The sequence below is a fragment of the Cetorhinus maximus genome, chromosome 7 (assembly GCF_964194155.1).
Source record: "Cetorhinus maximus chromosome 7, sCetMax3.hap1.1, whole genome shotgun sequence".
Lineage (NCBI taxonomy): Eukaryota > Metazoa > Chordata > Chondrichthyes > Lamniformes > Cetorhinidae > Cetorhinus > Cetorhinus maximus.
The window spans coordinates 99543736-99604683 of NC_135885.1; the positions used below are offsets into that span (position 1 = coordinate 99543736).

General features: G+C 42.4%; 1 protein-coding gene across 2 annotated transcripts; it reads left to right on the forward strand.

The window, feature by feature from the left end:
* Window positions 1–20303: 20303 nt before the first annotated feature.
* Window positions 20304–59682, forward strand: arglu1b (arginine and glutamate rich 1b). Of its 2 annotated transcripts, none has more exons than XM_078545887.1 (4): window positions 20304–20840; window positions 50986–51211; window positions 54743–54826; window positions 58796–59682. In XM_078545887.1, exons 1-4 carry the CDS (start codon window positions 20536–20538, stop codon window positions 58961–58963), a joined length of 783 nt encoding a protein of 260 aa, XP_078402013.1. In that variant the 5' UTR covers window positions 20304–20535; the 3' UTR covers window positions 58964–59682. The 2 variants fall into 2 exon arrangements, 1 of the variants encoding a protein (XP_078402013.1); XR_013577138.1 differs by having other exon boundaries at window positions 20313–20840; window positions 50986–54341.
* The last annotated feature ends 1266 nt before the right edge of the window (window positions 59683–60948 follow it).

Below are 60948 nucleotides of genomic sequence, written 5' to 3' on the forward strand. Positions count from 1 at the left end.
GTGTGGTTGTGAGAATGGATTTTTAAAAAATATATTTTTGGGGAATATTGTGTTATTCTGTAAAAAAAGGCTGTATGTCTGTCTTTGTTTGTGATTTAATTAAGCTGGGCAAGCGATTGCTAGGAGTCAGGCTGTCCAGGGGAGATAGCTGGAGCTGAGCTGGGAGCTGGTTGAGCTGTTGAGCTATAGCTGGAGCTCTGGGCTGGGAGAAGATGCAGTTTGATTCAACCATCAGTCAAGCCAGAGAAGCCTTGGGCTGCAAAAGCAGTTTTATTCTTAAGTGGATTCCACCACAGAGTGGATGAGGGTAGAGGTCATGTGGTGTGCCTTTATTAAAGCTACAGCAGTTCGCCTTTTGTAACATTACTGGATTTCGTAGTTAAACATCAAAAAGGGAGTATTGCCTGGAAGGTGTTTACTTGTGGGTTTGACCAAGTAGAGAGTTTTTTGGGGGGAATGTTTTGGAAGACTAACCTAAATTGTGTAACTGTAATCTTGTGTGCTTAAGTTTTCTTTTATTCTTGTGAATAAAACCTTTACTTTAATTTTTTAAAATCCCCAAAGTGTTACTGGACGTTTTACTGCTGACATATGTCTGAGGTACATCTTCTTCTCATTTTCAGAATAGAAATAAAAAGGTTATGGCCCGTAAGACAAGTTTTCCTCTGGGATTTGGCTTGTGCAGCAAGTAACACCGGCTCTGGTCATAACAAATTTGGGGGCTCTTTGTGGGATAATTAAAATTCCTTGATTGGGTTGGAGTTTATGAATCCAAGGAATACGAGTATGAGAAGAATGCTGAACTCAGGGGTTTTGTATTGAGGGGTTAGACTGCAAAATGGCTTTGGCAGTTGCTGTGATTTTTCTGGGAGTGGAAAATGTAACTGTGGAGTATTTGAAATCTCTGACAAAAACTCAGTTGAAAGATTTAGCAAATAAAGTGCAGGTAGAGATAAAAGCAGAATAAGGCTGACATAGTTGAAGTACTTACCCAGCATTTAAAGTTGGAGGAAGGGATACCTGAAACTAGTGTGTCACAGATGGAGGTAGTAAGACTTCAGTTGCAAATGAAGAAGCTTGGGCTTGAACATGAAATGGAACTGAAAAAAATTGAATTGGAAGAAAGAGAGCAAGAAAGAGAAATGAAAAAACTCGAATTAGAAAGAAAAGAAAATGAAGAATTGGTGGTACAAAAATAAAAATTGCCCGACCCCCTCATTTACTAGTGGTCCTAGTCCACTTCAAGTGGAACCTGTCCCAAAGGTATATCCCTTTCCTAACCCATGGTGCCAGTGTCCTACGTTTTGTCTCTTTTCCACGCCAATCCTTCAGCCTTGTGTTCACTTTCCTAATCTGCTTATCCCTATGCTAATTTGCAAATGGCTTGAGTAATATCCAGGAACTATAAAAACAAAAAACTGCGGATGCTGGAAATCCAAAACAAAAACAGAAATACCTGGAAAAGTTCTCAATGAAAAGATCAAGAGAAGGTAAGAATCCACCGTCTTCGTCTCCGTGCTCACTTCTTTGGGCAGGAGTTCTCTCCCCGTTCAACGGATCCTTTTACCCACCTCCAATATTCTCCCTCCACCTGGACCCCTCCCTCTGGATTCTTACCTTCTCTTGATCTTTTCATTGAGAACTGTCGGCGTGACATTAGTCGTCTCAATTTCTCTGCTCCTCTCACCCATTCTAACCTGTCTCTCTCTGAACTTACTGCACTCCGTTCTCTCAGGTCCAACCCTAACATTGTCATCAAACCCGCTGACAAGGGTGGTGCTGTTGTTGTCTGGCACAATGACCTCTACCTCATGGAGGCTGAGCGTCAGCTCGCAGACACTTCCTCCTACCTCTCCCTGGACCATGACCCCACCACGGAACATCAAGCCATTGTTTCCAGGACTGTCACTGACCTCATCTCCTCTGGAGATCTTCCTCCCACAGCTTCCAACCTGATAGTCGCCCAACCTCGGATGGCCCGCTTCTACCTCCTACCCAAAATCCACAAACAGGACTGTCCCGGCAGACCGATCGTGTCAGCCTGTTCCTACCCCATGGAACTCATTTCTCACTATCTTGACTCCCTTCTCTCTCCCCTTGTCCAGTCCCTTCCCACCTACATCCGTGATTCCTCTGACACCTTACGTCACATCAACGATTTCCAGTTCCCTAGCCCCAACCGCCTCCTCTTCGCCATGGACGTCCAATCCCTCTACACCTCCATCCCCCACCGGGATGGTCTGAGGGCTCTCCGCTTCTTCCTCGAACAGAGGCCCGAACAATCCCCATCCACCACTACTTTCCGTCTGGCTGAACTTGTTCTCACACTGAACAATTTCTCCTTTAACTCCTCTCACTTCCTCCAAATAAAAGGTGTGGCTATGGGTACCCACATGGGCCCCAGCTATGCCTGTCTCTTTATGGGGTATGTGGAACATTCCTTGTTCCAGTCCTACTCCGGCCCCCTCCCACAACTCTTTCTCCGGTACATCGATGATTACTTCGGTGCTGCTTCGTGCTCTCGTCGGGACCTGGAAAAACTTATTAATTTTGCTTCCAATCTCCACCCCTCCATCATTTTCACATGGTCCATCTCTGACACTTCCCTTCCCTTCCTTGACCTCTCTGTCTCAATTTCTGGTGATAGACTGTCCACCAATATCCATTACAAGCCTACCGACTCCCACAGCTACCTCGACTACAGCTCCTCACACCCCGCTTCCTGTAAGGACTCCATCCCATTCTCTCAATTCCTTCGCCTCCGTCGCATCTGTTCTGATGATGCTACCTTCAAAAACAGTTCCTCTGACATGTCCTCCTCCTTCCTTAACCGAGGTTTTCAACCCACGGTAGTTGACAGGGCCCTCAACCGTGTCCGGCCCATCTCCCGCGCATCGGCCCTCATGCCTTCTCCTCCCTCCCAGAAACATGATAGGGACTCCCTTGTCCTCACTTATCACCCCACCAGCCTCCGCATTCAAAGGATCATCCTCCGCCATTTCCGCCAACTCCAGCATGATGCCACCACCAAACACATCTTCCCTTCACCCCCCCGGCGGCATTGCACAGGGATCATTACCTCCGTGACACCCTGGTCCACTCCTCCATCACCCCCTACTCCTCAACCCCCACCTACGGCACCTCCCCATGCAAATGCAAAATATGCAACACCTGCCCCTTCACTTCCTCTCTCCTCACCGTCCAAGGGCCCAAACACTCCTTTCAAATGAAGCAGCATTTCACTTGCATTTCCCCCAACTTAGTCTACTGCATTCGTTGCTCCCAATGCGGTTTCCTCTACATTGGAGAGACCAAACGCAGACTGGGTGACCGCTTTGCAGAACACCTTCGGTCTGTCCGCAAGCATTACCCAGACCTCCCTGTCGCTTGCCATTTTACCACTCCACCCTGCTCTCTTGCCCACATGTCTGTCCTTGGCTTGCTGCATTGTTCCAGTGAAGCTGAACGCAAACTGGAGGAACAGCACCTCATCTTCCGACTAGGTACTTTACAGCCTTCCAGACTGAATATTGAGTTCAACAACTTTAGATCTTGAACTCCCTCCTCCATCCCCACCCCCTTTCCGTTTCTTCCCCATCCCTTTTGTTTTTTTCCAATAATTTATATAGATTTTTCTTTTCCCACCTATTTCCATTAATTTTAAATGTATTCCACCCATCGTTTATTTCACCCCACTCCCACTAGAGCTACCTTGCTTGTCCTGCTTTCCATTCTTAATTAGCACATTCTTTTCGATAATATCACCACCTTCAACACCTCTTTCTTCTTTGGTCTGTGACATCCTTTGGTTATGTCCTCCTATAACTGCTTGCTTGTCTCAACATCCCCCCCCCCCCCCCCCCCACCCAAACCAGCTTATATTTCACCCCTTTCCTATTACTACTTAGTTCTGTTGAAGGGTCATGAGGACTCGAAACGTCAACTTTGCCCTTCTCCACCGATGCTGTCAGACTTGCTAAGTTTTTTCAGGAATTTCTGTTTTTGTTTTGTCCAGGAACTATAACCCTTGAGTTCCTGCTCCTAGTTCCTGGCACTCTCCAAATAGAGCCTCTTGTCTACTTGTTGTTATCCCCAACATGGAACACAATGACTAGATCCTCCCCTTCCCTCTCCAATATTTTTTCAAGCATGTTGGAGGTGTCCATTATCCTGGAACTGGGGAGGCAAAATGCCATGTGGGATTCTCGATCCCGCTTACAAAGGATGCCATCTAAGCCTCTAATTTGTGAATCCCCTACAACTACCACATTACACTTTCCTGTTTCCATCTCTTCCTTTGAGCAGCCTCCTGCTCTAATATGCCATGGTCAACATTCTGGCTTCTACCTGACAGATTTTATTACTATCCACACAGGTGGCAAGTACATTGTATCTGTTGGATAGGATCAGCTTCTGTGGATTCTCTTTCTCCATCTCACCTGGGTTCCCCCTACTCTGTATACGACTGATCAAACCAAATATGCTCTGAACATGCATCTCTCTCCAAGGTGTGTTCTGAGACTTTGCCCCTTTCCTAATGTGTCAGAGTGATTCCAACTCGCACTCCGGTTCAATGACTCTGAATCAGAGAGATCTGAGACAGAGACATTTACTGCAGATATGTTCACTCAAGACAGACTCACTACCCACAAATTCCCACATACTGCAGCCCAGACACACAACCTGCTCAGCCATATCTTAGCCTTGGGGCAGAATTTTCCGTGCCCGTTTGCGATGGGTATGTTTGGCAGTGTGAGCAGATAATATGGCGAGAAGGCCAAAATCGTCTTCATGACATTATAAAACCAGTTTGCAATCATCCGCTCTGCCTGTCAATGGCAGGCCACATTTCCTGTTGTTGGACATTGGGAACTTCATTGTAATACATCTGCATATCATTATAAGCCCAGCTTGCCAGACTCATCACCCCATGCTGGATCATCTGAGCATGTCGGCGTGGTTGCATACCGAAGTGTTTCGAAACTGTACATAAGCGACATGCACCTGGCAAGCTGGACTTTATTCGGGACTTCAAGGTTTGCTTGCCTACTTTGCTTCGGGCAGCACTCGTGGTCATCAGCATCAGGCTTCGCAGGCATCACCACATCACTATTAGTTGGGCTCACAGGCAGGTCTCTACCTACTAGACCAGCCATAAGGTGGGGGCAGCTTCTCGATGGCTGCAGGGCTAGGGCTTGCTTGGGGAAGGGGGAGAAGTGGCCTCAGGCAAGGGAAGAGGCTGCAGGACAGGGGCTGTACTGGGCAAGGCAGGTATCCCAGGATGTGTGTGGGGGCACAAGTTGATCTGTGCAAGTGGCCTCAAGGGTGAGGACTGATGAGGCAGTCTCCAGAGGAGATGAGGCCAGATGGAGATGTAAGGGTGTGTATGTGCGTGGTGATGTCCATTGAGCTGGCAGTGAGTGAGATGCCAGTGAATGTGAAATGGATTTGAGTGTGTGAGTTTAGAGTGATGGTTGCCATGCCCTGGCTGCACAGATGATATCATTCATCCTCTTTCTGCATTGGATAGCCAACCTCTTCTGTGCAGCATTGGCACTGATCACCACTGCCATTGCCTACCTAGCTGCAGTGGTGAGATTGCTGGACCTCCTGCAGCCAGAGCAGGGGTACAGGACATCACGGCGGGCCTCCAAGTTATCCAAAAGGCATTTCAGGGATGTGTCACTGAATCGGTGCTGCAGTATTCTTGCCTTCAGGGCAATATCTTCTGTGCAGCAGTCTTGGGCTGGAAGTACTGAGAGGTGTGAGCACGACTCCACTTTAAATATGGCACCTGGTGTGAGGAAGCAGCGAAGTGATGGGCAAATGAGAGTCTGTTCACCATCAAAACGGCATGTTTCCCGGGAATGCATGATTAATGAGGCAGGATTGGGATGATACAGCATGAAAAACTATTGATGCTGGCGGGTAAAACGTTCTTTTTCTCGCCTGTTACCGCACTCAAGTGCAAATCTGGGACAATTCCGCCCTTGATTATGTATATTATTTATATCTACTTTTTAGTCTGTTTTAAGTTTCTGGCCCATGTACTGTCACTAAAGCAGGAGGAAGGAAAGAGGGTTTGATGGTCCAGAAGGCCTAAGACATATCAGCCTCATTTGTGCCCAAAGCTCCCTCAACATGTCCACTGAGCATGGGAGTTAACATGAAGGCAGTTAGTGAAACCATGTCTAATGACTCTCTCAATCCCACAACCACCACCTCAACCCCACCCACCAACCACTGAAGCCAGGCAAAACCAACTGTTGTACATTGAAGCAATCTGAACATTAATGAGATGCTCCCACAAGGGTCAGGGCTTTAGATAACCTCAAGTAGCTCTCTTGGGTAATATTACTTGAGATAACAAATCTCTTTTTATAAGCAGGCATATTGAAGTACAATTCTCTAGGCTCTGTAACTGAGGAGTGACCAGCCAGCCACTTCCTATAACTCCACCAGCTTTACCTCCTGGCTCACGGGTCAGTGATTTATCCAATGCTCCCTCCCAAAATGTTACTACTACATTGCATATAACATTTAACTGTGCTGGCACTAGCTTCAGCTGGCTAGTTGGAGACTGAGGTGTAAGGCACTGGCATCTTCACTGTCATTAGGTATTTTTGCATAGTGCTTGGAAACACTTATGGAAACAAAGAAAGCAGGAATTACCTGGTTGCATGACCCCCCAATATTACTTACTGGAAAATATACCATGCCTCATTTGCTTGGGTGTATGAATGAGTGAGGGGGTAAACAAATGTAAAGAAAATTCTTACAACAGGTGACTGATACTAATGAATGAGTGAATAGGGGAGAGGGAGAAGAAATAAGAAGAAAGAGATTGTACTGGTAATTATTTTGATTATGAGCACAAAGGCTTGGAACTATATGGCATAACTCCCATGAAGGTCTCTTCTCCCTATTATGTACCATCCTGCCTTGCAAGTAGAAAACTAGGCTGGTTTCTAACAATAAGAAATGTTACTGCTCAACCACATGTTGGTTATCTATCATTTTTGGTTCAATAATAAATTTGTCATGGTATATCGAATTTTAAATGTATTCTGGGCTTACAGTTCATATTACAGGAAGGGGTATAACTAGAATTAAAAATTATATTGTTACAGTGAATCAATAATCAATGACTCAGTAAATCAAAGTTGTGATCTAATACATTCATTATATAACATTAGCATAACCTCTGTAGACTTGTACTCCACAGCCTGGCTCCATATCCCAAAATACTATTTTACGTACTAACATATGAACATACGAATTAGGAGCCACTCAGCCCTTCAAGCCTGCTCCGCCATTCAATACAATCATGGCTGATCTAATTGTAGCCTCAACTCCACATTCCCACGTACCCCTGCTAACCTTTCACCCCTTTGCTTATCAAAAATATATCTAACCCAACCTTAAAAATATTCAAAGACTCTGCTTCCACCACCTTTTGAGGAAGAGAGTTCCAAAGACTCACTACCCTCAGAGAAAAAAATTTCTCCTCATCTCCGTCTTAAATGGGCGACCCCTTATTTTTAAACAGTGACCCCCCCTCATTCCAGATTCTCCCACAAAAGGAAACATCCTTTCCTCAACCACCCTGCCAAGGCCCATCTGAAACATGTAAGATCCTATCAGGTCACCTCTTAATATTCTAAATTCCAGCAGATACAAGCCTAGCTTGGGGTCCCAGAGGCCGGAGCTGATGGAGTGTAAAGAACATATATTTTTATTTTTTGTTGGACTGTAGATTAGAATTACAATGGCTGCAGTTTAAAGGACATGTCCACTGGAACAAGATGAGAGATATATACAATGTTGCAGCCCTGGAACAGAGTGTGCTATGAAAGACAGGATGGTGCCAGATAGGAGTCCTGGACCAAGGGGGCTGCCTGGCAACAGCATTTTAATTGGCTCCTGGCCAGGTGACCAGGGTTTGTGTGTGGTAACAGTGCAGAAAGCTCCTGGCCTGCAAAGAGAAAACATCTAAAATCTCTTTTCCTCTATAGCCTGCTCTCTCTGAGGAAACCCTTATGAAAAGGAAAAGGGGAAAATTACTGTTAGAAACTTTGAAAGGCAGGTGCTCAACCAGTGAACTAAATACTGAAAGTGCTGGACGACCATCTCGTGTCATCAACAAGAACTGAAAGGAATTTGGAAGACATTGATCAAAATCAACCGATCGAATCCTGTGCTCCGGAATTAGTGCTATTGAACTGTTTTATCCCACCCTTAAATCCAAAATCTGTGTGTCTTATGTGCCATATGTGTGTGTGTGCGTGCGTGTGTGTGTATAGGGATTTAAGAAGGAGATAGAGTTCAAGTTATAGTGTTAGAAGTTAGCAGTTCATATTTCTTTCATTTGCCACTGGTTAATGACAAGTTGTTCAATAAACAGTAATTTACTTAATAATTTTACAAACCTGGTGCTTGTATTCTGTTAACCTAAATTAAACAGTTAGGTAGAATTGGGGCAATCTGGTGGTTTGGTCAAACTTTTCACATTTGTCGCGGCTCAGGGAACAGTAGGGCTTGATATTACAGTGCACTATCCCCTGTGAGTCATGACAGGAATCACAGGCTAAGGGGAACTGGAACAGCCAGGACTCTCAAAGAGTGGAGGTCCTAGCGGTGTCCGCCTGACGCTCCTCCTCCCTTTCGGTGCCCGAAGGCCCCTCCATAACTCCTTGAGGGAAAGGGGCACTGGGAGGGAGGTCAAGGTCCCCATCCTCCTCTCATGTAGCCACTGCAAAAGCTCACTCGTGGCTACAGCGATGGAGTGCAGGTCTGCGTGCATCTCCAGCAGAAACTGGGCATTCTGCTGGACCAGGTTCTCCATGGCATCCGCCACCCTCCCCATAGAAACCTCAATGCGCTTACATGTCAGTATTACTTCATCTGCCAGCAGGCAGACAGACTCCTCTGCCTCACATGCCACTCTGTTGAGGGCCTCTGACACCTCTGCCTGATGTCCCCCCGCCTCTCACTGTATCTTCAACATCTTGTCTAGGACCACTTCCTGAGGCTCGTCATCTGACTCAGACTTAGCTGAAACCTTTTCCCCAGCAGTCCTCCAAGTGCCAGTGACCTTGGCTGTCCCTGCCTCCTGCTGCTGCAGACACACATCGGTGAGGCGAGCACCAGTGTGTAAGAGCCTGCCTGAACTAGATCTGGTACCACCAAGGTGTGTCTCTGAGCTGGTGGAGGGTGCAAGTGACCGCGGTGATGGCTCTACAGGTACAATGTCCTCTTCACCGTCCTCTTCATCCTCGCTCCTCTGCAGACTGGAGCTGGCACTGCACTTGGTTTCAGGGTCAGGCTTCACCCTCTTCCTGCTGGCACCTGTAATCGAAAGAGGAGAGAGCGAGTGACTGCATGGGCTGCCTCCAACATGGCACCGAGCATAATCGTTGCGTTTCTACGTAAAGACAGTAAGCATGGTTCCTTGATGGATGAAGGCCGGACATTAACCTCGCCATCTGCATATGAACGGCCCTGAACCCCTCCTGCCAGCTCGGAAGCCTGTTCTTCGAATGGTGTAAGGTGCCAGAGGTCAGCCATACCCACTCCCATCCTTTTTCTCTTGTACTTGTTATGCATTAACTTGTCCCTGCACAAGGAGAGAAGATGGTTTGAGAGCAATTGGGATGCAGGTGGTGTTCACATGATGCTAGTCTTCATCAATAACCCACTGGCTACTGAGTGCCATGTGAAAGATGCACTGTGGCTAGTCCACAAGGATTCTTTGACAGCACTCTTCAAAGTGGTGAGCTCATGCAGATAGAAGGATGAGGCCAACAGAAGCATGGCATCAGCAGCGAATGCTGGTGCCCTCTATGTCAACTCACCCCAACAAAATATGAGCTCTCTGTGTGGCACAGTCAAAGTACCGTAGACGCCTCTCTACCTGCAGACTAGATGAACTGCAGTGGGATTATGAGGCATCATTGCATCAGGTTGATACACACTTTTATGCATGGGCAGTACAGATGGTGACCTTGCCACTGAGGCCCATGTCCCAGTTCCCATTCAGTGAGGTGAGTATGGTGAGTAGACGGTTCACATACACTGACAGTGAGGATAAAGTCATTTATCTTTTTCCTTCATTGCAGGGCTATCCTCCGGTGAATGCAGTTGGCACTCACCACACTGGCAACTGCATCCCATGCAGGGTTGGTGAGTTGGGCAGTCCTCCTCCTTCCATCCCTTGGGTAGAGGATGTCCCTCCTCTCCACTGCATCCAGTGAAACATTGCTGAATCTGGGTGTTGGTGCTGCCTGGGTTCTGTGTTCCATGTCCTGGTCCGGGCACCTTATAAATTAAGGCACATGACCTCCAGCCCGTCCCGCCGCGAACACTGTCGGGAAATCCCCTGACGCATAATTAATGAACCCAGCATCGCACAATTTTCCCCGCCACAGGAATTCGGCCTGGAGCGGAAAATCCCGGCCTTGGTATTTTTCTCACTAGTCAAAGTTAGACATAACGGATGTTTAGAGAAAAAAAGACTGTTGGCTTAGCACAATCTAAAATGTTTAATACCCATACAAGTCTCTGTAATATTTTAAACAATGCTTACTCAATCTTTCCTAATTGCTGCACAGGTAATTTCTTACAGTGGGAGCTTACTGTAACTCAGGTATATGATGATGCTTTTCCCTATGATCATTCACCTGATTCAGTATAACTCTGAAGCCCTTCTCTGAGATTCTCATGTGATCCACAAATTCCCAGATATAATCAGGGCTAGTTAAAGGGAGCTGTGCAGAGTTTCGTTCAGTCTGTACCCAGAAACAGTTTTAACCATACTCAGGACTTGTTCAGGAATGTTATCATTAAAGTAATTCACAACAGAGGGGAGGGAAAGGCAGTTAAGAATTGGAGATCTGTCTCATTTTGAATTATAGAAACAGAAGTAGGCCATTCAGTCCTTCAAGCCTGCACAACAATTTAATTAGATCGTGCTTGATCTGTGCATCAACTCCATTTTCCTGCCTTTGATCCATATCCCTTGATACCCTTATCTAATAAAGGTTTATTGATCTCAGTTTTTAAAGTTTCAATTGACCCAGTATCCACAGCATTTTAGGTAAGATAGTTCCTCCACGCCACTTATGGGCTATGGAGTGGGTGGGAAACTGGAGTTAAGGCCGAAGGTCAGCCATGATCATATGGAATAGCAGAGCAGGCTTGAGGGGCAGTATGGTCTACTATTTCTCCCGTTCTTACTAGCCTTAGGGTGAAAATGTGCTTCCTGACTTTGCTTCCGTATGCCCAGCAAAACTGCTGAATTCCACCTCCCACTACTACTAGTTTTCTGCTTGCCCTGCCAATGCCTAGGGTCAAGTGGGGGATCTAAATTTACCTACAGCTGGGAAGGCATCTGTATCACACGGGAAGCATCTAGTGACTTTCGTGGAAACAAGAGAGAGCTGCCCCAGTCCTGCTTATGAGGGACACTTTAAAATTTTAAAATTAAAAAAACTCCATTTTTATTTGGCAGTCCACTATTTGGAGAGGACGACCAGAACTGCTCTCCTTTTATGGCGTATTATTTTTGGGGTGGGAAGAGAATCCACCCCAACTGGCCAGGTCCATTGGCAGCTGCTTGAAAAGAGAGCAGGCCTCATTTTGATACAAAAATGAGGCTCATTCAACGGTTTCTGTTCCTATTTATGACATTCATTTAAATTCATCAGAGCTTGCATCACCACAATAAAGATGGAATACACATATTTTTCAAGAATGAGGAGAAGCAATATAAACTAAATAGTACAATTTTTAGCAGGTGTGACGAAGTATAAGGTGAAACAGGAGTAATGCAACCTGCATATCTACTCAAATATATGAATCTCAGTTTCCTTTTACAAATGTCATCACTTAAAATATGTCACATTTTTCTAAACGCCACAGAAGCCTAAATTTATTAATGTCTGAAACTGAGTTTGATTCGTGCAGTGTGCAGCCAAAATATGTCAGAATTCACTGTCCTAAATTGACCCTTGAGTCAATTCAGCTTTGGGTATCAATCGGGCGGCTCAAGTTGGCTCCACCTTCTTTATCTTAAACCTGTGCCTTCTGGTTACCGGCAATTCATGTGCACAAATCTTTGAATGTGGCAGCATAAGTTGATAAAGTCATTTAAAAAAGCTTAACTTTATAAATAGAAGTGTAGATTCAAAACGCAAGGAAGTTACTCTAAATCTTTATAAATCACTGGTTAGGCCTCAGCTCGAGTATTGTGTCCAATTCTGTGCACCATATTTCAGGAAAGATTAAGGCCATGGAGACAGTTAAAATAATATTTTTTACTAGAATGACACATGGGATCCGAGACTTCAATTATGTTGAGTGACTAGAGGAGCTGGGATTGTTCTCCTTATAGCAGAGAAGGTTCAGGGGAGATTTAATAGGTGTTCAAAATTATGAGGGATTTTGATAGCATAAATAAGGAGAAACTGTTTTCCCTAGGCCGGTAACCAGAAGGCACAGGTTTAAGATAAAGAAGGTGGAGCCAACTTGAGCCGTCCGATTGATACCCAAAGCTGAATTGACTCAAAGGTCAATTTAGGACAGCAAATTCTGACATATTTTGGCTGCACACTGCACAAATCAAACTCAGTTTCAGACATTAATGAATTTAGGCTCCTGTGGCTTTTAGAAAAATGTGACATATTTTAAGTGCTTAGATTTGTAAAAGGAAACTGAGATTCATATATTTGAGTAGATATGCAGGTTGCATCGCTCCTGTTTCACCTTACACTTCGTCAAAGTTGACAGCTGTCCAGCAACAATGGAGCTAATTCTGTTTGAAACAAGCTTTAAGTAGTGTCTTGCCCTGATCAGTCCCTGTGAAGCTGCAAACCTGTCAGAACATGGCTTATTTATCTTGCTAAGTGTCAATTCTTTCAAAATAAACAGTATTGCTAGTGAAATCAGGACTTTTTAACTCTTAAGTTTCTTTTCCCTTTGCACAATGTGAAGCTTATTTATATTGTTATTCTAATATTTACGTGTTGATGTAAAAGGTTACTTGCAGTTTTGCAATAACATGAAATATAACTTTGGATTCAGAAGGCTAACTGAAGCTGGGAGCAAATAAGCTGTTTCTAGTAGGTAGTCTCGGCAATGGATGTGGTATAATTCCAGCCTAGTGAAAGGCGAGGCTTAAAAAGTGAACAGGCTGTGCATCACATGAAACAGCTTTTGGTCTGACATTGGTATCTGTGGTATAACTGTTTTTAGTGTTGCTACCAATTGGGTTTAAACTGGACAATCCATTTTTTTGGATGGTTGTCTATGATTTTCTTTTAAATTTAGAAAGCTCGGTGAATAAGAATGGTTCACATTGTGAAACACCGTGAAAGTTGAAAGTAAAATGACCAGGTAAATCAGGAAATTGTGATTGAGTAATGCAAAGCTTGGATAACAAAACGGTAGAATGGGGTTGAGAAACTTATCAGCCATGATTGAATGGCGGAGCAGACTCGATGGGCCAAATGGCCTAATTTCTGCTCCTATGTCTTATGGCCTTATCGTCTAAAACCATGAAAAACATGGGAAAATAAACTGTTACTGTTTATCTGATTCACAATTAATACAATCCTTCAACTAATTTTCTCAGGAGCTCAGAACTAAAACAATGGTTGAACATTCTGAATGATTGCTTCCCCCAAATATTCACAAGGGAAGACATAAGCAACATCCCTCCCAAAGCAGCAATATCAAAGCAAAATTAATGACTCAGAAACAAATTAGACACATTCAATTCCTAAACAGGCTAAGTGACTCACAACAAACTAATTCTCTGGCATAGATGGTATTTATCTCAGACCACTAAAGATAGACAAAGGAGTTATAAAAGAGTCAATGTATACTGGAGTGAAGACAATTGACTGGAAATAAGCCAACCATGATGGTCAAGTTTTTTCAATTAAAGATGACAAAGCAAATGCAGGCAAGTACAGATTTCAGCCCTACTCTCAAGAACTCCATGCCTAAAACCCTTTGTCTCTCGAATTCTCTGTCCACTTTCTAATAACTCATCTTTTCAACAAAGCTTTTGGTCTCCTTTCCTAACTCTTACAAATGGTTCAGCAGCCACCTCTTTATTCCCCTTCTCTATTTCACCCTTTTGTCTATATAAAAAATTTCCTTCTTCAAATTACCTGGCAACCACAGCACATTCCCAGTCTATTCCACCCAAAAGGGGTGAGGGGGCGGTGGATTTTATGGAGCCCGCAAGAGCGGGAAACATGGTGTGCAGGGAGACTTCAATTGGTGGGATGTGAAATTTTGATTTCCTGACAGTGGGTTGACATACAGAGATAAAGTCAGTGGCATATTTGCGGCGTGTTGAGCGTTGTACCAGTCTGTACTTGTAACATATTTGCATCCATGAATATTCATTAGAGTAAAACTTTTCTTTAATTATGTCCTACCTTCAAGATAAAGTCAGCGGTGCACAAGAATTGTGTGGCACCTGATTCATGATTGTTTAAAGGTGGCAAGCACCAGCTGGCTTTGTACAGTTACGTTTAAGGTCAACGGTTTTCTTTGTTTAACTCTATGGTACAAGGAAGGGGAGCAGGAAAATGCCAGCTTACATAGATGTTTGGGACTGTCAAGGGTGAGTGTCAGTGGCGAGGGGGATTGTGGAGTGGAGTCTGGGGTATGGAGGAGTGGAAGAGAAATCCAGGGGAGGCCAGAGGGTAGAGTTGAGGGGCATGGAGGAGTGAAGTGGAAGACACCTGGCGCCTTGGGTGTGATAGTCAGGGGGAGGGGTGTGGGGTTTAGGGGGTGGTCAGTCAAGGTAAGAAAATGAGGAGCCTAAAGGGCAGTGTCAGTACTGTTCAAATTGTGTGTTCATTTCAGGGTGTTGGCTAGCAGAGCTCCTACAAAGCTTTGAGTTCACCTACAACATTTCAATTATCCCCACTGAGAGTGACCTTGGACAATGTCCTTTAAAGGGAGGGCCAGCTGAGCCTGCAATTCAACCATGTCCCACATATTGGTGAGTACAACACTGAGCACTAACATGAACACTCAATAAAGAGTGAACAAAAAAAAAACAACATTGTTTCTTCCACAATAAAAGAAATGTTCCTAACTCCTCTATAACCATCAATGTGTACCATCCACAAAGCGTGCCAGTAAATTTAGCTCTCTGATTAAGCTAGTCTGAACTAATAACAATCATGCCCATGTGAATAAAGTGAAACCAATGTACTGTGAAATATCTACAAACGAAATTTCATTTAGAAAAATACCTGTGTCACCTTTGTGCAGTCAAGTCTTATGTTAATGGCAATGGAATGTTTTAGCCTTGATGCAGAATATCCCTGTTTGACCAGGAGGCTGTTTTATAGCCCAGCTGTTCCTGCTGCCATGTCAGCTGGCAACAGGTCTCACCAATGAAAAATTTCACCCACTATGCTGGCACTTAGAATTTTAATTGTAATTGTGTGAGAAATGGGAAAGAGAGAGAGCATAAGTGGTGCACAGTTCCAGTTACAACTATCATTGGGAACGGCACGCTGTTGACAAAATCCTGGCCAATGTTTATGCTCCACATGAGCATGTTCCCACCTCTCTTCATTTAACCCAATCAACAGATCTTTCCATTCCTTCATGCTTATTTAGCGTCTGCTTAAATGCAGCTATGCTATAATATCACAGACTTTTTTTAATGATTTCATGGGATGTAGACATCACTGGCTGGACCAGAATTTGTTGTTCATCCCTAGTTGCCCTTGAGAAGGTGGTGGTGAGCCTCCTTCTTGAACTGCTACAGTCCTTGTGGGTAGGTACACCCACAGTGCTGTCAGGGAAGAATTCCAGGATTTTGACTCAGTAACACTGAAGGAATGGCAATTTACTTCAAAGTCAGGATGGTGTGTAACTTGGAGAGGAATTTGTAGGCGGTGGTGCTCCCATGTGCCTGCTCCACTTGTCCTTGTAGGTGATAGCAGTACAGGTTGGGAGGTTCTCCCAAAGAAGTCTTGGCGATTTGCTGCAGTATATCTTGTAAAGGGTATGTACTGCAGCCACAGGCAGAAGTGGTGGAGGGAGTGAATGCTTAAGATGGTGGATGGGGTGCCAATCAAGCAGGCTGCTTTGTCCTGGATGGTGTCAATCTTCTTGAGTATTGTTGGAGTTACACTGATCCAGGCAAGTGTAGAGTATTCCATCACAGTCCTGACTTGCGCCTGGTAGATGGGGGGAATGTCTTTGGTCTTTGCACCTGTACTTGCAACCACAATATGTATATAGCTGGTCCAGTTAAGTTTCTGGCCTCTGGTGATGCTCAGGATGTTGATGGTTGGGGATTCAACAACAACATCTACGTGCACTTATACTGCATCTTTAACATAAAGCACCTTGAGATGCTTTATTGCAGGAGCATTATGGAGCAAAATTTGACATTGAGCCTCATAGGGAGATATCAGGCCTGATGTCAAAAAGGTTTTTCAAAGGGGTGGATTTTAAGGAACATCTTAAAGGAGCAAAAAGAGGAAGGGAGCTGGTGAGTTATGGGAGGGAATTCCAGAGCTTAGGACCTAGGCAGCTGAAGGTATGACTGCCAATGGCAGAGTGATTAAAATCAGGAATGCTCAAGAGGCCAGAATCGGTGAACCTGAGATCTGAGTGGGCAGGGGAGGGGATTGCAGGCCTGAAAGATATTTGAAAACAAGGATGAGATTTTTTAAATCGAGGCATTGCTTGACCAGGAGCCAATGCAGGTCAGTGAGCACAGAGGAGATGGGTGAGCAGCATTTGGTGTGAGTTAGGACATGGGTGGCAGGGTTTTGAATGACCTCATATTTGCAAAATTCAAGACCAGCAGGAGTGCATTGGTATAATCAAGTCTAGAAGTGACAAAGGCACGAAGGAGGGTTACAGTAGCAGATAAAGTGAAGCAAAGTCAAAGCCATGTGGTTTTATTTTAGTCTTTCAAGGGGCGTGGGTGTCACTGGTGAGGCTAGCATTTATTGCCCATCCCTAACTGCCCTTGAGGAGGCGGTGGTGAGCCACTTCCTTGAATCACTGCAGTCCATGTGTTGTAAGAACACCCACAGTGCTCTGAGGAAGGGAGGGAATTCCAGGATTTTAACCCAGCAACAGTGAAGGAACAGCGATATAATTCCAAGTCAGGGCGATGCATGGCTCAGAGGGGAACTTGTGGTGTTCCCATGTATATACTGCCCTTGTCCTTCTAGGTGGTAGGGGTTGCGGATTTGGAAAATGCTGTTAAAAAAAACTTGACAGGTTACTGCAGTGCATCTTATATATTGTATACACACTGCTGCCACTGTGAATCGGTGGTGGAGAGAGTGAATGTTTAAGGTGGTGGATGGGGTGCCAGTCAAGCAGCTGCTTTGTCCTGGATGGCGTCGAGCTTCTTGAGTGTTGTTGGAACTGCATTCACCCTGGCAGGTGGAGAGTATTCCATCACACTCCTGTCTTGTGTCTTGGTGGACAGGGTTTGGGGAGTCAGGGGATGAGTTACTTGCCGCAGAATTCCCAGCCACTGACCTCCTTTTGCAGCCAGCGTTTAGATGGCTGATCCAGTTACAGAGGTGGAAATGGTGGTCTTATTGATTGTGCACATTAAGGCTGGAAGCTCATCACAGGATTAAGTATAACACCAAGGCAATGTGGTTCAGCCTCAGACAATTGCCAGGTAGAGGGATAGAGTCGGTGGTGAAGGAAGGGTGATTGTGATGGGGATCAAAGACAATGGCCCAGTTCTTCCAGTGTCATTAGCGAAGAACACTTAGACATTCGCTGCTATTGAGGGCTGCAATGGAATTGGAAGTTCCAGAGAGCCAACTTACACTAGAACCCTGAACTTCCGGTTTGCGAGAAATGGTTCCACAGGAGCCCCTGATGATAGACCCCCGCCAAAACCCACACCACCACCACCCCCACCATCACCGCCACCACCTCCGCACCACCCCCCCCAACCCCCGCTCCCCTCCCCCTGCCAAAACTTCTCAGCATGTAAACTTGGGCTGTTTGCCTGGTACTTAATTAGCTTTTACCCTGATTGATTTAGCACTGTTCCTAGTAGGCTTGGAGCTGCCAGAAGTAGCCCTTAAAATTCAGAGTATCTTCACACTCCTGTCTCCCCAGTGCTGCTAAACCCCCAGCTACAACACTGGCTCAGCCCCGATCTGTCACCCACACATGCACCTCGGGCCCACCACATGCACCTCGGGCTCACCACCCCCACACCTGTCACCCACCACATGCACCCCACAGCTCACCCTCCCCTCCCATACCCACACCCCAGCTAACACCCTCCCACTGACACCCCTCCTCAATCCCCCACTGACACCCTCCAGCTCAACCACACACCCCCCGGCACCCCTTTCTTTGGCATCCCTGACTCCTTACTTCTGTTGATGGAGCCATTGCAAGGCTAAGCAGTGACAGTGGTTGAGATGGCTGATGACAGGAGGGGAGTGAGCAGCACAGGGGATGCCAGGACTGGGTGTGGGGTGAGCAGCAGCAGCAGGATTCGGGAGTTGGGGTAGTGAGCAGCTTGGTGGGAAGGGGTTGGTGAATAGTACCAGGAATGCAGTGGGGGGTGGTGAAGGATCTACGATTTAAAAAATTTATTAAAAATCAACTTTTAAAGACTTGGGAACACTGAACTGAAAACAGACATCAAAGGGTGTGAGGAGTTGCAAATGGAACTTAACATTATGAACTTAACATCAGCAAATTTCCCAACGTTTGATCTTATAATTGGGGAAAGATCATTGATAACACATCTGAAGATAGTTTGGCCTAGTGCACTGCCCTGAGAAGAGCCTGCAACGATATCCTGGGGCTGAAATGATTGGCCTGAAGTAAGGAGTGTGAATGGAATACTCTTCACTTCAACACTCCAGAAGCTCAACGCCGTCCAGAACAAAGTAGCCCACTTGACTGGCACCCCAACTACCCCCTTAAACTTATTATGAACTTAACATCAGCAAATTTCCCAACGTTTGATCTTACAATTGGGGAAAGATCATTGATAACACACCTGAAGATAGTTTGGCCTAGTGCACTGCCCTGAGGAAAGCCTGCAACGATATCCTGGGGCAGAAATGATTGGCCTGAAGTAAGGAGTGTGAATGGAATACTCTTCACTTCAACACTCCAGAAGCTCAACACCGTCCAGAACAAAATAGCCCACTTGACTGGCACCCCAACTACCCCCTTAAACATTCATGTCCTCTGCTGATACATGGCTGCGATGTGTACCATCTACAAGATGCACCACAGTAACTTGCCTAGGCATCTTCTACAGTACCTCTCAAACCCACAAATTCTACCATCTAGAAGGACAAGGGCAGCAGATGCATGGTAACATCACCTCTTGCAAGTTCCACTCCAACTCATGCATCACCCTGAATTGGAAATATTTTGCCACTCCTCCATTGTCCCGGGGTCAAAATCATGTAGCTCCCTACCTAACAGTGCTTTGGGAGTACCTACACAACGTGACCTGCAACAGTTCAAGGAGGCAGTTCACCAGCAGTTTTTGAAGGGCAGTTAGGAATACATAATGCTGCTGACAAAGTCAGCATTTATCACATCCTGTGAAAGAATGAACAAAAATCATGTTCTAGGTATGACAACAACCAGTGGAGAGTTTTTTTTCTGATCCCCATTGACTTCATTTTCACAAGGGCCCTTGATTCCATATTTGGTCAAATGCTGCCTTGATGTCAACGGCATTTACACTCACCTCATCTCTGGAATTCAGTTCTTTTGTCCACATTTGCACCAAGTTTGTAATGAGGTCTGAAGCTGTGAAGCTGGCAAAACCCAAATAGAGCATTGTTGAACAGGTTATTGGTGAGTAACTCTTTTGAGTTATCAACAGATCGCATGTAACTCTTTCGAGTACATTCACAGTTCTTGGTTTCCAGGAGTGGGATATGAACCCACAACCCTCTGATTCATATTGGTGAGTAAGTGCTGTTTGACAGCAGTGTCAACAGCTCCTTCTATTACTCCATTGATGATCAAGTAGACTGATCGTAGACTGATTGGTCAAATTGGATTGGTCAATTTTCCGCTTTATCGGGTTGTTGTTTTAGAAGAGGGACCTCAGCTAATATCCATGTGTGTGTGTTTTTCTGATCTCTCTTTTGCTCTGTTCAACCTTGGTCGTGCCTGGTACCTTCCTTATGCCCCAACCAGTTGTTGAAGAGGAGCCTCTGTGAGCCGAAGTAGTTCGGCAATGTCCGGAGGAGCCCGAGGCGCGGTGCACTATGGGTGCAGGTGTCGGGCTCCTTTCCCATATTTACCCGAGCCGCCATTTTGTTGCTGTTTCCGCCGCGTCTCCGGGGCCTCGGGGAATCTGCGAGTTGAAAGCCACCGCGGGAAGCTCGAGTCGGCGGACGGGCTCCTTTCTCCGTTACCAGTAGTCAGGGTGGTGCCGTCCCGGGCCCCGACTCCTCTCTTCTCCAACCACCTCCCCTACACCCCCCCTCCTGTTCCCGGGATCGGGGGGCTGCGCCGGCAGCGATGGGCAGGTCTCGGAGTCGCAGCTCGTCCCGCTCCAAACACGCCAAGAGCAGCAAGCACGGCAAGCGGCGGACTCGCTCCCACTCGCGGGACAAGGAGAGGCCGCGCAAACGCTCCAAGTCCCGGGAGAAGAAGAGCCGCCGGCACGCGGCCAACCGGGAGTCGCGCTCCCGCTCCCGCTGCCGAACCACCCCGGAGCGCATCGACATCTTCGGCCGCAACCTGAGTAAGAGGAGCAGCCTGGATGAGAAACAGAAACGGGAGGAGGAGGAGAAGAAAGCAGAGCTGGAGAGGCAACGCAAGATGTGAGTGGGGACAGGAGACAGAACCGGGGCCTCGCCTTGTTAACATGCCGCGGCCTAGTCCGAAAGGAGGAGAGGATGGTTCTCCTTCCATAGGCTTTGGCCTCGATTTTAAATAATCCTGGGCTCGGAAAGGAGGGATTCTCGATAACTTCCTGACTGGAAAGGGGCCTGTATTTAAGTAGCGGTGGTGGGGGGGCGGGGGGAAGGAATGACACTGGCGGACTAATGCGGTAAATTTGGAGGTGGCCTAGGGCTCCGGCTGATTGTGATGCTTTCTGTTTAGTTACTAATCTAAAATGGCAGCCTGGGCCTTGTCCCTCTTTATTAAAGGACAGCATTCGCAGTCTATAGTTCTTGTCTTTTGACAAAGATCTGACTCCACCTGTGTTGGAGAAAGCATTTATACATAGACCAGGAATAGATAGTGCCATGCAACATCTTGCTGATTGTAGTTTACCTCCTCAGCTATTTCTGGTAATCAGTTGCAGATTATCACTGGCTAACCTTGCAGCGATTACATGAAAACCATTAACCCTTAGGTAAAGATTTTAACATACTCTACCAACTCTGTAAGTTATTAGGAGAGGTTTTCAGAGGGTCATTGTTAATGAAAGATTATTTTGCACTGGTTGATGACAACATGATGAGAAGTTCAGGAAAATTGGAATGGACTCCGTCAATTGAAAAGCTAACATGGGCATGTTGTGGCTGAACGGGCACTATGATTCCATGAGTGTTCTGGCACTTGTATTGAGCGACACGTCACAAAATTACATACAAAAATACTTTATATTAAAATGTAATCCTATGTATGCCTACTGCTCGAGTTGCAGTCTGCAGGCAATTCCAGTTTTATATCTAGGATCTTGATGTACACGCTGTCCTTTTGCAGGTTTGTGTGCACACTTCTATTTTAGGGAATAGGCCTATATCCCTTAGAATCTAGAAGAATGAAGGGTGATCTCACTAAAATATACAAAATTCTTAAGAGCTTGACGGGGTGTGTGCTGGAATACGCAGCCTTGAATGTGTGGTGGAGGTAGATTCAATCAAGACATTCAAGAGGAAATTGGATTATTATCAAAAAGGAAGAACGTGCAGGGCTACAGGGAGAAGGCATGGGAATCGTACTTGGTGTATTGCTCGTTAGCGAGCCGGTGCAGACATGACAGGCCAAATGGCCACCTCCTATGCTGTAACTATTCTGAGATGTTGGGAGGATTTTCCCCTGGTTGAGGAACCTCTAACATGGGGGCACAGTCTCAGGATAAGAGATTAATCATTTCGGATTGAGATGAGAAATTTCTTCACTCAAAGGATTGTGAATCTCTACCCTATAGTATCCTTGAATATATTGAAGACATATTGATAGATTTTTGGACACTAAGGAAATCAAGGCAAATAGAGACAGCGTGCGAAGTTCGATTTGAGGTATCTCATTGAATCATGGAGTAGGCTTGAAGGACTGAGTTGCCTACCACTTCTCCCATTGCTTATGTTCTCAGTTCTGCACTCCAAGCACATCTTGTTCATGAGATCCCCCCTGCTGCTCCATGATGTATTCCTACCAAACTGTTGACCACCTAATTTCTTTTCCTGGCTTCAATATTAACTGCTTTCCCCAGGTACTGATCCACTCCCCTTCAGATCTGCCATCGTCACCCCACTCCTCAAAAGGCTGACCCTTGATACTCTGCCCTTTCAAACTACCACCCATTTCTATCCTCCCTTACTTCTCAAATACTTCAAATTTGTGGCCATCTTTCCCGGAACATGTTTGGATTACTCCAATCGTCTTTCCACCCCTGCCACAGTACTAAAGCAGCTCTTATTAAAGCCACAAATGACATCCTGTGTGACTTTCACTGTGGTATATTATCCCTTCTTGATCTGTCTGCAGCCTTTGACATAGTTCACCAAACTTCCAATGCCTCTGTTGTCCAGCTGATTAGGACTGCACTCATCTGGTCCCATTATTCTCTATTCCATCATAGCCAAAGAATCATCTACAATTGCTTCTTTTCACACTCCCACACCATTATCTCTGGAGTCCTCCAAAGTTCTATCCTTGGCCCCCTCGCATTTCTCATCTACATGCTGCCCCTTGGTGACATCATTGAAAATCACTCATGTTCCAAATGTACGCTGACAAATCCCAGCTCTTCCTCACCCCTCCCACAGTCTCTAAATTGTCAGACTGCTTCCCTGACATCCAGTAATGGTTAAGCAGAAATTTCCTGCAGTGAAATATTGGGTCTCTGTCACAAACTTTGTTCCCTGGCCACCAACTCCATCTCTCTCCCTGGCAACTGTCTGAGGCTGAACTGGGCTATTTGCAACATTAATGTCACTTATGACTCAGAGTTAAGCTTTTGGCCACAACATGCCTGCTATCACCAAGACTGCTGACTCTCACCTCCATAACATTCCCAGACTCCACCCTGCTTTAGCTTATCTGCTGAAACACTCATCCTTGCCTTTGTTACCTTTTGGATTTAATTATTCCCATGCATTCCTGGCTGGCCTTCCACCCTCCATAAACTTGAAATTATACAAAACTCAGCCTCTCGCATCCTAACTTGCACCAGCTCCTAATCATCCATTACTCCTGAACTAGCTGACCAGCATTGGCTTCTGGCCTGGCAGTGCCTCAATTTTAACATTCTCATCATTGTTTTCAGATCACTCCATGACCTGGCAACTCCCTATATCAACCTTCTCCAGTCCTAAACAACCCTTAGAGATCACTGTGCTCCTTCAGTTTTGGGCTCTTACACATCCCCTACTTCAATCACTCCACCTTTTGCAGCTGTGCTTTCAGCTGCCTCAGCCTTCAATTTCAGAATTCCCTCCCTGAAGCTTTCCATGCCTTTCTCATCCAACATAGTCTCTCAGACCAAGCTTCTGATCATCTGTGGTCCCTGTTAAGTTGCATTTAATAACGCTGCTAAGCGCCTTGAGATCTTTTACTACATTGGAGGTGCTTTATGAATGCAAATTTTTATGTGCACATCCACTGTTCATTTTTTGCTTTAAAAAAGCAGTGTTTAATGCAAAATTAGCTGTTTAATTTCAGCAAATCTGCCAACTGTGTACTGAATTTGTGTTGTGTGTGCATTACAAATGCTGACAATGTTAAGAAAAGGGAGGGGGGGGGGAGGCGGGTGGGGGGGAGAGGGAGTGTGCAGTGGTATGGTAGTAACTCATAATTGCTAAATTTGACGTGTATACTTATTTCCAGTGGAGCTGCTTTTAAGCCGAGCAGCTGGAAGTTTTGTTGTATTGGAAGGCATCCCCACCACCCTGAGCCCATGCTATTGTACACAACCCTTCTCCTTCACTCCACCCTGTATTGGAAAAATCCACTGAACCCATTTTTCCATCTAGTAGTATCTACTGCCAATCAACCTGTGTTCTCTCATACTTTTTTCAAAAAATGAGTCCATTGGTAAACCAAAATGAGACACAAACTGAGGAAGTGGTAACAACAAAGGGAAGCTTACAGAGAGGAAAATTGGAGGGAGATGACAGGCGATACAGAGACCACAATAATAATACAGGTCGAGAATCCTTTATCCGCAAATCCCCAAACCGAATGCATCCAGAAACTGCACTTTTTTTTAACCTCGTTGACCTTTAGCGTGAGAATTCTAGTTGTTTGTCTGCTCTGTTTACCTTGCAATTTTTGTGGTGCGCATAACAGAAACTTATTACACGTACCCTGTATTTATTGTTCAGTGATAAGTCTTTTCTAACCATTTTAGTTACTTTAGAGTATAGCTAGCCTGGGCTTAGGCTATTGTAATGGAAGTTTATATTTAGTATCTGAAATCCTAAATGCAATCAGCCCCAAGGATTTCTGATAAAGGATACTCAACCTGTAACATGTGAAAGTCATCAAGCAAAAGAGGTTGGCAGGCGAACAGACTAAGAATTAGAGAGTGAGAAAAAAAATACAGACAACTAGACATACTTCTGTTTTGTTTGAATAGCAGTATGGGAGATGTACTGTTATGATTAATAGAAGAGAGTAATTTCAAGACTGTAAATCCCATCATGGGGTAAAAATGTTGGTTTCACGTAAGAATTTAAACATGGACTGAGGAAAAAATGTGTTTGGTTCTTAAAGACCAGTCCTTTCAGATTGTGCTATCTACACACTTCTCCATAAACGGTCCCTACTCCTCCAGGGATATTCAAGCAAAATTCTGTAACACCCACTTACACTTTTAAATCTAATGTGATATCCTGCACAGTCAACAACTCTTCCCTGTAGCACAGGCCCATTGCACTTGAAGTGTGGCTGTTAAATCAGTGATGTAATTTTATTCACTTGCCTTAGAATCAATAAGCAGGATTGATTTTTTTTTCTACAATTCAAGTAGCTCCTGTAAAACTAATTTGATACTAGAGCACTGTGCAACGCTACTCCTATCTTAGGATATCTATAGATTGTGTATCAGTCCTGTGAGTTACGGGGAATCAGGGTTGGACGGGGTGTGGTGTAGAATTCTGGAATTGTCCTCCGAGCAGTCAAACAACTTGCTCAACCCAGGAGCGATACTGATGATTGTGTGAACTAAGCTGTTTTCATTTCCTTTCAGAAGTGTATGGGTCAAATAGATGAAAATGGAAGCAAATTACGAGAACTAATTTGGAAACAAAGGAAGATACTGTCCATGCAAATGCAATGAGTACCAATCTGTCAAAAGTGTTCGTGTATGACTGCAAGTGCGAGCTCTCTGTTTAGATTAAGACAAACCTCTTCAACTCCCCTTTACCTAGCATTACAGTTCCCCTTGTCCCATGTCTAATTAACCAAGGAATGGGAAAGCAAAGAAGTAATGTATCAACAACCTACCACCTACCTCTTTCTCCTCCATTTTGCCTATAATGCTATTGATGGTGTCACCAGCCATAATCTGGTGCTCCCTTCCCATGCTTAGCCCCTCAACTCCATTTATTTTACAATAAACTTTGAACTACATCCCCTGCAGTGTTAATTTGACATTTCCTGTATAATTTATCACTCTTAACTTCTCTGAAGTTGCTGATCAATGCTGAATTACCAATGCTATTGTGCTGTATATTCTCGTAGGCTAAAATCCGCCACATTCTGTGCACTTATAACCCCATTGCTTCTCACCTCGTCATCTCCTTCCCAACCACCTTAATTATGCAATAATAAACAAGATGTGCATTATTCCAGATATTTTCATTCTGTTTTTTAGTATGAGATGAAACATGCAGCTTTATGAAATTTTATCTTAAGTAAAGCGAGATGGATTTAACAAGTGATAATGGGAAAGCAAAGTACTGTGGTGGTTGGAAATTTGAAACAAAAACAAAAGTGCTGGTAGTATTCGGCAGGTCTGGTAGTATCTATGGAGACAGAAACAGACATAATGTTTCAGGTCTGTGATTTTTCATCAGAACTCCATCTTATTTGTGTGGTTGCTTTCTCTTTTTGTCTTTATTTGAGTATGGTCAATCAAAATAGAAAGATAACCAGAACACAATTGTGAGGCATGTCGACATAGAAACAGGGATCTATTCTCCAAAAATCAAAATGTATCTATCAGGAGATGACCTGAAATTAGCAAACCTGGATTTGTTACAATAAGTAGCTTTGTGAAAGTGCCTCAGTCTCTTCAAAAGTTATATTGTTATCTTACAGTAATTTAACAGCCCAGTCTTAAATAATTTCTGATGTTAGAGACTTTGGTTGTTGAATCATTCATTAGCGTTAGGAAGCACACATGGCAATAAAGAGGTTCATATTGCTTGTGAGCGTATTTCAAACTTCCAATTTTTTTGTCATCTTTTACTCACCCAGTAAATATAAATATGCTATATAATAAATGAGGATTATATTTGAACAATATTTAACTCCCTCCATTTTCTTCCCTTACGCTTCCTCTTCCTCATGAAGGTGCAACTTTTGCTGGAGAGCAGCAACTATGTATTTTGGTGGCTAATGTACCAAATCATAAAAATGACCGAACCCTCCTTTCAAATGCACTTAGAATAGGGATTACTGAACAATGGTCAGGGCTGAAAATCTTTCTTCCTCCAGTTTGAGTTTGAGAGCATTGTAACTAATCTCATTGCTACCTTGGCTGAATGGTAAATTTGTGATCTTATTGGTCTGTTAAACTAGGTGTGGTTTCACGGGGTGTATTTATCTACTGAACTGTTTGAATGTTCTCAAATATCTCTTTATAAAATGCTGCTAAAAACCTCAGTGAATTGGTTCAGGAGATTGAGTTCACAAAAATAGATTTCAGAATGAGAATAATACTGAAAGCAATTCAGGATCAATGTAGAGGGAATCCACCATCAACAGAATTTTATATCATTCATTTATATCAAAATCAGGAGTTTTGATGAACTAGTTGTCCCTTTCCTTTGCATCATTTTCACATCTATGTCTGTGCTGGATAAGTCCCTCAGTACAACAATCCAGTGAGGAAGGGATTCCTTATCATTCAAACTAACGCATGGCTTATTCGTGCTTCACTCCAGACAGTTCTATGCAGGCCTTGAGCCTGATGGAGTAATTGTCCTCATGGTTTTAGACATTATAGTCTGTAAATGGTGTATTAAAAATCCTCTAGCAATCTAGCTGTCTTCATTGATCTGAAGACAAATGTAAGTGGTTCCAACCACTACATTGCTGGCCTTTGTTTATGATAGAAGCTTCCCAGTAGGATAATATCCATTTCCTAGGACTTGTGGCGTTGAGCACAGCCTCTTTTTTAATAGGGAGATGGAACTTTGAACAGTTCAGCTCCTGGCAGCAAATCAGGGAACAGATACTGCCACCCGAATGTAAATGCACAATTTGTTGTTATGGGATACGAGGTTCTTTTCTGAATGCCTTGCTGGTCTAGTGTTAGTATCACTGAAGCCACATCCCTTAACAGCAGGATTCAAGAGCATTTTACACCTCTAAGTTTGAGAAAATAACAACTTTCTGGCACTTGTATCTATCACGAGTCTGGTGTTTTCTTTCCCTCTTGTGCTTGTTGTTTTGTATAGATGGTATCCCAAAATATGAGACTTCTGCAGCTCTTTTAGCTACATAGTGCAAATAATTCTCTCTCCTGCTTCAATATAAATGAAAAAATAATCACTTATAAATGAAAATTCTCACTCACTGATGATGAATAACAAAGTTATTAGGAACTGTGGTGTCAATTCCTGAGAAAGGTTCCAATGGAAAAGATAGCTCCTCTGGGCTGAAATACAGGTATCAACCCAGCATCCTATTGAGATGGCCAGCAAACTTGTTTGATTTATTCGGACAACCCCATCAGCAGATCATCCATTACATGGGTAAGCAGTTGCCTCAGCTTATGTAGCATTATATTGAAATTACAATACAAAAATAGACCATGCGGCCGTATGACCGTGTTATTAGAACAAGCACAAGTACTAATCCCACAGGCCTGCGCTGTTCGCATATCCTTTAATTTCCTTTTTCTTTTAAACCCATTTCCCATTTAACCTTAAAATGTTGACATGGTTTCTCCTTCAATCAATCAAATCAATACATTACACAACTTCACCCTCCGCATTAAAAAAAGTTTCTTCATCTCTCAGTCTTGAATTTTAATTTTGTTGTGTCTCAACTTGGTTGTTTCAGGTGCTTTCCTGGCTGACCTCTGCCTTCTACCATATGTGGGCCTGTGCTCATCACTCTGCTTGTATCAGTACCAAGTTGCAGTTACCCGTCTGGCTCGCTAACCTATAGTCACTCTTGATCTGGCAGTACATCAGTTTTAAAATTCTCATCCTTGTTTTTCAAATCCCTCCTTGGCCTTGCCTGTCCATATCTCTGCGACTTCATCCAGCTTGTCAGCCCTCCAAGATATCTGCATTTCTCTAAACCTGGCCTCTTGCGCATCCTTTATTTTAATCACTTCACCATTGGTGACTGTGCCTTCAATTGCCGAAACTCTAATTTTGGAATTCCCTCTCAACCTCTGAACCTCTACTTATCTCCCCTCTTTTAAGATACTCCTTAAAACCCCTCTCCTTGACCACAGTTTTGGGCATCTGAGCTACTGTTTCCTTATTTAGCTCATTGTCAATTTTTTTTTTGGTCACACGATGGGATGTTTTACCATGTTGAATGTGCTATATAAATGAAAGTTGTCCTTAAATGTCTTACACTTAATCTTATATCTAAATCTCCTCCTTCAAGATTCCTCAGCCACTGGAAACGGTTTCTGTCTATTTTTTCCTGTTCCTTTTGTAATTTTATTTGATATTAAACTTCTATCAAATTACCCTGTGTTGCATGAAGAAACAGTCCCAGTTTTCTACTTAGTCTTTGTATTGCCTCATGGCAGGCAGTATCCAAGTAAAACTGCACTGCACTCCCACCTCACTATTCTTTCGAGCTTTGTGGGAATAGTGGAGCCCAAAACTGCAGTGTTCCAACTTTGTCTTGCTAATGTTTTATATAGATTCACCATTATGTATTGACTATTATATTCTTCATTTCTTGCCATAAAACCCAGTATTCCATTAGTTTCTTTATGGCCTTATTTACTTGAGGTGTTCCTTTAATGTCTTGTGAACATAAACCCTCAAATTCCTTGGCCTTTCTGCATGGCTTAATCATCTCCAATTAAAAGCAGTGATACTACTTTGATTACCAAAATATCCCACCTTAACGTCATTTTGCCCACTCCCCATTTGTGTTGAGTGAGAGCGATCGTTAAGAGATTGAGTTTGTACATTGAAGTGCTGCTCTGAATACTGGATGAAATTGGAAAGCAAGCTTAATTAGAGCCAGTGATTTAACACCGCCACATGGAATATGTGCTAGAACCACTGCATTTTAGATTTTCTTACTTATGTGGTTGTGCTATTGGTTTGGAAAATGAACAAGTTTTTCTTTCAGGTACATCTTTGTGCTGAGGACCCACCTACCTTTTCAGGTGAACTTAAAAGATCCCATGGCATTGTTTGAAGAAAATAATTTTCCCAGTATACCTACAATAATTACCCCTTAACCAATATCACCAAAAGAGATTCTGATCATTTGTTGCATTGCTATTTGTGGGACTTAACTTCTGCAAATTGGTTGCCATGTTTGTCTGAAGTCGTAACATAAGTAATAGGAGTAGGAGTAAGCCATATAGCCCCTTGTGCCTGCTCTGCCATTCAATACGATTGTGGCTGACCATCTGTCTGAACTCCGCTTTGCCACCTGCTCCTCCTTTGATTTCCTGAGAAACCAAAACGACCGCCCATCACAGCTTTGAATGTACTCCTTGATGGAGCATCCACATCCCTGTGAGGTAGAAATTTTCAAAGATTCACAACTTCTGAGTGAAGAAATTTGTCCTCATCTCAGTCCTAAATGATCCACCCCTTATTCTGAGATTTGCCCTTGGCTCCTAGATTCCCCAGCCTGGGGAAAAAACCTCCTCAGTGCCTACCCTGTCAGACTCCTTCAGAATCTTGTGTGTTTCAATACAATCACCTCTCGTTCTTAACTAATATTCACTACAAACCCACAGCTACCTTGACTACAATTCCTCACACCCTGCTTCCTGTGAGGACTCCATTCAATTCTCCTAGTTCCTCTGTGTGTCTCACATCTGTTGTGATGATGCTACTTCCTCATTGCTTCCGATATGTCTTCCTTTTTCCTCAACTGAGGGTTCCCAGCCACCTGGTTGACAGGGCACTCCACCACGTCTGATCCATTTCACGCACTTCTGTTCTCACCTCAAGCCCTCTCCGTCAGCACCATAAAGACTCATGGTCCTCACCTTCCACCCCACCAGCTTCCATATTCAATGAATCTTCCTCCACCGTTTTCATCAGCTCCAGTGTGATGCCACCACCAAACACATCTTCTCCTGTCTTTCCCTTTCAGCATTCTGAAGGGACCGTTCCCTCTGTGACACCCTGGTCCACTCCTCAAGTCACTCCTAACATCCACTCCCTTTGGCACGGCATTTTTCCATGAAAGCACAGGAGATGTGATACCTGTGCTTTCAACTCCTCCCTTCTCACCGTCCAAGGCCCCAAACACCCTAGTGGAACAGTGATTTACTTGTACTACTTGTAAAAATCAGCACCTCTTTCACCCTCTGCACAAAATTCTCAATCGCACCAAAATCCTGACACACTGTTTACGACACACTCTGTTCCCGAAAACTCTGCAGTAGCAAAATCACAATAGTCCAACTGTAACTGCACACCAATTGGCTGTAACCTGCTTTGGGACATTTTGAGGTCGTGAACAGCACTATATAAATGCAAGTTCAATTTTCTGACTGATATTGTTTTATTTGGTGGGATTTCCTCTTTTCTAAGGTACTTTTCACTTGTTTGGATCTTCCCTTCTTTGCTGTAAATTGGACAGCTGTCACAGATGCTTCACTGGTAATATAGCCAAGGTCAAAAACCCATTATGTAAATGTTTCAGACACAAAGATTGCCATGCATTGAGATTTTGGTTTTATACACTTGATGCAGCAATGCCTCAGAATAAAGTAAAATTGAAAACAAAAAAAAAAAATAGTGAGTTGTACAGTGTGGTGTTGCTTCATTTTCCAATGATTTTTCAGCAGCTTTGTTCCAAAGTGTATTACCTTAGACTTACTTATATTGAAAACTAATTGCCATTTATCAATGTTGTCTTTCCAGGATGGATGTATAAATGGCAAATAGTTTTCAACTGTGGCATATAATTCCAGCGTGTACATAGTTTTGATCTTGTTTAATATTAAAAATAACTCCCAAATATGCAAAATGTGCCTTGGTGTGAAAGATTAGTTGAAATACAATTTATTTTTCCTATTGTATTTGTGCTTTAAGATAATATAAATATTGCATGCTCCCATTCCTCAATTTCCCACTTATGGAACCTCCCCATGCCCACGCAGAAGATGCAACACCTGCCCCTTCACTTCCTCTCTCCTCACCGTCCAAGGGCCCAAACACTCCTTTCAAGTGAAGCAGCATTTCACTTGCATTTCCCCTAACTTAGTCTACTGCATTCGTTGCTCCCAATGCGGTCTCCTCTACATTGGAGAGACCAAACGCAAACTGGGCGACCGTTTTGCGGAACACCTGCGGTCTGTCCACAAGAAAGACCCAAACCTCCCTGTCGCTTGCCATTTTAACACTCCACCCTGTTCTCTTGCCCACATGTCTGTCCTTGGCTTGCTGCATTGTTCCAGTGAAGCCCAACGCAAACTGGAGGAACAGCACCTCATCTTCCAACTAGGCACTGTACAGCCTTCTGGGCTGAATATTGAATTCAACAACTTTAGATCTTAAACTCCCCCTCCCCCCATCCCCACCCCGTTTCTTTTCCCCCCCCCACCCGCCTTTTTTTTCAATAATTTATATAGATTCTTCTTTCCCCACCTATTTCCATTATTTTTAAATCTAAAACTAAAACCTTTAGTCTTTCCACCCCACCCCCACTAGAGCTGTACTTTGAATATCCTGTCTTGCATTCTTAATTAGCACTTTTCTCAGACGAAGACCACCACCTTCAACACCTCTTTGACCCTTTTGTCTCTGACATCTTTTGATTATCTGCTCACACCACACCCTCAATGTGTCTCTTCCCCCCCACCCACCTTAAACCAATTTATATTTCTCCCTTGTTGAAACTATGCTTCAGTTCTGCTGAAGGGCCATGAGGGCTCGAAACGTTGACTGATTTCTTCTCCGCCGATGCTGCCAGACTTGCTGAGTTTTTCCAGGTAATTCTGTTTTTATTTTGTTTTGGATTTCCAGCATCCGCAGTAGCTTTTAGCTTTTTGTTTTTACCTCAATTTCCTGATGTGCACTCCCAGAACCGGAAAGCTTTGTTTATTATTAGTGGGGTTTCTGACTTGTACTATCTTTAATTAACATAACTGTTCATAAACTAGCAGAAAGTACATCATAAAATACTTGTTTATTTATTCAGTTTTCAAGTTCATAAACAGTTGTGTTATGTGTGTATAGCATATAAACTATTCAGAGGAGATTTAAAAAAAAAACAATATGTAACCAAAGGAGGTAATTGAATTCCAAAACAAAATGAGAATTCTGAAACAAAATTTGGAACTGGATTCAATAATTTGTAGCATGGAACCAGCTGTTGTAGGGTTAATTAAAACTTGGCTACATAAAATACAGGACTGGGAGTTAAATATTGCAGGTTATAACACATTTCAAAAGGATAGTGAAGGAAGAAGAGGGGATAAAGATGCTGCACTAATTAGAGATAACGTATTGGCAGTGGAAAAAAAGAGGGCGTAACTAATACGATAGCAACAGAAGCCACAAAGATTAGGATAAAGGATAAGAATGGATTATTCATGCTGATGAGGACATTCTACAGACCACTGATCTGTAGAATAGTGTCATAGTGGTGTAAGAAGAAATATGTAAGTAAATTTTTGAGAAGAACAAAGGACATAGAATAATCATGGGAGATTTTAAACACCTGCAAATAAACTGGCAATAAGAAATAGAGGATGGAGTTTTGACGGTGTGTTCAAGTTGCCATTCCTAACCTGTATGTAAGAAGCCCAACTGCAGACGAATCACTGCAGATCCAATAATGTGAAATTAAAAGTGCTGTTAAGAGAAATAAAGGTAGGGGAACATCCAGACACTAGTGATTGCGTCATTAGGTTTAAAATAAAAGTTATTAAAAGGTTAGAAAAGTCTAAAAAAAAAGGCAAAGAGGAGCTATGAAATTAAAGGAATATAAGTAACAAAGCATAAGACGGGCACATAAATAGCTAAAGGAAGCCAGTGTTAGGCCACAAAGGAATGCAGAAGGTAACGCATAAGGACAGTAAAATGACAGAAATAAAGTCAACGTGGATTTTAAAAGGGAGCAACATTCTTGACCAACTTTATTGAATTATTTGACGTAGTAATAATGGACAAGGGTAATGCAGTCGATGCATTGTACTTAGATTTTCAAAAGGCCTTTGATAAGGTACTACACAATAGACTCATGGCTAAGGTAAGCTCATGAGTCGTGACAAATAGAATGGATAGCAAGCTGACTACAAAACTTAGAGTAGGGGATAAAGCTGGTTACTCAGACTGACAAGGTGAGAAGTGATCCATTGGGATTGGTACTGGGACCCATTGTTGTACACTCTTTAAATGTGCGATTTAATCAGAATTATAATTTAAAAATTGGTGGGTAACACCAAGTAGGGGATATTGTTACTTCTGAGGAAGCCTACAAGATAAAAGATGACATTGATAAATTTACAGGATGGATTTTTAAATGTCAAATAGTTTTCAATATAAGCCTAAGGTAGCACAAAGCTGCTGAAAAATTGTTGGAAAATATGAGTAAATAGGGTAATGGGGCAGAGAGGATATAGCGTAATACACATTCACAAATCATTAGAAGTTGCAGTGCAAGTTAACAAGGTTATAAAAATGCAATCAAAGCACTGGCATTCATTCCTAGAGAAATAGAATTGAAAAGCAAGGAAGTTTTATTAAAGCTATATAGAATCTTGGATAGATTTATACACTTACTGTGTATATCCTGTGTACAGTTTCGATTGTCATATTACAAAAAGAGTATAGAGGTGCTGGAGAATGTTCAAAAATGTACAAGGGCGATGTCAGAACTGAGAAGTTATACATATCAGGAATAGACAGGTGGGGCATTTTTTTCTCCAGAATAAAAAGGCTAAGTGACCTCTTGGAATACAGTAAAATTAGGAATTGATTTGCTAGGATAACTGTAGAGATGTCTCCACTTGATGGAGTCCAAAACTAGGGGCATTAATATAAGATGATCACTAATGAATTCAGATAGTCACCAATAAATAATTCAGGAAAAACTTCTTTACCTAGAGAGTGGTTAAAATGTGAAACCTGCCACACATTGAAAATTTGAGGTGAATAGCATAGATGCCTTGCTGGATAAGCGCATGAGAAAGAATTTGACATTGAATTTACCCACTCTGAGTTACGCTTCCTTCTTTGTCTTTTATTTCACAGTCCTTCAATCTGATTAGTTCAGGAGATAAACAGTTGCCTGTCCTGTTCTCTGGAGTCCTAAATGTCCTGTTTCCCTCACTGCATTGTTCTCAGTTTACACTTTCAGTAACTTGCCACACAAGAAATATAAAAACTTAAGTGTGCAGGACAAGTCCAACAGCAGATACAGTTGGATGCCCTGTTCCAGCAAAATTTGGTCCAATTCATTTTGGAAGTCTTTTGAAATGTAGTTGCTTTGCAATCTAATTCACATTGCTTATTTCTTCCATGATCCTGAAACATTCTGTCTTCAGGAGATCTGCTCATTTTCTGTAATCAATTAATCAAGTTGACCAAAATAGTTGGCACAGCATTAGTGATGGTAATATGCTAGTTTATGAGTTGTAAACTAAACTATTGATCTGTTAAGTTTTCATAACCATGGTTTTAACCATGGCACTCCACTAGTCAGGTCTTTCAAACCTGAAAAAGACCCATTAATCCCAACACTCTTGTCTTCTGTGTGTTAACCAATCTTCAATCCATGCTAATACATTACCTCCAATACAATGAGCTCCTATCTTGTGCAAAAATCTTTTATGTGGCACATTATCGAATGCATTCTGGAAATCTGAATGCACTACATCTACCGGTTCCCCTTTATCAACTCTGCTTGTTGTATCCTCAAAGAACCCTAGCAAATTTGTCAGACATGATCTCCCTTTCACAAAACCATGTTGACTCTGATTGCGTTAAGCTTTTCTATATGTCCTGCTATTTCTTCTTTAATAATGGACTCTACTATTTTCCTACCGACAGATGTTAGGCTGACTGGCCTATAGTCTCCTGTTTTTTGCCTCCCTCCCTTCTTGAACAGGGGCATCACATTAGCGGTTTTCCAATTGCTGGGACCCTCCTGGAATCCAATGAGTTCTAGAACATTTTGAACAATGCCTCCACTATCTCTGCAGCCACTTCCTTTAAAAACCTGTACTATACATTTCCTTGAGAGTGCAGGCAGGTTGCTTCTTGTACCAACACAATTTTGAGTCCGTATTTTTCTGTCATGTGTTTCTGTACTCCTCTTGAATTTAAAACTTTTCCTAGTTCCAGGCAAAAATTTGTATGGAATATTAACAGAAGCTTTGTGGAGAGAAAAGAGGGAGTTGTTATCCAGATGTTAAACTCACCAGCCAAAGCACCTCACCTTTTTAAAAGGCTCTGCTACTTCTAGAGTTTGAGAGTTGAGAAACAGTGCTACAAATCTACCATAATAAGTCATGTTTATCCCACCCCACTACATATGTAGTCTTACCAGTGAATGCTAATGCCTCAGAAGCCAGGCTGTTGACAACCCATTGTATATTGGCCAAAACCCAGAATTCAAGAAGCATGAAACCATGACTCGCAATCATGTAGTTTGAAATAAATTGGTTTAGCCCCAATCTTATAACTGCTTCTGAGGTTATATTATTGCATGCTAATATTTTGTTCATAAGTTGAAGCACAATAGGGAAAATATAAGTTGTACTTATGTAAAACTATTTACATTCTCAGGATGTCCTACAGCGCTTCAGGACCATGAATCACTTGGAGGTGTTATCTCTGTTGATATGTACGTAATGCAGCATCCTATTTGTGCAGAATAGTTCCAACAAACAGCTATGAGCTCGAATGATTATCTTAAACTGGTTGTTCATGCAGTTATTAGCACATTCAAGATTGTTCAGCAAGTGCTGCCCAATTGCAGAATTACATCTAATAGTAGGCGTTTTGTTTTGGGTTTTGTAAGTGCAGGCTGGTGAGTAAGGTGCCTATTTCAAACAACCGAAGGAACATGCTATATGATTTGATCAGACGGTCGCTGAGACATACGGCCTACGTACTTGGCATAGCACCAACACTGAAATTCATGTAAACAGTTGTCTAATTGTGTGGTAGGCAGAAAGTCTTTTTGGATTGACGGCAGCGTCCTGTTAGTGAACATAAGAACAAGGAGCAGAAGTAGGCCATTCAGCCCCTCAAGCCTGCTCCGCCATTTAATAAGATCATGGCTAATCTGATAGTAACCTGAAATCTGCATCCCATCTACCGCCAATCATCTATCACTCTCTTGCTTACCAAGAATCTACCTCTGCCTTAAAAATATTGAAAGGCTCTGCTTCCACCACCTGAAAAGGAAGAGAGCTTCAAAGACTCCCGACCCCCTGAGTGAAATAATTTTGCCTCGTCTGTTTTAAATGGCGTCCCCTTATTTTAAAAAAATTCTTCCACAAGAAGAAACATCCTCTCGACATCCACCCTGTCAAGACCCCAGGATGTTATATGTTTCGATCACGTTGGTTCTTACTCTTCTAAACTCCAGTGGATACAAGTCTAGTCTGTCCAACTTTTCCTCATAAGACAACCCACCCATTCCAGGCATTAGCCTGGTAAACTTTCTCTGAACTGCTTCCAACACATTTACATCCTTAAATGAGGTGACCAGTACTGTACACAGTACTCCAAATGTGGTCTCACTAGTGCCCTGTACGTCTGAAGCATAACCTCCCTACTTTTGTATTCAATTCCCCCTACAATAAATGATAACATTCTGTTAGCATTCCTAATTACTCGCTGTACTTGCATACTAGGCTTTTGTGATTCATGCACTAGGACACCCATACCTCTCTGCGCCTCAGAACTCTGCAGTCTCTCACCATTTAAATAATATACTTCTCTTTTACCCTTACTGCCAAAATGGGCAGTTTCACAATTTTCCATGTTGTACTCCATCTGCCAGATCTTTGCCCACTCACTTAACCTATCTATTTATGTTTGTAGCCTCCTTATGTCCTCTTCACAACTTACTTTCCTACCTATCTTTGTGTCATCAGCAAATCTAGCAACCATCCCTTCAAACTCCTCATCCAAATCATTTATATAAATTGTAAAGAGTTGAGGTCCCAGCACTGATCCCTGTGGCGCGTCACTCGTTACACCTTGCCAACCTGAGAAAGACATATTTATGCCTACTCTCTGCTTCCTGTTAGCCAGTCAATCTTCTATCCATGCCAATATGTAACCTCTTATACCGTGAGCTTTTATTTTCCACAATAACCTTTGATGTGGCACTTTATCACATGCCTTCTGGAAATCGACGTACAGTACATTCACCCCTTTATCCATTGCACATGTTAGTTCCTCAAAGAACTCCAATGAGTTGATTAATCATGATTTCCCTTTCACAGAACCATGCTGACTCTGTCTGATGACCATGAGCTTATTCAAGTGCCCTGCTATAACTTCTTTAATAATAGCTTCTAACATTTTACCTACGACAGATGTTAAACTAACTGGCCTGTAGTTTCCTGCTTTCCATCTCCCCTTTTTGAATAATTGAGTTACATTTGCTACCTTCCAATCTAATGGGACCTTCCCCGAATCTAGGGAGTTTTGTAAAATTAAAACCTATGCATCATCCATCTCAATTCAATTCATCTGCCATCTCCTTGTATTCCATTATCAATTCTCCAGACTCACTTTCTATAGGACCAACGCTCACTTTGTTAACTCTTTTAAAAAATATTTATAACAACTCTTACTATCTGTTTTTATATTTCTGGCTAGCTTTCTCTCATACTTTAATTTAGTGGAAAGTACCACTGCGTAGCACCAAGAAACAGCTTTCTTAACCTGATCAAAATTTTGGGTAGACTGGGCACTCTACAGCAGTAAAATTGTAGGCATTCAGATTAAATTGACTGGGTTTTTCTCCTTTCACGCTGATCCCCAACCAAGATAGCAGGCAGACATCTAGCAAGCTACACTACAACAGTACCACAACAGTACCACACCAATGCTAAATTTTGAAATTGTAAATCCAGAGTTACTGCCCAACCTGACTAAAACAAAGCGCAATTGTTTTGGTTTCAGGAAAATTATTTCAGAAAATAGATATGCTCACACCTACTAACTTGTTTTTTAAATTTATTCTTTCATGTGGGCGTCACAGGCAAGACCAGCATGGCCACGGTAGGATTTGAACCCATGGCCTCTGGATTACTATCTACCACTATACCACTGTCTCCCCTGATGTCTCACAGTGCAAACTATCCTTTCCATACAAGCTAAGACTTGAAAACAAATCTTTACTGCTGAGTGTTTTTCAGTTATAAATGTTGGCATCCATTAGTCTTTGCTGAAGTCCTGTTGACAGTGCTGTACTTGGATGCCTCTGCATTTATTTGAATTATTTTGGATTTCCATTCTTACCTTGCTACAGAGGGATAATTGACCATGGTTGTCTTTTCCAGTTTGTTTAATTTTGTGGTTTTAAACTAAAAACTGCTTATTATTACTTTGGGATTGTTTATACTGGCAGTTGGAATGAGTTATCTCAAGGTTAAGGACAGTCCCTTAGCTCACTTATGTCATGTGAAAGAACTAAATGTCGTCAGAGCAGTTCTGCAGGATATGAAGGTTGTGCAGGATTGCACTATACCTTGAATGAAGTCATTCCAAGTAATGTTTTCTAATAGATTAATTTCATTGTAAAATTTCTCCCTTGGTTACCAAATCAGCTAACAGCCTACCAGACAACTTATGGGGTAAAGCAAAATACTGCACAAATTCTGGATATCTAGGCAGCAGATACGCAGTTGATGTTAAGTTGCAATTTCTTTCGGTCAGATTGCTGATTCAGATAAGGTTTCAGCTATTTGAGGCAGATTTTTATATACCAGTGCAAGTCAGTTCTAATGTGGCCAGCATGGTAATGTGTTCGTAGTGCTCATAATTCATGGGTTGGCCCAGTTGCAAATTTGGATGGGTGTACAAAGTACATTGGGAGTGAAAACAGGAAGTTTGGAGTCAGTAAAATTGAGACACAAGGACAATGCTGCTTAAGAACAACACACATCTTGAAAGGCATTGGAAAGAGTCGGGGTGTGTCATAATAGTGTTTTAAAAACTTGCCTTTCAACTTGAGGTATGAGAGTCCAAACCTAGTCAGACTTATGGGATGAAAGTTTTCCCATCTGCAAATTGTAAATGCCCTTTCACAAAGGAGTTTGTGTAGCCTTACCCAGATATTATTGAATATGGGCAGTTAGCACAAAACTGTCCTTAATTTTACCAGTAACTGATGAATCCAACTCAGGCCACAAGGTTGGAAGGTTGAAAAACTATCACTTGTGCAATAGGGAGTGATCTTTTGATTTAGGATAAAATGAAAGTGAGAGATCAGAGGGAGAAAGGGAAAGGGCCTTTACAGCCTCAGCAATAAGGTAGTGCAGTCCTGTGCTTTCTCAAATCTGGCACATAGCTAAGCTGGCACTAAGAGACCACAACTCTCTCATTACTCTAGCGATCTGGAGAAAGAAGTGAATGAGGACAGTAGTATCAGTACTTAGGGTGAAAAGATAGGTTAAGTCTGACGTGTTCACAGAATGGTTACAGCACAGAAGGAGACTGTTTGGTTCGTTATGTTCATCTTTTCAGATAATCAAATTCCTTCTTGACTGCCTCAATTGAACTAGCCTCCATTACACTTTAAAGTGGTACATTCCAGATCATAACCAAAAGTTTTTCCTCATTCCACCATTGATTCTTTTGCCAATTACCTTAAATCTGTACCCTCTGGTTCCTGATTCTTCCACTAATGGGAATAGTTTTTCCCTACCTATTCAGTCCAGACCCCCATGATTTTGAATACCTTTATAAAATCTCTTCTCAACCTTCTCTTCAAGGAAAACAGCCCCAACTTCTCCAATGAGACCACAACTGATTCATTGCTGGAATCACTCTCTTGAATCTTTTCTGCAATCTGTCCAATGCCCTTGCATCCTTCCTAAAGTTTGGAGCCTAGAACTGGACGCAATACTCCACCCGAGGCTGAGCCAGTATTTTATACAAGTTGAACATAACTTCCTTGCCTTTGTACTCCATGCCCCATGAATAAAACCTTAAGATACTGCATGCTTTATTAACTGCTCTTTCAACCTGTCCTCCCACCTTCAATGAATTAAACAAATATACACCCAGGTCCCTTTGCTTTTGCACCTCCTTTATTTATTCACTCACGGAATGTGGCGTTATTGGCTTGGGCAGCATTTATTACTCATCCTTAATTGCCCTTGAGAAGGTGGTGATGAGCCACCTTCTTGAAGTGCTGCAACCCATGTGGTGTGGTTACACCCACAATGTTGTTAGGGAGTTTGATAGTGAAGGAAGCACGATATAATTCCAAGTCAGCATAGTATGTGGCTTGGAGAGGAACTTGCAGGTGATGGTGTTCCCATGCATCTGCTGCCTTTGTCCTGCTAGGTGGTAGAAGTCGCGAGTTTGGAAGATGCTGTTGAAGGAGCCTTGGTGAGTTGCTGCTGTGCATCTTGTAAATGATACACATTGCTGCCACTGTGTGTCTGTGGTGGAGGGAGTAAATTTTGACGGGTGGATGGGGTGCTAATCAAGCGGGCAGCTTTGCCCGGGATGCGTTTTTTAAATTCATTCATGGGAAGTGGGTGTCACTTGGTAGGCCAGAATTTATTGCCCATCGCTAATTGCCCGAGAAGGTGGTGGTGAGATGCCACCTTGAACTGCTGCAGCCCACATGGTGTAGGTACAACCACAGTGCTATTAGGGAGCGAATTCAAGGATTTTGACCCAGCAGCAATGAAGGAACAGTGATATATTTCCAAGTCAGGATAGTGAGTGGCTTGGAGGGGAACTTCCAGATGGCAGTGTTCCCATGTGTCTGCTGCCTTTATCCTTCTAGACGGTAGCAGTCGTCGGTTTGGAAGGTGCTAAGGAGGCTTGGTGAATTCCTGCAGTGCATCTTGTGGATAGTACACGCTGTTGCCACTGTGCGTCGGCGGTGGAGGGAGTAAATGTTTGTGGATGGGGTGCCAATCAAACGGGCTGCTTTGCCCTGAATGTTGTTAAGCTTTGAGCGTTGTTGGAGCTACACTCATCCACGCAAGTGGAGAGTATCCCATCACACCCCTGACTTGTGCCTTGCAGATGGTGGACAGGCTTTGGGGAGCCAGGAGGTGAGTTATTGTCTGCAGAATTGCCAACTCTGACCTGCTCTTGTAGGCACAGTATTTATATGGCTGGTGCAGTTCAATGTGTGATCAGTGGTAACCCACAGGATGTTCATAGTGGGGAATTTAACGATGGTAATGCCATTGAATGTCAGGGGCGACGGTTAGATTCTCCCTTGTTGGAAGTGGTCATTGCCTGGCACTTGTGTGGCACGAATGTTATTTGCCACTTATCAGCCCAAACTTGAATATTGTCCAAGCTTGCTGCATATGGACACATCCTGCTTCAGTATCTGAGCAGTCGCAAATGGTGCTGAACATTGTGCAATCATCCATGAATATCCCCAATTCTGATCATCTGGTAGAGGGAATGTCATTGATGAAGCAGCTGAAGATGGTTGGGCCTAGGACAGTACCCTTTGGAACTCCTGCAACGATGGTCCGGAACTGAGATGATTGACCTCCAACAGCAACAGTCACTGTCCTTTGTGCCAGGTGTGACTCTGAACAGTGGAGAGTTTTTCTGTGATTCTCATTGACTTCAATTTTGCTAGGGTTCCTTGATGTCAGACTCAGTTAAATGTTGTCTTGATGACAAGGGCAGTCACTCTCACCTCACCTTTTTTATCCATGTTTGAACCAAGGACATAGAGAAGCCAGGAACTGAGTGGAACCCAAACTGGGCGTCAGTTATTGGGAAGGTTATTGGTGAGTAAGTGCCACTTGATAGCATTGTCGATGACACCTTCCCTCACTTTGATGATCGAGAGTAGACTGATGGGGCAGTAATTGGCCGGGTTGGATTTGTCCTGCTTTTGCATGGCTGGTTCTATTCAAGCCTTCAGTGCTATTGCTGGAATATTGTCACAGCCCAACGCCTTTGAACTACCCATTGCCTTCAGCTGCTTCATATCAATTGAATTGGCTGAAGATTGGCATCTTTGATGCTGGAGATCTTAGGAGGAGGCCAGGATGGGTCAACCACCTGGCACTTCTGGCTCAAAATGGTTGCAAATGCTTCAGCCTTGTCTTTTGCACTCATGTGCTGTGCTCCCCCATTATTGAGGATGGGGGATATTTGTGGAGCCGCCTCCTCCAGCGAGTTGTTTAATTGTCCACCACCATTCACATCTGGATGTGACAGGACTGCAGAGCGTAGATGTGATCCGTTGGTTGTGGTATCGGTTATCTCTGTCTATCACTTGCCACGCAAATAGTCCTGTGTTGTAGCTTCTCCAGGTCAGCACCTTATTTTTAGGTATGCCTGGTGCTGCTCCTAGCTTGCACTCTTCATTGAACCAAAGTTGATCCCCTGGCTTGATGGTAATAGTGCAGTGGGGGATATGCGGAGCCGTGATGTTAGATTGTGATTGAATACAGTGCTGCTACTGATGGCCCACAGGGCCTCATGAATGCCAAGTTTTGAGTTGCTCAGTCTGTCCAAAATCTATCCAATTTAGTATGGTGGCAGTGCCACATAACATGATGGAGGGTGTTTTCATTGTGAAGGTGGAACTTCATGGTGCTACCGAGCCACTCTTGGTGATGGCCATTGAAGTCCCCTATCCGGGGTACATTCTGTGTCTTTGCCACCCTCAGTGATTCTTCCAGGTGGTGCTCAACATGGAGGATTACTAATACATCAGCTGAGGGGGAGTGGTGGATGGTAATCAGCTGGAGGTTTCTTTGCCCATGTTTGACCTGATGCCATGAGACTTCATGGGGTCCGGAGTCAATGTTGAGGACCCCCAGGGCCCTCCCAACTCTTTTTTATTCATTCACACGATGTGGGCTTCACTAGCTGTGCTAGCATTTACTATCCATCCCTAGTTGCCCTTGAGAAGGCGGTGGTGAGCTGCAGTCCATGTGGCGTAGGTACACCCACAGTGCTGTTTGGAGGGGAGTTCCAGGATTTTGACCCAGCGACTGAGGCGATATATTTCCAAGTCAGGATGGTGAGTGACTTGGAGGGGAACTTCCAGGTGGTGGTGTTCTCATCTTTCTGCTGCCCTTCTAGATGGTAGTGGTCGTGGGTTTGGAATTTGCTGTCTAAGGAACCTTGGTGAATTCCTGCAGTGCATTTTGTAGATGGTACACACTGCTGCTACTGTGCGTTGGTGGTGGAGGGAGCGAAGGTTTGTGGATGTGGTGCCAATCAAGCAGGCTGCTTTGTCCTGGATGGTGTCGAGCTTCATGAGTGTGGTTGGAGCCACACTCATCCGATCAAGTAGCGAGTATTCCATCACACTCCTGACTTGTGCCTTGCAGATGGTGGACAGGCTTTGGGAAGTCAGGAGGTGAGTTACTCATCGCAAGATTCCCAGCCTCTCCCCTGCTCTTGTAACCACAATATTTATATAGATAGTCCAGTTCAGTTTCTGGTCAATGGTAACCTCCAGATATTGATAGTGGGGGATTCAGTGATGGTAATGCCATTGAACGTCAAGGGGCGATGGTTCGATCCTCTCTTGTTGGAGATGGACATTGCCTGGCACTTGTGTGGTGTTAATACTACTTGCCACTTGTCAGTCCAAGCCTGGATATTGTCCAGGTCTTGCTGCATTTGGACATGGACTGCTTCAGTATCTAAGGAGTTGTGAATGGTGCTGAACATTGTGTAATTATTAGTGAACTTGCCCACTCCTGACCTTATGATGGAAGGAAGGTCATTGATGAAGCAGCTGAAGATGGTTGGGCTAAGGACACTACCCTGAGGAACTCCTGCAGTGATGTCCTGGAGCTGAGATGACTGATCTCCAACAATCACAACCATCTTCCTTTGTGCTAGATATGACTCCAACCATCAGAAAGTTTTCACCCTGATCCCCCTTGACTCCAGTTTTGCTAGGTCTCCTTGATGCTACACTCAGTCAAATGCGGGGTTGATGTCAAGGGCAGTCACTCTCACCTCACTTTGGGAGTTCAACTCTTGCCCATGTTTGAACCAAGGCTGTAACGAGGTCAGGAGCTGAGTGGCCCTGGCGGAACCCAAACTGGTCGCCATTGAGCAGGTTATTGCTAAGCAAGCGCCGCTTGATAGTACTGTTGATGACCCCTTCCATTACTTTACTGATGATCGAGAGTAGACTGATGGGGCACTAATTGGTCGGGTTGGATTTTTCCTGCGTTTTGTGTACAGAACATAGCTGGGCAATTTTCTACATGGCCAGGTAGACACCAGTGTTGTAGCCTTACTGCGCGGTAAGTTTTGGAGCACAAGTCTTCAGTACTATTGCCAGAATACTGTCAGGGCCCATAGCCTTTGCAGTATCCAACGCCTTCAGCCATTTCTTAATATCACATGAAATGAATTTAATTGGCTGAAGATTGGCATCTGTGATGCTGGGACCTCTTCTGGAGGAGGCCAAGATGGATCATCCACTCGGCACTTCTGGCTGAAGATTGTCGCAAATGCTTCAGCCTTATCTTTTGGACTGTTGTGCTGTGCTCCCCCTTCATTGAGGATGGGGATGTTAGTGGAGCCTCCTCCTCCAGTGAGTTATTTAATTGTCCACCACCGTTCACGACTGGATATGGCAGGACTACAGAGCTTAGATCTGATCTGTTGGTTGTGGGATCGCTCAACTCTGTCTATCACTTGCGGCTTATGCTGTTTAGCATGCAAATAGTCCTGTTTTAAAGCTTCACCAGGTCGACACCACATTTTTAGGTATGCCTGGTGCTGCTCCTGGCATACCCTCTTCATTGAACCAGGGTTGATCCCTTGGCTTGATGGTAATGGTGGAGTGGGGGATATACTGGGCTATGTGGTTACAGATTGTGTTTGAGTATAACTCTGCTGCTGCTGATGGCCCACAGCGCCTCATGGTTGCCCAGTCTTGAGATCTGTTCAAAATCTATCCCATTTAGCACAGTGGTAGTGCCACACAACACAATGGAGGGTGTCCTCAATGTGAAGGTGGGACTTTGGATCCACAACGACTGTGTAATGGTCACTCCTACCGATAACTGTCATGGACAGATGCATTTGCGGCAGGCAAGTTGGTGAGGGTGAGGTCAAGTATGCTTTTCCCTCTTGTTGGCTCCATCACCACTTGCTGCAGACCCGGTCTAGCAGCTATGTCTTTTAAGACTCAGCCAGCTTGGTCAGTCGTGGTGCTACTCAGCCACTCTTGGTGATGGACATTGAAGACCCCAACTAGAGTACACTCTGCTCCCTTGTCTACCTCCGTGCTTCCTCCAAGTGGTGTTCGACATGGAGGAGCACTGATTCATCAGCTGAGGGAGGGTGGTACGTTGTTACCACAGGATCCTTGCCCATGATGCCATGAGACTTCATGGGGTTCTGTGAGGATGACTGTGTCAGGCTGTTGCTTGACTAGTCTATGAGACAGCTCTCCCAATTTTGGCACTAGCCCCCAGGTGTTAGTAAGGAGGGCAGGATCAACAGGGCTGAGTTTGCTGTTGTCGTTTCTGGTGCCTAGGTCAGTGCCGGATGGTCCGTCCGGTTTTGTTCCTTTTTTGAGACTTTGTAGAGGTTTGATACAATAGAGTGGCTTGCTAGGCCATTTCAGAGGGCATTTAAGAGTTAACCGCATTGCTGTAGGTCTGGATTCACATGTAGGCCAGACCAAGTGAGGACGGCAGATTTTCTTCCCTAAAGGACATTAGTGAACCAGATGGGTTTTTACAACAATCGACTATGGTTTCATAGTCACCATTAGACTTCTAATTCCAGATTTTTATTGAATTCAAATTCCACCATCTGCTATGGCGAGATTTGAACCCGAGTCCCCAGTGCATTACCTTGATACCCTGGATTACTAGTCCAGCGACAATACCACTACGCCATCGCCTCCCCACTGTGCCGCCACACCTGGCTCTGTCCTGCCGGTGGGACAGAACATAGCCAAAAATGGTGATGTTGAGGGAGGTATTCGGGGCATTGTCTCTAAGTTATGATTCTGTGAGTGTGACTATGTCAGGCTATTGCTTAACTCATCTGTGGGACATCTCTTCCAATTTTGGCATAATCTCCCAGAAGTTAGTAAGGGAAAATTTGGTGGGTCGGCAGGGCTGGGTTTGCTGTTGTCATTTCAAGTTCCTTGGCTGATGTCGAATGATCCATCTGGTTTCGCTTTTTAAAGACTTAGTAGCAGTTTGATACAACTGAGTGGCTTGCTGGGCCACTTCAAGAACAGTTAACAGTCAGCCACATTGCTGTGGATCTGGAGTCACATGTAGGCTGGACCAGGTAAGGATAGTAGGTTTTCTTCCCTAAATGACATAAGCAAACCAGATGGGTTTTTATGACAAACAGCGATGGTTTCTACCAGTTGCCATGGTGGGATTTGAACCTGTGTCCTCGGGAGCATTAGCTTGGGCCTCTGGATTACTAGTCCAGTGACATGACCACTATGCTGCTACCACCTCCTCCAATTCTGCCATTTCTGCACTCATTCCAGCAACTTGTCTATGTCCTTTTGAAGTTCTACACTATCCTGACTGTTCGCAATACTTCCAAATTTTGTATCTTCTGCAAATTGCCCTGTACACCAAGATCATCAGGAAGAGCAAGGTTCTCACCCCAATCCCTGGGGAACACCACTACAAACCTACTTCCATTTTAAAAATGATTCACTAGCTAGTACTCTGTTTCCTGTCACTCAGCCAATTTTGTATCCATGCTATTACTGTCCCTTTTATTCCATGATCTCTAACTTATTCACAAGTCTGTTGTGCAGCACTTTGTGCACTCAAGTGCCTTTTGGAAGTCACGTACACCCCATCAACAGCATTACTCTTATCGACCCCCTGTCACCTCATCAAAAAGCTCAAGCAAGTTAGTTCAACATGATTTACCCTTGCCAAATACATGCTGGATTTCCTTAATTAACACGTATTTGCCAGATTGAGTATTAATTTTGTCCCAAACTATCGTTTCCAGTAGTTTCCCTGCCGCTTTGGTTAAACTGACTGGCCTGTAAATGCTGGGCTAATCTTTACACTTTTTTTTAACAAGGCTGTAACATGTGCAATTCTCCAGTCCTCCGGCACCACCCCTAATTCTAAGGAAGACTAAGAAATTGTGCCCAGTTCCTCTGCAATTTCCACACTCACTCCCATTAGTTTCCATTGATGCATCTCGTCTGGTCCCTGTGCGTTATCAGCTTTTGTAAGTACAGACAGCCTATCCAATACCACCTCCTTATCAATTTTAAGCTCTTCCAAGTGTCAGAACTATCTCCACTTTCACCGTGACTTGTGTAGCATCTTCTTCCTTGGTAAAGACAGATGCAAAGTATTCATTTAATACCTTAGCCATACTTAAATTCCCTTTTTGGACACTAATCAGTCCCACTCCTCCTTTTACCACCCTTTTACTATTTATATGCCTATAGAAGACATTTAGATTCCTTTTAAATTAGCTGCCAGTTTCTTATCCTCTCTCTTCTGTTTGCTTTTTCAATTCCCCTCAGAAACTTCTGTATTCAGCCTGGTTCTCGGTTGTGTTATCCACCTCATAAGCACATTTTTTCTTCATCTTAATCTCTATTCCTTTTCTCATCCAGGGAGCTCTGGATTTGTTTGCCTTACCTGTCAAGTTGTAGGAATATACCTTGACTTGTCTAAACTATCCACTATTTAAAGGCAGCCCATTATTCAGTTACAGTTTTGCCTACCAACCTTTCATTCCAATTTATTTGGATGAGATCCATTCTGACCCCATTGACGTTGGCTTTCCCCAAGTTAATTATTCTTCCTTTGGATCGTTCCTTCTCCTTTTCCACACTCAGCCTAAACCTTATGGTATAGTGACCTCTGTCCCCTAAACATTTTTCTGTAGACATTGATCCACTTGGTCCTCATTCCCCAAGAGCCATGTATAGCAAAACCTCCTTTTCTCATTGGACTGGAAAGATAATGCTGTAGAAAATTCTGCTGAACATGCTCCAGGAACTCGTACCCCTCTCTGCCCTTTACACTATGACTGTCCCAATCTGTATTTGGAAATTAAGGTCCCTATTATTACTGCTCTATAGTTCTTGCACTTCTCTGTCATTTCCTTGCAGATTTGTTCCTCTACAGTTTTTCCGCCAGTTGGTGACTTATAGACTACTCTGAGCAATGTAATTTTTGTTCCTTGGCTCTGGTCAGATAGATTCTGTTCTTGCCCCCTTGGGGCACCCTCTCTTCAGCACTGCAGTGTTCCCCTTAATCAATTACTGCCACCTCTCCCCCTTTCCTATCTTTCCTGAAAACCTTGCATCCAGGAATATTTTAAATATTCAGTCCTGCCTTCTTTGAGCTAGTTCTCCATTAAAGCCACAATCTCATATATGCACTTGGCTATCTGCACCTGCAACTCACCAATCTTATTTACCACACTTAACGCATTCACAGAAACCCCATTTTAGACTTTATTACTTTCCCTCTTACTCTGAACCGGGGAGAATGCCCCTGCTCTTTTTCAAGACAGTGTTAAGGGCTCTTTTACTTCCACCTGAGAGGACAGATTGGATTTCATTTTCGCTTAAACAATGCGATGCTTCCTCAATTCTACGGTGCATTGTTAACCTACATTATGCGGCTGAGTCTTGAGCGTGACTTGAACCACAACATTCTGATTTAGAAGCGAGAGTGCAACCAGTGATTTAAAGCTGGAATAAAAATAAAATACTGCGGATGCTGGAAATCTGAAACAAAACAGAAAATGCTGGAAAAGCTCAGCAGGTCTGACAGCATCTGTGCAGAGAGAAACAGAGTTGACGTTTCTAGTCCGTATGACTCTTGGTCTGTATAAGTCATATGGACTCAAAACGTCAACTCTGTTTCTCTCTCCACAAATGCTGTCAGACCTAAGTTTTTCCAACATTTTCCATTTAAAGCTGGAACCCTTGGTTATTCTTGTTAACTTTTCCCCTGTTCAGTTTTTTCATATAAACTTTGTTACAGCCATGTGAAGAGGAATAAAAATGACTTCTTATACCACTCCAAGTCTGGCCTTAACGGGAATTCTAGGACGAAGGTATTTACTCAGTGTCCGTACTTAGCCATTTATGTGCTGACTAGTCTGGCAGGTTTCCTTGAGTTTAAAACACAATGGGGTTTTTATTGAGTTAAAAACCCACTCAGATAAAGATATTTTAAAAAGTAAATGTGCGTCTTGACCTTCACAATACACATACCCACACACACAAGCATGCAGAATTACAAGTTATACAGTAGGAATTTAGTTTCTTAGCCAAATTAAAGTTTAGTACAAAAAGGAAAAAAATTGATTTCATTGTTTGAGTCTTTTGCTGGTATCTTTGGCTGCGACAGATATTTTTCTCCACGGTGTTAAAATTCCAGGAGTTGAAGCCCATGTCAAGTGCGATGTCTGGAGACAATCTCTTTTTAGAAACGTAATCCGTCTTTTCCAAAAGTCAATGATTTTTATACTGAGGTTCCTTTGATGGAAATTCTCTATCTCGGTGCAGAGATGGGGTCTTAACTTAGGATAGAAGGGGAGAGAGAAAGTATTACTGCCCCATTAGGTTTCTTCCAGACTACTGCTGAGCAGCTTGCATGCTGTAATAAAAGACATTCAGAAAATGGTTATTCTGGTCACATGACCTCTCTCCCTATAATTATTTCAGAAGCTATTTGCTTAGCTCATGTCTGGTCAGACCATACCTATTGTTTTCTGGCAGAAGTGATTAGATTCTGTAATGCTCCACCCATTAACTTCTGAATGACCCATTATCCACCTTGATGGGATAGGAGGAACACCTTTCCACATAATTTGTCCTGGTAGACTTTTGCCTCTGCTTGAGAGGTAGCTTTATAGAAATGCAAATTTGAGGTCCAGTACAGTTTCATTTAATCTTTTGAAGTAGGCCTTGACACCAGCAGGTGTGAAATTCCACAGGAGGATGTCTGGGCATGTCTTAATTGTATTGCACGTTGGAACCTTGCAGAAAACTAGTCAACTTGTAATACCAGATGTCAGGTGACGTATGTCAGCCATCTTAAGTCAGTGCCTTTGTTTTCTTTTTTAAAAGTCCTTTTTAAAAAATTCAATATATGTTTGATCAGCCGATGGAATTAAAGATTAATTTCACACATGCACATGTCACATAATCATGATAACTTGTTTACTAATTGTTTTCTCTCATTTACTTAAGCCGACAGCAGGAAATAGAAGAGAAGCTAATTGAAGAAGAAACTGCAAGAAGAGTGGAGGAACTTGTGGCTAAACGTGTTGAAGAAGAGTTGGAGAAACGTAAAGATGAGATTGAGCGTGAGGTACTCCGGCGTGTCGAGGAGGCCAAGCGCATTATGGAAAAGCAACTGTTGGAGGAGCTTGAGCGACAGCGACATGCTGAGCTCGCTGCACAGAAAGCTAGAGAGGTAACGCTCGATCGTTGGAAAAGCAAACGACAGTCCATGGCAAAACTTTCAGTCACAGTCAATGGTCACCACTTAATCTTCATCAGTAAATGGAATCTGAATACGTCTTTCCCTTTTCCAGCAGTCTGCAGTACCACAGCGTCGTTTTTTTAAGTTGTATTTCTTTTGATGTACAAACCAACATTTTATGATAGTTTAAGATGCTGAATGTAGTATTTAATTAGGCTACACAAAGCATTGTTCCATGGCATTTGCTGTTTAAATTCAAGAACTTTGGGTGAAATAATAGTAATGTGCCAGCATATCAATAGCTGTTGAAAATCTTTTTCCACACTTAAGTTTAATTGAAACTTTTGCCATGGCTGCAGACTTTGAGTTAACCTAACCATGCAAAAGCTTTTTCTTTAAAGGCTTTTCAGGCTAGCAATTTGCCCTTCATTTGTGTAAACACTTTGTATTCCATCCTTACTCCAAGTGGCTTAGTCTTTTCAATGCTGAACTAGGTCAAAGTGGCTGAGTTTGCAGTACTTGCTTATGGCAAGTGGTTTATGTTTGCTGTATATCCATCTTAAATAAGAATATAAAGGGGAAATTTTATCATGAGGTTTCTGATATCAGCCTCCATTTTATTCAAAGGATTCTTGTGGGACTGGAGCTAGTCCTTTATAACCCACCTCCAGCGTGTAGTTATAAGTACCTATTCCTCCCAAGAGGGCTATTGACGACTGGTGAGTCCCTCCTTGAAGCTAGACATCCTGTATGTTATATGGTCTAGAAGCTGGAAGATATCTTCCTGTGAAATAGTGAATTGCTACTATATTGAATTCTGCTGGCACTCATCACCCCTGGATTCTGAAATGAAATGCTTAGTCTTACGGAGAAGTGCAGTACCTAGCTGTCCATAGCAACTTCAAAAATCTAACATTAACCCTTTGAGTATGAAGTAACTTAGCTTTCACCAATGTGCGCATTTTCTTTCAAGTAGTTTATTTAACCTTTAACGTTGGACATTGCTGCATGGAATTAGAAAAAAGGCACAAAATTGTGCTTCATTCACCATGTGCTCTGAACAAACCAAAATTACTTTGTAAAGCTTTATACTGTATATGGTCCTACGCGTTTATGGCGACATCCCACTTAGTGGCAAAAATTGAAGTCCCGATTCTTTTTCTGCACATTCATGCCAAATATTTACTGTGTATGTCAACGACATTGTAAATACTGGTGTGCTTAATTTGCCAATTTTTCGTAATTATCAACTCCTTTTATTATAACTGTCGATCAGTCCTTATGTTCAGGTAAGTGTTTTGCATCATGGATCCGATTTATTTGTGAATGGCAGAGAGACAGAAAGAGAAAAAATGCTTTAATTTATTTCTGAATCAATTCTAAACCTCAGACTTAATTTTGTTGTTTGTATCCCCCACCAACAGCCCCCCCACCCCCACCTTTGTATGCCTGTCTCTGTTCCCCTCTCTTTCATTTCATGCACTCCCCTCTATCCCCTGCCTTTACATCTCAATTCCACACGCTAGATTAAAGCTTCGACTTTTAACTAACACACAGTAGCCATATGTTTTATCGTTTAAAAAAAATAAAACCTTGTGTAAAATGTATTACTTTATTCAAAAAAAAACTCAGAATATAATTTTACTGTAATTTTTTCCCTTACCTTTTTTAAAGGTAATAATACCGTAAACTGAGACTGTTTTATGTTGCGTCTTGCTGGCAAACCACATTAACAAAATTAGAATGATCGCCAATATATCATCATAGATGAGTAGGACTATATTTTAATGTTCTGTGAAGTCTTCAAAGGGTTAGTGATTAGTTTGTTTTACTGGTAAAGATATACTGGTTATTGCTTTAGAAATAAAACCACCGGTATTTTTGGCTACATTGCCTTCTAGTTTTATTTTACTAGTATTTTTAAGTTTTGTTAAATTAACCTGAAATTTCTTATATTAATCTGTTGACATTTAGTGAAGGAGCATTATTTTTTTTATTTACTACATTAGTTGGCCTGTTGGACAAATTTTCATTTCAGAATGTTCTTATCTGCTGCCTTGAAGGGAGAATCAGTCTATATTTTATTTGCATTTAATGCAACCAAGGGAGACAAAGTGTTTGAGGAAATTAGTACAGTTAATTAATATGCCATTTTCATAAAATTAAGGAACACCTTCAAATTGAGTTTATATTATGAACAATACTGTATTATAAGCTGCATGATAGTTAGTGCTATCTTATTTTAATGTCTTTTCATTTCATTTTATTTAAACACATATTGAAGTTGTAAAGTATTCAGAGTGTATTTATATACTGTTAGATAATGCCTATTGTATTATGATTTGCATTCTAACTTGTTTGTATCCAGGTTATTTGAAGTTCCAGGGTGATGAGTGTCAGCTTGTAGCACATTACTAATCATAGTAAGATTATTTTTCTTTTTCTTGTCTCTTGATAGTTTCGTTTGGCTTCATGTTAGCATTGTCATCCTACAGACAAAGGGCAAATTTCCTGGGCCATTTGCAGTACTGAAAATGTATTTTTTCCGTTCTGTACACATTGTGAAATTGTTAACTTTAAGTGCTTGGTGGATGTTCTGTTTATCTGAATTTTGTAGCAGGCTAATCTGCAAACTTGCAAGTGCATGTAATAACTAAAGTAGGTTATTATAAAATTGTTTGACCAAAGTCAATACAATTTATTCAGCATTTACTCATTAACTTGTAATAACAAACAGTGCCTTGACTTTGAAAAGTTACTAGATCATCAGTAGCTTAAATGGCACTTATATATGTGTTCTCAGAACGGAACAAACCATCATTTCTCCTACTGTGAAAGTTGCTCTCAGTTCCACAAAAGGATGGATTAAAGCTTGTATTTTTCACTAACAGTAAATGTATCTTTCTTATTAATTGTTTGCCTTAGGAATGGTGATTTATATTGTTTCTTCTTACCGTAAACATCTGCATTCCTCAGCTCAGCCTGCGTTGTGTTGTGTTTCTTGTTATTGGCTGAGCTGCTGATGCAGGTGTTGCCAAGCTAACAGTACAAATCAGTTTAAAGAGGAAGCTGGCGCATATGGCAGCCGAGGAACACACTCTGCAGGACACTGGACGAGACAGTAAATATTCAACTTTTAATGCTGATTAATGGAGTTATAGGTAAAGAATACGTAGGTATTTGTAATTGATGAGAAAAAAATCTATTTTTTTTTATTTTTGTTAATGTAATTGGTAAAGTTTCTTTAGCAGTTGTATTATGTGTGGTTTAAAAAAATTAGTAATATCAGCAAGCCTGACGAAGGAGGGTTTGGGTCATTGCTGTTTGAGGGCTGGGGTGGGTTGGTTTAAACCCAGGAAGAATTTAACTAAGGGCAAAATAGTTCTCATGAATGGCAATAAAAAAGGTGGCTGTCTTGGGGATAGTCAGAGGAAGGAAAGTATACTAAGGGAAGGAGCAGCTAGTGTAGATGCAATCTTAAAATGATTTCTCTTTATTAACATCATATTGTCTCCTATTTAGGAGGAAGAACGAGCTAAACGAGAAGAACTTGAGCGAATATTGGAGGAAAATAATCGAAAAATAGCAGAAGCTCAAGCTAAATTGGTAGGCATTATTAAAATGATTATAGGATTGCTTTGTTTAATGCCTTAAATGTGGTTTCCTCTGTTTACATTAGACCATAGGGATATTAAACATCGAACAGAATCTTTGCATAATATGTCCTGATAAGATGAAACTAAGAATGGTATATTGGTTTTCGTTGGTAAAGATGAAAGTTCCAATAAATTAACCTCCACGTGCACAAGATATCGTCATTATCCTGTAAGGATAGGAGGGGGAATATATCTGTATACTTTGGTTAATTTGAGAAACGATGACAGATCTTGATCACATAGGAGTTATTACTTGGTTTTCCTTTCTTACAGTTACAATGCACTTGTGTATTTTTTTCACCACTTTTAAGTATCATCCACTCAGCCCAAAAGTGTGTGTCAGTATCAATGGCTCATAACTAGTACTGACTCTCATGGCATGTCTTCAGTCTTATAATCTTTGAATGAATTTCTGTGTTGGAAACCTCTGGGTTTGGTACAAATGTGTGCTTCACTGGAGGACCATCTTGACTATTAATACATCCAAAGTTCCAGTTCACTAGATAGACTGGAGAGTCTAATTTGACACATGGGCAACCCTATATTCCTCAGTAAGAAAGGGAATAATGTGCTCACAGCAAATTCTCAGGCATTCCTGTGTGCCAATCAGTTTTCAATTTTGGCTTGTGCAACCAAGAAGGTGGCATTGTGACTCTCATGCTCCCACACAGCTTCTCTCAACATCAATCACAAACTGAAATTAGTGCCAGCTCAAATCAAGTGACCAGAGTGCCCTGGTTGCTAAGTATTGTTTTTTTTTTTGCTTCTATCATACAGACTTTGCTGTTGTTGAAAACAGTTGACCTAGCATCAAACCAGGTCAACTCCTTCAAGTTCCTGAGCTAGTTTACTAACAGCACATGCTTAGCTCAAGGGGAAAGCTAGTTGAATGGCCCTCCTCCACTCCAGCCCAGCAACTTGCCAAAGGGGTCATTTAATAACACATTCTCATCCAAGATATAGTTATCTTCATATGCATGGGGCTTGCTCCTAACCACAGTATCAGCTCATCCATGGCCACGTTGTTTGATCTCAATTCTGTATTTACGCAGGCATTGCTTGAACCTTGTGCAAGTTTGGCTTTGCCCATCGGTTTGAAGTCATTTGCAAGTATCAATAGCCAATTTCTTTACTGTAATTTCTTTGACTAATGCCAATGATCTTCTTTGAATTATTATGGATGACATTGCCCAAACAGCAAAACAGTTATAATAGTAACAAATGGACTGATGAGATGAAGGAACCAGGACATCTGCTGGAGTATTATCTGGCTCTGATTAACTTAATCAAAAATGCCAAGTTTTTCGCCCACTTAACCAAGAATTGCTGAAGGGTTGAGCTGTTCAAGCTTGAACCTTTGCAGTCATCATGCTGTAACATTTCAGAGGATTTTCAAAAGGCTTAACAGTTTAGGAGCCAGTATGGCAGAGCCTCTAATGATACGGGATGGGGAAGACCTCTTTATAACAAAGATGTAATCCCCTTTAAGGGGAGTAGCAGCTTTTCCCTTGGGGCGCAACACCTATCAGAATGATCACTAGGGTTCCAGAGGATGCTCCTGTCATTTCTAACAGTAACCTCTGCCACAGTTCTACAGGAAAGGACTCGCATGTGAGTGCATCCAACTACTGTGTAGCAAATAGCTGCTAATTTTGCTGGCCTCCTGGATAAAGTCCAAAAGCATCCTTAAACAAGTTGTATTATACATTATCTACTGTCTTTGACAATAATCTTAATACTGTATCAAAGAACAAGTTGCAGAATGAAGCAAGTTTAAGGTGTTCCTTATGATGCTGTACAGGTACAGATGTCAAGCATTTATAAACTCATTCAGAACCCTTATTTTCTTCAGCACCGAAAAGTTAGATAGATGTCTAAAAAGTTAATAAATTTAAAATATTACTTCCACATGATCAAAAGTGATCGAAGTATTGTGTAATTCAGTGGCATGGTACATTCAACCTATCAGCCAGGCTCCCTAACCTATGATACTAGAAACTGAAACACTCTTTCCAGAGACAAAAACAAAAATACCCTGGAAAAACTCAGCAGGTCTGATAACATCTGCGGAGAGGAATACAGTTGACGTTTCGAGTCCGTATGACTCTTCATCAGAACCGCAGATGTTGTCAGACCTGCTGACCTGCAAAGGTATTTTTGTTTTTGTTTCAGATTTCCAGCATCTGCAGTATTTTGCTTTTATCTCTCTTTCCAGAGATCCTATTTCTTGGGACTTTACTTTTCAGCATCCTTCTTTCAGCACCCATATCTTTTATCTCTAGTATTTCTTGCCATGATGTTATTTGGCTCAGTGGTGACAGCCTCACCTCTGATTCCCAACCCTGAACTTGAACTTGCTTCAGTGCAGCATTGAACATGTACTGCACTTTGGAGGCAGTGTCTTTTCTTAGTACATCTGTTCAGGTAGATGTAAAAAAGATCCCAAAGGACAGAGTTGTTCTGGTATCGTGGTCAACATTTATCCCCTCAACTGACACCATGCATAACACTTAGTGGTCATTTATCTCATTGTTTGTGGGATCTTCTTGTGTGCAAATTGGCTGCTGCATTTCCCTATAAGGCAACGCTCAAGCACTTAAATTGGCTTTGGAAGTACTTGGGAAATAGAAGGGACACAAACAGTGCTAGGGTACATAAATGCTGGGTATTTCTACCCATTGAGTCAGGTTAAGCCTTGATTTAATCTCAAATTTTAAATAGGCTCAATTTATTGATACCTGTCCCTTAACCTGATGTCAAGTACAGAACATGGATCTGTTCAATACACTGATCTTAAAGGTATTATTCTTTTGTCCATCTGCCACTCAACCAACCAAAAGAATCAGAAACTTCAGGATTGTGGCTATTCTTGAAAACTTAGGGGTAAATAAAACAATGCTGTCTTGCCAACTATTTTACAGATGTGTCTCGATATCTTCGGATCTATTGCTCTTCCTAAAATGCTAGCTGCACTAGGTGCTATGACACATAACCACTGACTACCTTTCAATTATGGAAGGCACAGATTTGAGTGAAGGTTTTCTATATTCAATGGTGGATGCACCCTCATAAAAAGGAAGTACATTTATTGAATTGCTCCAAATTCTGAATGTAACTGAGGAAGGAATGCACGTACCTTTATCAGTGTGTCTTTGTTATCAAATGTCTCTGTTATAGACTTGCGCAGAACCTATCTTGTGACAATGTATGAAAGTCTAGCAGTAATCCAATATCTAGGATTCAGATAATTAATGACAATCAGTAAAGTTACTAGCATGTACAAATGTTTGTGGTTGTGAAGTATTCAACCTCCATTAGCCAGGGAGCTGCCTTTATTTTAAAAACCTGTATAATTGCATAAAGTAAAATAGCTACAATCATCTTTTTGAATAATTACTATATATACAAATTCTCTGAAAATTTGTTTTAATGTTCATGGAAATGTTGACCAGCATTGAATTAACAGTAACTTCCATTTATATAGTACGTTTAACTTGTAAAATATACCAAGGTGCTTCACACAGAAGTGTAATCATACAAAAAAAGACACTCAACCATAGAAGATGGTATTAGGACAGGTGACCAAAAGCTTGGTCAAAGAGGTAGGGTTGGAGGAGGGAATTCCAGAGCTTAGGACCTAGATATCTGAAGGCACAGCCGCCAGTGGTGAAGAAAATCAGGGATGCACAAGTGCCAAAATATGTTTGAATCTGACAGCCAAAAGACTAGCATCTAATACTCAGAATATTTCCTCTGAATATTTTTATTTAAATGCGTATTATAGAATTGAAGTAGTTTCAGAACAAGCTTGCCTGAGCTGCCATTATGAGCTAAACACAAAATGTCAACTTGTTTTCTATAAAGGAAGCAACTGTTGATTTTTAAACTATTGAATTACCTTTTTAATTATAATTTACAGGCTGAAGAGCAATTGAAAATTGTTGAAGAGCAAAGAAAAATCCATGAAGAAAGGATGAAGCTAGAGCAAGAAAGACAGCGTCAACAAAAGGAAGAACAAAAACTGATCCTGGGCAAGGGGAAGTCCAGGCCAAAGCTGTCCTTCTCACTGAAAAGCTCTGTTGGATAACTTTGTGCTTGTGTTCTTTTTTTAACCTTGTAGCTTCATGTTGAAGTGTTTTTGGAAAAGACAAAGTTCGAATGATCAGATGTGGGCTGTGCTCTACAACATTTCTTAGCAGAATGAGAAATGTGATTTTAAAACTGAAATTCAAACATCCTGTTTATCAGTACAATGGAACCCTGTATAGAGCATCTCTGATTTGCAGATGTAAAATGTTCTCGAGCAGAAATCATCCTCATCAGTTTTCTTCACAAATTGGCTTTAGTAGATTGGGACTTTGAAAGATTAAGGGGATCTTCACAGAGATGATCTAAAGATGGGTTCCGCTGTAGTTAACTTAGCAAACCCAATGTGATGTAAATGTTAAGTAGTATTGGGATGATGTAGTAATATCAACTGTAAATGAAGCAAATTAGCAATGGTGCCCATTTTAAATACATTTGATCTTAATCAAAATTGATAGCCCAACAAACCCTGAATTAACTGTGGAGTCTGTCTGTGGTGTGTTAACAAATACAATGCTATTGTCAGTAGAATGGCTCCTGACATTCACAGGTAAGGAAAATCACCACATTTCTGGGGGCACGGAGAATTATTGTCTGGACCTGCAGTACATATACCTCTTAATGTTCTGATTTGTTTTCATCATTTAGCAAAAGTTAGCCTGCTTTTTCCCCATATTGTAAATGTACAAACTACACAAATAAAATAAGATTTTAAATGCACTACAGCGCTGGTATATTATTACTAACCTTTTTATTTTTGAAAAACTTTGCTAAACAGATTGCAACTGCTGATCATATTGTATAGTTGAGTGTGTGCGAAAGTATGCATGCAAGATACTGGATGGATATTGTATGCATTTATACAATGCATTTAGCAAGTGCACATTATGACCAAATAATACAGGCATGTGGTGTGCTGTAACATCAGAATTAATGGTTGCTTTTACCACAGTCCTGCGACATCCATTGCTGTGGAAAGGCATATAAATTGAGTAATACAAGTGCTGATGATATTTGAGACCCATAATTCTGCTGTACATTGTTTCACTTTTCAATCACATGCTGTCTGTTCAGTGTCTGTTGCGCACATTACACTTCACCATAGGATTTGGATGACCACTTGAGTCTCAGCCTGCATTCCTCTGTGCACTAAGCTTGGGAACTTGGCGATAAAGAAATGCATGGTAGGAGATCATCATGTTACCAATTTGCCATTAATACCTTATTGGCTTTAATGCCATCAGTCATTTCCTTAAACTGTCTGAGAGTCTTAATTTACTCAATGCCCTGTTATCCATTTGTATAATTGCATAATGCAAGCATCCCTTTGTGGTTTGTATCAGAGAGTTGTGTCTTTCACAAATGTATTTCTTTAATCTTTTTGAAGCTGGACTGATTGAACACTTGGTAAAAGGAAACATTAAGCTATTTCATTATAAGAAAACGGAGCTGGAGTAAGCCATTTTGCCCTTCCAAGCTTGCTTCACCATTCAATAAGATCATTGCTGACCTTGAACCTCAAAGCCAGCACTTTCCCGTAACTTCCTTAGTACCCAAAATTCCACGTAATGAATATACTCTGACTAAGAATCCACGGCTCTGAGGAAGAGAATTCCAAAGATTCACAACACTTTAAGTGAAGAAATTTCTCCTCTCCTAGACTCTCCAGCCAGGAGAAACATTCTCTCCTCTGTTACCTTGTAGATGCCATAATTGCGTCACCTTGTGTGGTTTACTCGTGCTATTAGTGAGATTTAAACTGACTTGGCAAAGGAATGGAAATCAGGATGTTGCACTTGAAAGGAACAAGATGCACAAAGGATTGGGAGAGAGAACACTAGAGTAGAAAGTAGTAAGGTATTAGGTGGAGTCAGACTAAGTGTAAATACAGTAAGATCTAATTCAGGTTTACAGTGCATGTAAATACACAGAGCATGGTAAATAAGGTTGATGAGCTGCAGGTGCAAATATCCACATGGAAATATG

Bases quoted from the DNA above. Each gene is read 5' to 3' on its own strand.
- arglu1b (XM_078545887.1), top strand. From the start codon at position 20,536: ATGGGCAGGTCTCGGAGTCGCAGCTCGTCCCGCTCCAAACACGCCAAG. The intron at 20,841-50,985 runs GTGAGTGGGGAC...CATTTACTTAAG, and splicing joins CTGGAGAGGCAACGCAAGAT to CCGACAGCAGGAAATAGAAG. The intron at 51,212-54,742 runs GTAACGCTCGAT...TCTCCTATTTAG, and splicing joins CTGCACAGAAAGCTAGAGAG to GAGGAAGAACGAGCTAAACG.